Source organism: Adiantum capillus-veneris, chromosome 18, assembly GCF_014529385.1.
Source record: "Adiantum capillus-veneris isolate H3 chromosome 18, ASM1452938v2, whole genome shotgun sequence".
Classification (NCBI taxonomy): domain Eukaryota; kingdom Viridiplantae; phylum Streptophyta; class Polypodiopsida; order Polypodiales; family Pteridaceae; genus Adiantum; species Adiantum capillus-veneris.
The window spans coordinates 119,470,707-119,542,795 of record NC_140948.1 but is presented as its reverse complement, the minus strand read 5'-3'; the positions used below and the strand labels follow the sequence as shown (position 1 = coordinate 119,542,795).

General features: G+C 42.8%; 1 protein-coding gene across 1 annotated transcript; it reads right to left on the bottom strand.

Annotated features, from left to right (window-relative positions):
* Positions 1–33,712: 33,712 nt before the first annotated feature.
* Positions 33,713–57,554, bottom strand: LOC147436296 (protein HOMOLOG OF MAMMALIAN LYST-INTERACTING PROTEIN 5-like). Its single transcript, XM_086488131.1, has 6 exons — positions 57,334–57,554; positions 38,138–38,238; positions 37,313–37,422; positions 37,147–37,222; positions 36,863–37,027; positions 33,713–34,420 (listed from the first exon to the last, which is right to left on the bottom strand). Exons 1-6 carry the CDS (start codon positions 57,422–57,424, stop codon positions 33,923–33,925), a joined length of 1,041 nt encoding a protein of 346 aa, XP_086344257.1. The 5' UTR covers positions 57,425–57,554; the 3' UTR covers positions 33,713–33,922.
* Positions 57,555–72,089: the final 14,535 nt, after the last annotated feature.

The following is a 72,089-nucleotide window of genomic DNA, read 5'->3' as shown; positions in this document are numbered from 1 at the left end:
TGTTATGCTTGGAAGCGTAACAAAGGTAAAGGCAAAGGCAAAGACAATGATGATAAAGAGGAGAAACCAAAGAGTTCGGTTAAGATTGAAGAACTAAACATAGTGCAAGATGATTGTGATGCACAAGACATCAATATGTTGACTGAAAATAATGATGTATTTTATGATGCACAAGAAACTCTATCTTTGCAAAGTTCTATGCCATCAGAGCTACTTGTTAGTGGTGAAGTGTCCCATACATGGATTCTTGATTCGGGCGCTTCGTTGCATGTCACACCCCATAGGCATTGGTTTACTACATATGAGGAAACCATTGGCACTGTTACGCTAGGTGACAGCTACTCTTGTGACATTGTGAGCATAGGTGATATTGCTATGGTTATGGCAAATGGGGTGAGGTTTACCATACATAATGTGCGTCATGTTCCAGCTTTGACACGAAATTTGATTTCGGTTGGACGTCTTGATGACTTGGGTTACAAAGTCACTTTTCATCAGCAGTCTTGGCGTATTGCAAAAGGTCATCTTATTTTAGCCCATGGTTCTAAAGTTGGTACACTTTATCCTCTTTATGTATCTGACAAGAACAGTGTTCTTTCTGTAACCGAGCTGCCAACTGTTGCTTTGTGGCATAGCCGGTTAGGTCATATGTCAAAGAAGGGAATGGAAACTCTTTCTCGTTTGGGCTACTTACCGTCTTTATCATTTTCTGATTTTCCCTTTTGTGAACATTGTCAATATGGTAAGCAAACATGAGCACATCGTACACAGTCTTTTGACAAAGAAAGAAAGCCCTTAGAGCTTGTGCATAGTGATTTATGTGGGCCTATGCCTTCTAAATCCCATGGTGGTGCGTCTTATTATGTTACATTCATTCACGATGCAACACGACATGTTTGGGTTTATGCCATGAAGTCTAAAGATGAGACTTTTTCTTGTTTCAAAAAGTTCTTATCTAGTGTGGAAACTTAGTCTGAACATAAGTTGAAAGCTTTATGCTCAAACAATGGTGGAGAATATGTCTCCAAAGAGTTTGTAGACTTCTGTTCAAGTAGGGGAATTAAGTGCGAGTTTACAGCTCCTTATACCCCTGCACAACAAGTTGCCGAACGAATGAATAGGACCATCCCAGAGAAGATTATGTCTATGCTATCACAGGCTAATTTACCGCAAGCGTTTTGGGCTGAAGCATTATACACTGCTGTGTATTTGATCAATAGATCACCACATGCTTCATTACAGTTTCGTGTACCTTTGGAGTTATGGTTAGGACATAAGTTGTCTTATGAAAAACTCCGTACATTTGGCTCCAAAGCTTATGCACATGTACCCAAGGAGTTGCGTGCTAAGCTTGACCCTAAGTCCGGGAAATGCATTTTTATTGGCTATGGTGTAGATGGTCAATTTGGCTATCATTTATGGGATCCGGAAAGTCGATCAGTAATCCATAGCAGTGATGTTGTCTTCAATGAGACCAAGATGCATAGGCAGCCAACGAAAGAGGTTGAATTCCGAAAAGTGACGTTTTCCGATGTATCACCTCCTGTACAGATAGCTCCAGAGCCAATTACTACACAGGCTAGTACAAGCTCTGATTAGCCGAGGAGATCTCAAAGAGTCTCACATCCACCAGAACGGTTTGTTCCTGGCGTGGACTTTGTGTTGCTGACAGATAGTGGTGAGCCTTCTTGTTACAAAGAGGCTATGCTAGCCAATGATAAGGTTCAGTGGGCACATGCTATGAAGAGGGAGCTATCCAGTATTGCAAAGAACAAAACATGGGAACTTGTTTCATTGCCAAAAAGTAGGAAAGCTTTGCCTTGTAAATGTGTTTACAAGAAGAAGATTGCATCCAATGTTGAGAATTACAAAGCTCGTTTAGTGGCCAAAGGTTTCAAGCAAGAATATGGTGTAGATTTCCAGGAAATCTTTTCTCCAGTGGTCAAGATGGCGACACTAAGAATGTTGCTTGCTTTGGTTGCCACTGAAGATATGGAGCTTGATCAAATGGATGTCATTACAGCTTTCTTACATGATGATCTCGAGGAAGAGATTTATATGCAGCAACCTGAAGGGTTTGTGCTAAAGGACAAGGAACATTTGGTATGTAAGCTTTTGGAAAGTCTCTATGGCTTGAAGCAATCATCCAGAAAATGGTATCAAAAGTTTGATGCATTTATGCGTTCCCTAGGCTATAAGCGCAGTAATGAGGATCCATGTCTTTACGTGAAAAGACAACCAAATGGACAGCTTATTATGCTTATCCTTTATGTAGATGACATGCTTATTGCTGGTCATTCTAAGAAGGACATTGCTGACTTGAAAACCAAGCTGAAAAGTCAATTCAACATGAAAGATTTGGGTGAAGCCAATCACATTTTGGGTATGCGCATTACTCGTGATCGTAAGAAGAGGTTGTTGTACCTTTCTCAAAAAGAGTATGTGCACAAGGTTCTTGATCGTTTTAACATGCAGAAGGGGAAGGCTTTGAGTACTCTATTGCCTGCATACTTGAAACTTAGCAAGAAAGACTGTCCCAAATCTGCTGAGGAAAAAGGTGCGATGGCTAAGGTTCCTTATGCTTCAGCTTGTGGTAGTCTTATGTATGCCATGGTGGCTACAAGACCTGACATTGCACATGCAGTGGGAGTTGTGAGCAGATTTATGTCTAACCCTGGTAAAAAGCATTGGGATGCTGTCAAGTCGATTCTCAGATACTTGAATGGCACTGCAGATAGACAGTTATGCTATGGTCATGGAGAGTTATCCATTAAGGGATATGTAGACAGTGATTATGCAGGTTGTGTTGACAGTCGTAAATCAACTACAGGTTGGATTTACACATTTGCTGGTTCTGCTATTTCTTGAAGATCAGTTCTTCAAGATTGTACATCCATCTCCACTACAGAGGCAGAGTATGTTGCATTGAGTGAAGCATGCAAAGAAGCTATTTGGCTTGCTCGCCCAGTGCAGGATCTTGGATTGAAGCACTGCTTACCAGTTCTTCACTGTGACAGTCAAAGTGCTATTGCCTTGGCTAAAAATCCAGTGTTTCATTCCAGAACGAAACACATTGATGTGCTTTATCACTTCAGTCGTGAATGCTTGGCAAACAAAAGCCTTGACCTAGTGAAAATTCCTACGTCAGAAAACACAGCGGATGCACTCACCAAGAGTCTCTCCAACCATCAGTTTCAACATTGTCGTGAGTTGATGGGCATTGGGTAAGATAGAGACTTACTCATTCATTCTCTCTTTTGGCCTCTCACATTGGCCATCAAGTGGGAGATTGCTGGGTTTATGTTGGCCATGTCCGGCCGCCCATCTAACTGCTACTAACCCAAGTGTATAGTACACTTGAGCCACTCTTCAATATATGTGTACATTATAATCTTTGGCTCACCCCCTTCCATATGTGTGTCTGTGTGCTCTTTCTCCCTGCCCACAGCTTCTCCTTCACAGATCCTGCTTCATCACTTCCTGATGTAGATTCCGTCCTCGGAAGCTATTGAGTTGAAGCTCGTTCGTCGAGGTGGAAGAGCTTTTGAGATAAATGTCCTTAGCCTTCTTCAGCATTTGCAAAATCAAACAACATTGGCACAGTAATTGCATTCTCATATAGAATTAAAAATCATATGCAGTTGTAGGCAGACAATGTGATTGGTAACAGAATTTTAAACCATTTGTCCGCAATAAAGATTAAATTGCAATATAATCAAATTCATAAACAGATGTAAAGGTAAAAAATTAAACAAGTCTGGGGTCGCTAATTTAACGGCCGAAAGGCACTAGAGTCGACTATTAATACCATGGGTAAGCTTCTTAATTTTCTCTGGTCAATAAGTTGTTTGATCGCGAGAGCCAAGTATTTCATGTTCGAGGGCTGACTAGAGGCTATACCTAGAAGACCTTGTAGTTAAGCTACAATAAAAGGAATTTCTCATGAAATCATCGCCTGATTGGTTACCTTTTCTTTGACCCCCCAAAGTCTTTTCACAGTGATTCAATTTTGATGTGTGTGCTTATTTTGTATGACTTGGGTTTTTTGCTTTTCAAGGAAAAGCACCCACACTAGGAACCTCTAGGGCTCTAGTACCATAGGCGATACATGTGAGTGAAGTACCAAATCAAGCTGAGATTTCTCTTCCAGCTTAAAATTTTACATTGTGGCACTTTTCTTTTTAAATTTTTTTGTTCGTTTTTAGCATTTTAATTTTGTAACTTTGGGGGGTCATATAACACTGTTACCCTCCCCAGGCTCATCACACTAGTAAACTCCCTTTATAATACTTAAGCTAAAGGTCAATAGGGACTAAGCCCACTAGAAATCCCTAGTACATTGCACACAATGCTGCCTAAATTGGATTAAGAACCTAAGTAACCATTGATTATTAGGAAGGCATTCCCCATGGTATTAAGAGAAGATCTCTAACACCTAGCTTGGTCAAACTAGCTTAGTTGGACTGCTTGATTTTTAAACCTAGACAAGTGATTATGACAAAATATTACATTGAATTAAATGTTTGATACCAAGCAAATGTGCTAGATATTACGCTATCAATCACAATTAAAGCAGACAAACATGGATGCAAAAAGATAAGGGGCAATGTTAATGGACAAGAAACACCTGTTTGTGTTGATGGTCGCGCTTGATTTGAAGTGTGAACGAGAGAAAGATTCCATGAAGGTCCAAATACTAACCACAGCAACATGTTCCTGTACACACTAGGAAACACAAAGAATACCTCTAGGAGGCACATCAGTGGGAAAAAAGAACTTTTATAATCACTAAGCTCTAAAACAGAAACACTCCTCTCGTACTAATCTTACCTACCCTCCATCACTCGAGTGATGAGGATCAAAGGTGTTTGCTGACATAGGTTTTTGTTTCAGTGTACCGGATGTGAATGTGTAGGTCTGGGTCAATGTTTTGACTTTTGTTGTGCATACTTGTTTGATAATTGCTCTTGCTCTTTATTATTTTTGTTTTTTGTGAGTATAAGGCTATATATATACATTCCCTAAGATTGGGGGATTGAGAGGTCAGAGAGGAAGGTTGAGAGGGGAGTGAGTAAATGATGACTGTCAACAAACACTCCTCCCTTCCTTGGGTAGATCATACCGTTTGAAATGTGCTTGTCACCCTTTGAAACCAATTGTTTCAGTTGGTAATAGGTGAGGATTTTTGCCAGTAGTTTTCTATTACCTTAGGTGCCTCGTCGAGTTGCAAGGGTGGTAAGGTACTCTCCCAGGATTTTATTTGCAACATTGTTGTAGGTGGTGAACTTACAACGAGAGGTGCAAACTCTTTCTTGCTTATATGGATATGTACAATGGTAGGTGGAGGTTGTGGAGAAGCTTTTACCTCTATGGATGCATTACATGAGGAGCTAGAAGCTTCATGGGACTCCCCCCTTCCTGAGCTAGGTGGAACAAATTGTTCTTTCTTTGGTACCCAAACTAGCTCTAGAGCGGGTGTGTAGCATTCTATGATTTTTTTCTTTCCACCATCGTCAATTATTTTTGGGGCTATAGGATTGGGCTCACATGGGTCAGGTGACAAGTAAGAACAGAATCTACGTTTTGGCACCCAGATTTGATCATTTCCTTGATAGTAGCCTTGGGCTTCCAATAGTCGTTTAGGAATCCAACGCCACGTTTTCTTACTTTTCTTGGAGCAAGTGGGAAGTTTCTTACAAAGCTTCTGTTTTTTAGCATCAGCCATGGTCGCTAAAGAAGCTTTAGGGACCCACTTGTATGTTTTCTTCGTTATATTAGAATGAGTCTTGTCAGAAGCTACATGCATTGCTTGTAGCATATTTAAGGGTACGGGCATTTCATCCCCCTCAGGTGTTACCCAGGTCGTCCCCCTGTTTCCCCAACTGTCTATGGTTGCTTCTAGGTGGACCCAATCCACATTGTCTAACTCAGTCATCCAAGGTAGTACATCCATATAAGGAGAATCTTCCCCAACATCAGTGTCCGCTTTACACGTGTAACAATACCGCAATGGGGCCGAGTGAACTGTGGTGTGAGATTTATAATCAATTATAAACCTGTTTCCTAGAGGATGTGCTCGACCAGTCACAAGATCCACTTGACTAACAGAATCTTGGAACTGCAAGTAGACATGGTTTTTAGACCAGTCATGCACCATTTTTGCTTCCATCATGAAAGGACGTCCTAAGATCATCTCCGATGCCATAGTGTGCTTGGAGAAATCCATAACAATGAAGGTAATTCTTATTTTATGTCCAAAGACCTTGATCTTGACATCTTCTAGCATCCCAATAGGTTTAACAATAGACCCATTGGTCATCTTCACTACTATGGTTGTGGTCGCAAGGTGAGGTCTTCCCATAGTTTCCCATCAATTTTTAGTCACAATGCTAACCCCAACGCCACCATCAAGGATTCCCTTCACAGTTAATCCCTTAGTAGTGATTGGTATGGTCGCATTGGATTCATCACCCTCAAAGTATTGTCCCAACTTGTTAACAGGTATTTCTATAACAAGGTTCTCATCTAGGTTGGGTTGTGGATCTAAGTGTTCCTCCTCTGTTGGCATCTCCCCAGCTCCATCCATCTGTGCAACTTGTGGTAGCCCAAACTTTAGTTCTCCATTGAGGAAGGCTCGAACAACTAAGACTAGCTCAGGGTCTTTATATAGTTGGGACATGATAATGGTTCTAACTTCTGAAGACATGAAATCCATCAATTTGGCAATGTTTAAAGGCACTTTTTGGGCTTCAATCCCTTGACGTGGGGAAGATGGGATCTCCATTTCTTCGATAGGATCAAGTAGTCCCTCTGTAAACATTCTTTCCATCAAGAAGTGAGTACGTCCACTTTTCCTTGACTTTAAGTCACTTTCTTCTTGGATGACACTAGGTATGGCTAAGGGTCTATGGACTTGATGAGGTTGTTGTTGCGTAGGGAACACGGTGTCTCTAATTTGGATCTGCCTAGGTGCTTGTTCTAGATCCCTTTGGGTATCTTCTACCAAACTCCTTAATTGCTTGACTCGCTCGATCTCCTCTGTAGGGTTTGGATAAGTTCCTATCTTCTTCTTGGATCCTAGCCATCGTGGCTCATGAAGGTCTTCCTTGTTGGTTTCTATCTTAGTGGTTGTTTTGGTCTCCATGGTTTCACCTGAATCAGAATCTTCTTCAGCGTTGTTCATATATACGGGGTCGTCACCAGTCCCTATGTTGGTCATTGAGCTGGGGTCTGACTTCGCTACTTTTTGCGATCTCTTCCTTCGTGTTTTCTTCTTTTTTTGAGATTGGGCAATTGATGTCGTGTCTCTTTCCTCAAGAATATAATTTTATTTTTGGAGCATCAATCGTGTGAGTATGTTTACTGGTACCACAGGTGTACTTTGTGATGGCTCCTCGGTAACTTCAATCAAGTTTAATGGCGTGATCTTCGGTGCATTTGTATTATTTGGACATCGGGCAATCAAATGATCTATGCCACATCGATTACACATGAGTATCGGCATTGTAGACGTGCTCGCTTGACTGGTTTGCATTAGTGTAGCGTTCTTTTGTAGCCTAATAGGACACTCGGCTACACGATGTGGACCTCCACACTCATAGCATTAAAGAGGTGGTCTCTTAGTAGTGTAATTGATATTTCGGCCTCTTGCAGCAAGAGCAGCTACTTGATAGACAGGTTTGACTTATCCCCAATAGTCCTTCATGTAGTATTGTGGACTTTCTTCAAGTACATCCATCCCATAGGCAATATTAGGATCTATATCTTCCTCACAGCCTTCCAAACAAGCAATGGATGACTCACAACCCACTTGATTCACAGAAGTGATTCTCGGATGTGGTGGTTTCGGTCCTAGCACCGGAGGTGGTAAGGGTGTTGTTTGAACAACATTTTGGGCCCTAGGGACCATGTGTTGTGCTGTTTGTTCAAGAGGTGGGGCCGGCATCAATGCAGGCACTCGAGGTGTGTCTGTCCATGCTAAGGTTGTTCTATTGGCCATCGTGCGCTTAAATACTATGCAATCCTTAGCTTGATGACCATACCTCCCACAGGCATTGCAGTTCCCATTGAATATTACTATAAAAGTAGGGCATTCACTAGTACTATGCGGTCCATAGCATACTGAGCACCATTGTTGCTCCCTTCTTGGATACATATGATTGTTTTGCGGAGCACGATTGCCTCTAAGACTCTCTTGAATAGCCTTGGTGAGATCTGCTAAAGTCATCTCAGATATCTTTGGCTCCTTAGAAATAGGCTTTAGAGTCATTGGCTAATGCCCTCATGCTTGCAAGCTAATAGATTTAGGCTCAACAGAAACTCTTTCTCCTTGAATCATTAAATTATCCTCCAACTGGATCGCATTGGTGGTGACTGCTTCCCAAGTGGTGATACCTCTAATGACTAGGCCATTGTAGATATCCTCATGTCATAATCCCCTAATGGATCTATCAAGCAATTGATTATTATTGAAGCGCTCATTTGGATTACAACGAGAATTCAAATGCTTCAGTCGACTAATAAAGTCTCTCACCGACTCTCCTTCCTCTCGTTGGGCTTTCTGGAGTTGAGAGGCTACTCCCCAAAGCACTCCCTCTCGTATGTATTCTTTCAAGAACAGTCTCCTAAGAGTAGGGTAAATCGTTTTTTCTTCCACCCTTAGGGTTCTATACCAATCCCCTGCCTTCCCACTTAAGGTTAGGCTTAAAGCATTACTCTTATGCAGGTCATTGTGTTCTCCTAGAGAATCGCATATTTGTTCGAACACTTCAATATGCTTTCTCACATCCTCGTCTCCACTAAATTTTTGTTTGAGCTTGGCTATTTGTACTGCCTTACTTCTAGGCTCTCTATCAGGCGTGTTACGCATATTCTCAGCAATAGCTTGAGCAAACGTTGCCAAGTCACCTAAGTGAGCAGGAATCGTGGGTGAAGGCGCTCCAGAGACTACATGTGGAGTAGGTATTGGCATTGGGCTTGGGGCATAGGAAGCCCTTGGGTTTCACGTTTGGTATGATGTTGTGCCATGTGGTGGTCCATAGTTCATATGTGTGGCCCTAGGCATAGCAGACGCCGGATGTGACATGCTAATGCTAGCCGATATGGTCCCATGGAAATAAAAACTTGGGTGTTGTGGTTGTGGAGCATAGGTAGTTGAAACCATGGGAGGAGTAGGGACTACATGAGTACGAGGACCCATGGGTGTATACGATTGGTACACACTTTTAGGTACTCTTGCAAGCATTGAGCTACCATGTAGCGGTGCTTTACTAACAAATGAGGTCCATGGCGTATTTCTCGGCATGCCCATCATTGGGGTAGGCATGGTAGCCGTGGTGTCATCAAGGGAAAGATGAGCTAGACTTGGAAAGGTAAAGCTATCACTTGTGGGCTCAGATTGCATTGAGACCCCTGGAGAAACAACATATCGGGGATCCATCGAACTTACCGAGGGAGTCTCCATTTGTGATAAGGTCGGTTGTTTAGCCTTTCCTGTATCCAAGAATCTCATGAGACCCGTTGAAAGCATGTTGATCCCCTTGTTCTGTCTCTTTAACTCAATGACCCTATGGATGACCTCACAAACTCTTTGTTGTTGATCCTCCACACTAGTAGCACCCATTGTGGATTGTAGGACATCTAACCAACCCACGTGATAGGTGTGACCTATGTATAGGTCGATTAGAGTTTCCCTTTGTAGTTCGTACTCCCAGTTCTCATTTAAGAACGCTCCATCTAGGATTGAGGTGCTAGGGGTGTCCTTTGAGCTAGATGCAATATTGCTTTCTAGGGGTTGGCCCTTAGCGGTTGCTAAGTCAGGAGCACTCGATTTCTCTCTTAGCAAGGATATTGACATAGGGGCTTTTCTTTTAACTCTCTTCGTTTCTCTGCCTTGCGTAAGCTCTCGACTTCCTTTTCCCTCGCTGCAAGGATATACCGCTCAACCTCTTGCACTTCGGCAAGGCTTCTACCATCGGGTAATATGACCTCGGAGGGAAATAACTCTGAAGAGTCAAGAGGTGCAGTGAATGAAGTATTCACGTGCACATTCTCTAAGGGCATAGGCTCTACATTGGTCATGAATGGAGAATTTACTTCCCCACCCCCCTCATTTACATCATTAGCTCCATGTTCGGAACGAGTGGCTCTACTAAAGGTTTCCTTCAAGCCGCTAAGCACGCTCGGCCCGGACCATGGACCCATGGCATGCATGTCTTGGATTGAGCTATTGGGATTAGGCATTGGGAAAACCCTCCATGACATCGTAGTCAGAGGAAGAGTCACTAGCCGCTATGTTCGGGTCTTGGTTTGTACTACCTTGGGTCCCCGTCGAGGGCCCGGAACCTAAGGTAGGTGGATAATGAGAACTTGCATAAGTGGAAATTATCTCTAGTTGCTCCGTCTCTAGCACACAACTAGAGCGCAGATGCATGTGCCTTTGACACCCTATAAGCCTCCGCGAATAACCTCAAAGGTTAACCGCTTACTTTTTTAGGCGTTCGTTTTTACTCGTTTTTTAATGATCGGTTTTTTTATTAAAGTGTGTGATAGCTCAAAACAAGCATATCACTCAGAGGGTCGTGGTGTGCTTTACAGCACAACGTTCGGTCACCTGAGGCTCCATTGGTCCTCAAAAAATCGATTTTTAGCTATGTGTGAAGCTAAAATTCGTAATTTTAAAGGGCGATAGATGCCTAAGCCTGAGCGTGAGCTTGGGCTTGGGTCTGGGAGATATTCCCGTTCCCGATCCTACCTTTAATTTTTTTTAATTTTTTTTTAAAAAATTATTTTATTTTAATAAGGATAAGGTCGACGCGGCCTACGCACGAGCACACACACACTCTACCTACCCACTTACAACTAATACACCTACGGTTACACACTAACACACTCTATTAGCTCTCACAGATCTACTTCCTACTTACTGTACATTACATTACACAGAACTAACAACCTTAATACTAACACCTTACACAGAGAAAAAACACAATACCTTTGAAAACTCCATTAACAAAAAAAATACACAGTAGTGACACAAAATCCTTCTTCTCAACACACACACCCTCCTTCCTTACCTTTCCTACGATTGAAATTGCAGCACAAAAGAAGCACAGAGTGCCATTCAAGCTTAGTGTATGGCATTCCCCAGCAACAACGCCAAAAATATGCGCGTATGTCGCACGTGTCAATGCAAGGAACTTGCCGATACACCGTGTGCGAGCCACAAATGGCTCCAAGCACACAACAAGCCTAAACTAGTAAGCTCAAAGATGGCGATGGTGTGTCACTCACCGCTCTACTCTTGCCGTCGTGGAGGATTCCTCGCTGCGAAGAAGAAGGAGACGCCGCTACGCCGCGCTCAACCACCTCACCGCTGTCGTGCCGCCGTCGCAATGCTGTCTCTCTCTCTCTCTCTCTCTCTCTCTCTCTCTCTCTCTCTCTCTCTCTCTCTCTCTCTCTCTCTCTCTCTCACGCATACACACACACACAAGGAGATGAAGAAGAAGCAGATGGAGATGGAGCAAGAGCACTCTTCAATTGCACAAATGAGAGAATGAGTGAATTTTAGGTTTAGTTGACTTTTATATGAGCTCGCCCCATTCACACTTGGGCACCCATGCTTAGCCAACTAATCCCTTGAATGTTCCAGTTAGAGTGCGCCTCTCATTGGCGATCACTCTTACCCTTTTCCTATTGGACCGACAAGCCCGGTACCTGACTCTACCAAATAAATAATACAACGTCCGTCGTAGGTGATAGGAATGTGCATGAGGGTTAACAGATAGTTTGGTAAAGAGTGACATCTGAAGAATCACCAACATCATGAAGACTCAATTTTAAACCTATTTCCATGGGAGTGGCAATAGGTTTGCAATCCTCAAGTCCAAACTTACATAGCAATGTCTCTATGTAACTTTTCTGACACAAGGTAATACCACCATCACACTGTGTAAACTGTATGCCCAAGTAATGATGCAACAGCCCCAAATCTTTCATCTTGAAAGTAGCATTCAAATCAGGCTTAAATTTTGCAATATGTGCCTCATTGGGACCAGTGATCAACAAATCATTCACATAAAGAACAACAATGAGACGTACATCCCCCTCACGCTTTACATACAATGTGCTTTCTGTTGGACTGTTACGAAAGCCTCGTTTAACCAAATGAGTGTCAGCTTTCTCATACCAAGCACAAGGAGATTGCTTCAACCCATACAAAGCCTTCTTACATCTGTACACTTTCTCCTCTTGTCCTTTCTTGACAAAACCGTGAGGCTATGTTACATAAACTTCCTCAAATATGTCACCATTCAAGAAAGCAGTAACAATGTCTGATTGATGTACATCCCAACCAAAATGAGCTGCCAATGCACATAGAAAATGCACAGTAGACATACGACAAGTGCGAGAAAAAGTCTTTTCATAATCTATGTGTTTTTGTTGTGCATAACCTTTTGCAACAAGTCAAGCCTCATGGCGATTGATCTCACCATCCGATGGACGTTTCAACTTGTAAACCCACTTCGTACAAATAGCCTTTTTGCCAGGAGTCAAATCACATAAAGTCCATGTGTCATTTTCTATAAGTGCATCATATTCTGATTGCATGGTAGCCATCCAATTTTTTGATTTTTGTGCTTCATCAAAATACAGAGGTTCCTCAACATCATGTAAGCTAGACACAGCCAAAGCATAACAATCTGATGCATAAGATGCATGGCTAGAGCCTGAACGAGTACTACTAGACAAAGGTGCATCAAATTTACTATCACACAATGGATGCACCAGCCATTTTGGCATACCTCTAGCTTGCTCATTTTTAGCCCTTTCCTCATCAAGTACATCATGTACAACTGCATCAATAATAGGCTGATCTGTAACATTTTCAAAAACCCTAATAGGCTGTACATTTTCCTCATTGGAGTTTACATTCATATTTCCACCGCTGAAAAGAGGCACCAAAGTGTCATAAATGCCCTGTGAGCTTACATTACTGTCTCTAGTACATGACAGCAAGGGCTGAACAGAATCTTCCACGAACACACGTCTTGTGAAACCAAAATACACTTTATTTGCGGATGACACAACCTGTAACCTTTACTTTCAACACTATAATTTAAAAAAATACATTTGACAGCCTTATCATCCAATTTTTTGCGTTGTGTTTGTGGCACCAAAGCATATGCCAAACAACCAAAAACACGCATGTGCTCAATAGAAGGCTTTCTATCATGCCATGCTGCATATGGAGTAATAGACTGCAAAGCTTTTGTAGGACACCTATTAAGTACATAAGTGGCACACATGATGGCCTCAAGCCAAAAAGAATGCGGCAAAGCTTGACTTTTGACCATACATCGTGCCATTTCCGTAAGTGACCTATTTTGTCTCTCAGCTATACCATTTTGTTGAGGTGTATAAGGCATTGTACATTGGTGTTTTATCCCACGACTAGCCAGAAATGCATTAAATTCATGAGACATATAATCCCCCCCTTGAACGGAACGGAGGATGCCCATAGTACATTTTGATACATTTTCATCCATAGCCAGAAATTGTTTGAAGCACATAAAAACTTCGGACTTCGCTTTAAGCGGAAATAATCATGCATGCCTGGAGTAATCATCAATGAAAGTCACGAAGTACACGTAATTGCACAAGGACGGACTTTGCATGGGCCCACAAACATCACTATGCACAAGCTGCAATTTGCATGTAGCCCTAACAGAAATAAGTTTCTCATTGATATCCTTGACACCAGCAAGGAAAGTGTCCATATCATCTTCTTCATGCATAGTCTTCGATTCCAGCTCTTTACGCAGCAAAGCAATTTTAGCCTCATTGCAGCTTGCATTAAGACCTGCTAGAATATCCCAAGCCTGTTTTGCAGATTTTGTTGAACGAATGTGAGGAGTAATGGTGTGCTTCACAGACAATGCAAGCAACGCATGAGCCTGCGCATCCTTTACATCCCAACGAGCTTGTTCTACCGTAGGCAATACAACTCTAATTGCAGCAATCCTTGCAGCAAGACCTGCAACATCCTCAACATCGCCTACATCCTCAGAACCACGACGTACATCAATGCCTTGCACAATATTCTAGACGCCCTTTGACACAAGAACATGTTGCATCATATAAGCCCACATAGGGTAATTGTCCCCATCCAACCTGTCCTCAGCAGCAAACATCTTGAACACATATGTGTTGTTGTCAGCCATGGTAAATGATGCACCTGATGTGAAAACTACCCGAAAAGAGGAGAAACGGAGCGAGAACAACACATGCTATATAGCACAAACCGTAGAAGACTGTAAGGCACCTGTTATGCAGAAAATGACACTGACAAAATTCTACACAAGATGAAAAAATTGTCTGTGCAAACATGCATGTAGTGGAAACGTAGACTAAACTCTACGAGCTATCCTGGAATATTTCTTGACCTGCAAACGATCATCAAACCTCACTAAAATTGGAGAAAGTGAGCAAGTGTGTGTGTTGGAGCTGCTGGCAACTAAGCCCGGGAGGACGCAACTTGCCCCGATACCAATTGTTGGAATTAGGGTTGCAGGAAAATGCTCACAGCTTGGAGAAGACAAAGGAATCTCAAGGCACACAATAGAGAGTGTGTTACTTAGCGTGAAATGGAAAAATAGATAGCCCTAGACTGAATGGATGTATATACAATGCACGAGGAAAAAAACCTCCTAAAGAGGGAAAAAATGCCCCGGCGGTCCTAGTGTGTTCACACACATCACTACCACATGTATATGGTAACACTATACACTATATCCATGAATTTTGAGCATCTTGCAACTCAAGATCTTGCAATAGGCTACTACAGCTATTGTTGCTCCCTCCTTCCCATTCTGAGTTATCCTAGATGAAGGTTTGTGCAATGTGCATAGGTTCCAAATACACGTCTATGCAAGGTCTTGTAATGTGGCCCTATTATGCCAATGGAAGAGATGGGGTTAACAAGATGTTGTGCAAGATTCCGATACTGACGGATTGTTCAGTGGCATTCGCAGACGATGTACTGTCCATACTTTATTGAGAATTGTTGGTTGTAATTCCAACAATACTCATTTGCTGACGATGCTCTGTCCATACTTTGTTGAGTATCGTTGGTTGTAATTCTTTGTGGTTGTCATTTTTGGTACCCACTTGTACTTGAGTTGTGGAGGCGGTTGAGCTGGTTGCTGTGGTCTCCATTGTGCCAGGTTTTCTTTAGAGGTTGGGGTTGGTTGGCTCGTTTTCTTTTTGGAAGCTATTTATACTTGGGTTGACTTGATTTAGGGTTTTACAATTGTTTGGGCAGCCATGTCCAAGTATAAGTGCATTGGGATTATTGAAATTTGGATGGTTTTTGTTGCTGCATTGTTGTGGTAACCACTGGTGGGGTTGTTGGCTTGGGTAACTAGATTTTTTTAGCTTGCTTGCCATGATGGATTTCTACACCCATACTTGCCTGGTGGCTTGTTTGTTGGATCGTCGTGCAGGCTTAGGCTTCAATATTGGCAACAATTTTGTATTAATGGGTTGTACCTACCAAATATGGTCATTTTGTGCCAAAGGAGTGACATAAGAGGTGTTGTTAACTTTAAACTTTATAGTATTCTCTTGCCAATCCAATACTACTTTGCATGTTTGCATCCAAGGTACACCTAGGATGACTACTTTGTTATTAAGATCTGTGTCTACCATTACATGAAATTGGTGTGGGCATTGATCTTTGTCTATGTTGATTGACAAATTTGCTTGATGTAAACCGACCATCGTTCCTCGGTTTGGAGCTTTGAGCTCAATTTGATCGGTTGTCAATGGTACCTCTCACATCTTCATGAATGTGGAGTACTTCATGAAATTAGCTTGATCTCCAATGTCTACAAGTGCTTGTTCTGTCAATCCATCTACCAGCTGTATATAGATGCGTACATCCATACCTCCAAGCCAAGCTCTATCACAATTTCTTCAATAAGAGAAGGTGTTGTCATCGATTGTTGAAATTGGGCATTGTTTTATCGTTCCTTGCACTTTAAAATCCGCAACTTTGCTTCCTCTTGACCCCACACTTGATTAGCTTGAGCTTGCATCTTTGGTTCAGCTACATGGTATAGCTTGTCCAACATTTTTGTGGTTAGTGGTAGATGGTACTTCTTTAATCTACATCCAGTAATCCAATTAGACATCTCTTCACCCTTTGATGTCGTAAGTTTTATGGCACCATTGGATGATATATCACTAATCACAAATGGGATATTTCCTCATTTTTTAAAGTGTTGTTTTAAGGTGTAGAACAATACGTAGTCACCCTTTTTAAACTCCTTGTTGATCACAGGTTGATCATGGAACACCTTCACGAGTCGTTTTTGTGCGTAGATGCCTGTCATAGCTCATAAGAATTTTTCATCTAGCTTCTGTTACCATATACATGTGGTAGTGATGTGTGTGAACACACTAGGACCGCCGGGGCATTTTTTCCTCTTTAGGAGGTTTTTTCCCCCGTGCATTGTATATACGCCCATCACTCTAGGGCTATCAATTTTTTCCCATTGCACACTAAGTAACACACTCTCGATTGTGTGCCTCGAGCTTCCTTCGTCTTCTCCAAGCTGTGTGTGTTTCTTTGCAACCCTAATTCCAACAATTGGTATCAGAGCAGGTCACGTCCTCCCGGGCTTAGTCTCCAGCTGCTCCAGCACACGCTTGCTCACTTTCTCCGATTTCAGTGAGCTTTGGTAGGCGTTCGGAGGTCGACAAAAATTTTGGGTAAGCTCGAAGAGCTTGGTCTGCTCAGAATTTTAATTTGGGCTCATTTCGGCCTCCGTTTCCACTACAGGCAGTACTGCACAGGCTATTTCGTCATTTTGTGCAGAAATTCTGTCAGTGCCGTTTTATGCATAATAGGTGCCTTATAGTCTTCTACGGTTTGTGCTATATAGCACAGGTTGTTCCCGCTCCATTTCTCCTATTTTCGGGCAATTTTCACATCAGGTGCAGCATTTACCATGGCTGACAACAACAACACAGATGTGTTCAAGATGTTTGCTGCTGAGGACAGGTTGGATGGGGACAACTATCCTATGTGGGCTTATATGATGCAACATGTTCTTGTGTCAAAAGGTGTCTGGAACATTGTGCAGGGCATTGATGTACGTCCTGGTTCTGAGGATGTAGGCGATGTTGAGGATTTTGTAGGTCTTGCTGCAAGGATTGCAGCTGTTAGAGTTGTTTTGCCTATGGCAGAACAAGCTCGTTGGGATGTTAAGGATGCGCAGGCTCATGCATTGATTGCGTTGTCTGTGAAGCGCACCATTGTTCCTCACATCCGTTCAGCAAAATCTGCAAAACAGGCTTGGGATATTCTAGCAGGTCTTTATGCAAGCCGCAATGACGCTAAAATTGCTTTGCTGCGTAAAGAGCTGGAGTCGAAGATTATGCATGAGGAAGATGATATGGACACTTTCCTTGCTAGTGTCAAGGATATCAATGAGCAACTCATTTCTGCAGGTGAAGTCATTTCACACAGTTCCCTAGTGCATACTGTTCTTGATGCCTTACCAGATTCCTACCAGACTTTTGCTAGTACTTGGAGACTGATGACCCAAGGAAATCCTGAAGTTGTCAAGTTTGATGCATTATGCACATTGCTGTTGCAAGAGTCACTGTCCAGAAAAAACAGGACTAGACAGCGTGCAGTTGAACAAGCTTTTATTGCTTCTCAAAGAAAGGGTGGTAACAGCAATGCAGCCACTTCTTATGGTTCTGCTGCGAGTGGCAAATATTATGTTCCTAATGCTTCTATTGGCAGCACTTCTTCTGGCAATTCTGGTGATAAGGGCAAAAAGAAGATGCGTTGCCATTATTGTAAAGCCAATGATCACTTGATCAAGTCGTGTCCTAAGTTGAAGGCCAAAGAGGCTAAGAAGAAAGAGGGTGGTTCCACTGCAAATGCTGGTTCCACTACAAATGTAGCCATTGTTGAGTCTTCTGTGAAAGGAGACTGTGTTGCTGATGTTGATGCAGAATTTGCGTTTAGCGCAGAGTGCACGTACAATCCTATTGTCCATGATGCATGCTTGTCAGTTGCTGCAGATTCACATGTGTGGTATTTCGACAGTGGTGCTACAAAGCACATTACTTCGCATCGTGAATTGTTTACCTCTCTCGAGTCTGTCCCTCATGGGAATTCAGTCACTTATGCCAACAACGCCTCTTATCTAGTTCAGGGAGTTGGAAAGATTGTGCTCACTGCTGCTAATGGCAGTTCCTTCACACTTGTTGATGCACTGTATGTACCTGGGATCAAGAAGAATCTCTTGTCTGTATCCGCACTTGCTAGACTTGGACTTGTAGTCAAATTTGTGGATGACAGATGTACAGTTCATGATCTCAGTTTTGGTGATGAAATTGTTGCATCTGGCCTTTTGTGCCGTGGGCTGTATAAGCTCACTTTGTATGACAAGTGTGGACAAAATTTTGCAAATGCTGTTGCAGATTCAAGGGCTATTTCAGATGCAAAACTTTGGCATGCACGTTTTGAAACGCAAGCCGGATGGTGAGATCAATCGCCATAAGGCTCGACTTTTTGCAAAGGGTTATGCACAACAAAAAGGCATAGATTATGAAGAGACTTTTGCTCCCACTTGTCGTATGACTACTGTGCGTTTTCTATGTGCATTGGCAGCCATTTTGGTTGGGATGTACATCAATCAGACATTGTTACTGCTTTCTTGAATGGTGACATATTTGAGGAAGTTTATGTAACGCAGCCACGCGGTTTTGTCATAAAAGGACAAGAGGACAAAGTGTGCAAATGTAACAAGGCTTTGTATGGGTTGAAGCAATCTCCTCGTGCTTGGTATGAGAAAGCTGACACTCATTTGGTCAAACAAGGCTTTCGTAACAGTCCAACAGAAAGCACATTGTATGTAAAGCGTGAGGGTGATGTATTTCTCATCGTGGTTCTTTATGTTGATGATTTGCTGATCACTGGACCAAATGAGAGACATACTGCTGAATTTAAGGCTGATTTGAATGCTACTTTCAAGATGAAAGATTTGGGGTTGTTGCATCATTACTTGGGTATACAGTTTAAGCAGTGTGATGGTGGTATTGCCTTGTGTCAGAAAAGTTACATAGAGACATTGCTATGTAAGTTTGGACTTGAGGATTGCAAACCTATTGCCACTCCCATGGAAACAGGTTTGAAGTTAATTCTACATGATGCTGACGATCCTGTTGATGTCACTCTTTACCAAACTGCTGTTGGCTGCCTCATTTATGTATGCAACACGAGGCCGGATATTCAGTTTGCAGTCTCACAAGTCAGCAGATATATGCATAGCCCAGGGTCTAAGCATTGGCAGGCTATCAAGAGGATTTTCCACTACCTTAGTGGCACTTTACATCTTGGCTTGTTTTATCCCAAGGGGGGATCATTGCCGCCAGACTTACATGCTTTTTCGGACTCAGATTGGGCTGGTTGTTTTGACACGCAAGTGTCCACAAGTGGTTTTTGTTTCATGCTTGGCAGTTCATGTATATCATGGTTGAGCAGGAAGCAACCTACTGTGGCCACTTCGAGTTGTGAGGCTGAGTACAGGGCAGTCTTCACAGCTACGGTTGAGTGTGTATGGCTCAGACGCCTTATGGCTGATTTGGGTGTTGGATAGGACACTGCCAACACTATCTACACTGACAGTCAGAGCGCATTGGCAGTTGCGAGGAACCCAGTTTTTCATGCTTGCACAAAGCACATTGAGGTGCATTACCACTATGTCAGGGAGAGGCTCTCAGCAGGAGAGATCAGCTTGGCTTATGTGCCAACACAAGACAACCTTGCAGATCTTTTCACAAAGGCATTGTCTCGTGAGAAGCTTGAAGATTTCCGCAAAGCTTTGGGCTTACTCCCCTTTGTGGACTGATCCTGTCCTCAGGGCACGACACTTCCCTTTACTCATGTGCCAGCTCTCGTTCACCGCATCACTCCAGGGGGGATTTGTTACCATATACATGTGGTAGTGATGTGTGTGAACACACTAGGACCGCCGGGGCATTTTTTCCCTCTTTAGGAGGTTTTTTCCCCCGTGCATTGTATATACGCCCATCACTCTAGGGCTATCAATTTTTTTCCATTGCACACTAAGTAACACACTCTCGATTGTGTGCCTCGAGCTTCCTTCGTCTTCTCCAAGCTGTGTGTGTTTCTCTGGAACCCTAATTCCAGCAGCTTCTCTATCTTGTTTATCCTTTTTGACATATCATGACCTCTCCACTCTAAGTTCTTGGCTATGCAAAGAGTAGGAATTAATAATTCCATGGGTAGTATGGCATTAAACCCAAACACCATGTTAGAAGGTGTTGTTACAATTACTATTTTGTAAGCAACTTGATATGCCAAAGTCTAAATGTACCTTCTGGTCCCATGTGTGCTCTTAATTCACTCAGAGTCTTTGTGAGCACCGTGCATAAAATCTTGTTTGTGCTCTCTACTTTTCCATTAGTTTGAGGGTGATATGGTGCTTATTTGCGACAATAAATTACCATGAATTCATCCAACAAGAATTCAATCACTTCATTAAAGAAGTGAGTCCCTCTGTCGCTCATTATTTTTTTTATCAATAGCCCATATCTTTTAAAAGCATTTTCATACAAGAATTTCACTATTTCTTTTGGCATCGTTTTTTGTGTTGCTTTGGCTTCAATCCATTTGGTTAGACACTCCATGGCCACAATGATATATTGAGCATGCATTGGATATGCGGGCAATGCAATAGGTCTGACAAAGTCTATGTCCTACTTGGCAAAATCCCTTACCCCTATCATAGGTCGTAAATGCATTTTGTCTCTTCACATATGTGCTTTCGTTCATTGACATTTGTCAAATCTGTTCACATATGAAGTTCATCATCCATGAACAAGGTCGGCCACCAAATTCCTATAACAAGAATTGCTTTTGCGTCTTATCAACATAAAAATTTTAGCATGCTTGTCCAGCATGAGCTTGCTCAATAATCAAAAAATATATTTTTTTTGTGGTGCACATTCGCAATTGGTTGTCCTTTTCTCTTTTGTAGAGGTGATCCTCAATCAACATATAGCTTTCAACTTCTATACGAGTAGATTTCATTCTCGATCTAGTCAACCCCTATGGTAAAGTTTATTTGGTCAGGTAATCCACAATATAAGAGCTCCACTTAGGTGCGTGAGTTACACAAATGTCGCATAAACTAATGAAGTCATGAATACTTCTCTGCATTCTCAACTAGTAAATATCAAGTCGCATCAACCTTTAAACTGTTTGCACTTTGCTATTATGAATTCCCGTGGTTTGCACATGAGATTGACTCAAGTACACGCTTTTCTGTGTTGGATCTATGCATAGCCTCAGTATACCATCGATGCTTTCATTAGCTAGATCGTAACTAATTAGTGGTTAATACCGCTCTAATTTTGTATGATTGCCCTCTATTCTTTGTGTGTGCATATAGGTTTGATTGGAGTGCAGATGCTCAATAGATCTATGTGTGTGTGCTTGTGATTAGTTGTTGCATGATAGGATTAGTGATGAGTGCATCTTTGCAATCATTAGTGTGTGTAAATGGATTGATTTGAGGTGAAGATAAGTGGGTGTGGAGATTGCCAGACATCGTGGTTTAGCTCCTCCATAGGTCGAGAAGACCACTTCATAGAGTTGCCATTCTTGTTTCCATGATTAGCTCACTAATCAGTGAGTGTTTACATGCCTTAGGAAGGTAGCTCACCTCTCTGGATTGACAATTATTGTTGGTCATTGGAGCTATGCTGGTACCCCCAACATTTGGCATCGTTTTCAAGGAGCGATGGCCTATTGCTAGTGTAATTATGGCATAATTGAATGGTTCCTTACTAATTTCACTTGTTTTTTTATGGTTTTATGGATTTTGGATGTGTCTGCATGAAGCAATGTGTTTAATTTCCCCTAATTTGATACCATATCTTGCTAATTGTGTGCCTACACACTCTAATTTCACACTAACCCCTTGCTAATTTCACTAATTTTTTCTAACGTACATATTAATTTTCTACTAATTACACTAATATTTTGTGCTTATGCTTTGATATTCTCCTAATTAGAGGCTTGGATTTCATTCTAATAATGCCGGTTTATGCTAATCTCTTAATGATTTGTTGATTTTGGAATGCAAGTTTAGGGCTTTGGAGCATCGACAAAAAAGGCCTACACATTGTGTACTCGGTGATTGGATGGTGCTATTGAACTCGACATATGTGCAGTATGCTTCGTCGTTATCAATTTGTGAATTGAAACTTTTGATTTTGCACGTTTGCATGCTGCCGTCGTAATGCCAAAATTTTCTTGGAATTGAATGTGCAAATTGATGCTTTCATGGCTAATGTGCAATGTTAGTTTGACTAATTGTATGCTTGGATGGTCAATTACAATTGTGTGCATTAAAATCAAGTGTGCGTGCATTCAAATTGAGTGTGTGTATGCTTAATTTTAGGTGTGTGTGCAGTATTTTGTCCTTGTGTGTGCCCTTAAAAATCAATGTGTGCATAATGATTTTACAAATGTGATGATTAATTGTTAAGCGATCATGCCCAATTAGAAATTTGTGAATTCAAATTGCGATTTTGACAAGATGAACTCTTGTGTGTGCACACCTAAAAGTTAGTAAAAACTACCAATTATTAGTGTGTGTGTGTGTGTGTGTGTGTGCGCGCGCGCGCGCCTAAAAACTGCTTAATGTGCATGATTAATCCAATGTTTGATTACAAAATTGATGTGTGTAATGGTTATTTGCAACATTTTCAAGCTCAAAACAGGGAATTACACACTTGAAATGCGTCAATTTTTTAACCTAAAATTGCCAATTTAATTGCCTAGTTTTGATCCTTAATGGTGAAATTAATTGGCAGTTGAGCCAATGCGATTATTGTGATATGATTGGCTACATTATCCTCTAGGTGTGGAGATTTTCTTTAAAAAAATCGGGTATTTTTATATAATTTATATAATTTTTTGTTAACTTTTGCATTAATTTTTGTTTAATTCTGTAAAAATTTGATATCTTGCGATCTTGATGAGCTGTTTTGTGTCTGTATTTATGAAATCATTTTGAGCGCATGTGTATCCTCATTTGTCGAGTTTTTTTGCTTTTCACTATTTTCGAGGATCGGGTTGTTAACTTTGTCGTAATTGGCAATTTTGACAAAAACCGCTATTTTTGGTATGCTTGTGCATGTCAAAAGTGTTTGATTGTGATTGTCAATGATTTTTTGAGATTTATAGAATTTTTTGGAAACTTTTTGGAATATATTGGCAATTTGTTTTGGATTTTGTGGTGATTTTTAGCGTTTTTGGCTAAATTTTTAGCTAAATTTGGCCTCATCATACCTTTTTTTTAAAAGAATTGGTTTCAACAACCGGTGGTTGTGATTACAAGCTTGGCGTATGCTCCAACATGTTTTCGGCAATCGTGTGGACTCTGCAGTAAAAAAAATTGGCATCGTCACAAAAAACGAACTCCGACGGCGTGTGCAGGTGAGAATCGCCTCCTGCGGTGATTAATGGTTATATAAGTCCAAAAAAAAAAAAAGACTCCTTTCCAGCCATATTAGGCACGTTGAAGATACTCTCTCTCCTCCCTTGGACATTCCCTCTCATCCCCACCTCACTCTCTCTTTCTCGTGCGATGATAATCCCTCTCTCTCACTTTCTCTCTCTTGTTGTATTTGAAGAGCATAAGATAGTCAAAGTCGAGACTCTCTCACTTACTCTCGCTTCCAAGCTCCAGCCTTATAAGGCATTTAATAAAAAGGACACACACACACATCCATTCATTCGCTGGCTTCACATGGGCACCGTCGTGGGTTCTCTCTCTCTTGGGACTTCCTCTGCTGGCAAACCCCGCCACCCACCCACTCTCTCTCTCTCTCTCTCTCTCTCTCTCCCTTTTCTCGCCTTCTGCCATCATTACCTCTGGCCCCGCCAGGCGACCTACACCCTCTCTCTATTATTAGTTGTTGCATGTGTAGGCCGCGTGTCTTGTGAATCGAAGTGACTTCTGTACACTGCTGTCCACGCGTTGTTGCCCCACCTGAAAGCCCCACCCCCCACACACACACACACACAAACCCTCTCTCTCTCTCTCTCTCTCTCTCTCTCTCTCTCTCTCTCTCTCTCTCTCTCTCTCTCTCTCTCCCCCTGAGTCCCCGCCATTTGCGTCGACTGTCAGCACGTCGTCCTTTGGTAGGCCCCACCCAAAGGCCACACACACCTCACATGCCGCTCTCTCTCTCTCTCTCTCTCTCTCTCTCTCTCTCTCTCTCTCTCTCTCTCTCTCTCTCTCTCCCCCGCCCTTGACAACGTCGACCTCTCTCTCTCTCTCTCTCTCCGAGTCCCCCGCCTTCCAAGGTGCACCCCTCACACTATCACACTCTCTCTCTTACTGTGTCACTCGTGCCAGTGTGTGGTCTCTCTCTCTCTCTCTCTCTCTCTCTCTCTCTCTCTCTCTCTCTCTCGCACGCGCGCGCGCGCACGCGCTCGTGGGGCTCACTTGCTGGTGGCCAATTTTTAGGTGGACCTGTCTACACATGGATGGTTGCCTCTCATGAGAGAGGGCAGCCCATAGAGGCTCCTTTTCATCTATAAAAGGAGGGCTTTTCTACACATGAAAATAAGAGTAAAGCAAGGATAAGTGAGAAGGCATTGTAAGAAATGCAAGATAAAGAGAGAATCCAGAGAGGCAACCATTAAGGGTTTCTAAGCCTTTTGTAAATCACTTCAAGTTTGAAGTGTAAAGCCATTGAGTTGCTTATTTTCCATGGGCGTATCCCACACTTGGGTGAACGATGTACATCTTGTTTTCTCTCTCTCTCTCTCTCTCTCTCTCTCTCTCTCTCTCTCTCTTGTGTATGATTAATCTCTCTCTATTAAATACACCACTCTAATTACTACTTAGCTACTCATTAATCCTTAACACCCTCTACGTTAATGATGGATCACCTTGGACCATCTTGGAGATTACTTCAATCATTCTTAACCAACCTTTAATCTCCCTCGGTCTAGATATGACATCTTCAAAAATTAATCCTTCACTTGTGACTCTTCATTCTGCTCAGCTCTAGTTAAAAGTAATCCTAGAAGTGTTTCTTGATGTAAGATGCATCGACCACAACCAATAGCGCCTTTATGGGATGGTGCATCTGTATTTACTCAATAAAAATAGTGGATTATGTAAATAGCTTAGAAATGTGAACTAGTGATTGCAAAAAAAATGTATAGCCTAGAATGTGTGAGTGTGATTTCAAAGAAATATGTTGGCTATTGTGAATAGTTGTTTACTTATTGTCACAAATATGGGCTTGTGATAATGTTCAGATGAGAGTTGAGATCATTTTGTTTTAATGCCATCATATATGCATGATATGATCAAGCCAACACATAAGAAGCACAAAGATTTCTTTGAGTCCATTGAGCATATGATTGAGCACAAGATGGCCTCAACCGAGAAGACGCCTACTTAGTATTTTTCCCATCCACCTTGGATGGCTTAGCAAACAAATGGTACAGTCAATTTGCAGAAAACCACTTTACTACTTGGGCCACATTAAGACAAAAATTTTGTGAAGTTTTCAGACCACGTGACTTCCAAGAGAAGGTTCTGGATGAGTTGGCCAACATGATGCTCTACCCCAAAGAGACTTTTGTTGAGCTCATGACTAGAACAAAGTCTCTGGTCACCAAGCTTCAACAACTAGGTGAATTCATGGTTAGAGAAAGCTCTTCTCAAAACGTCCCAACAGCAAAAACTCCGAGAGAGTCTCTGACCTGACGCCACTCTGGAGGGAGTTTGTCGCAACTGCTACTCGGATAAAAGGAGCTACAAAATTGTTCACTGACTCTCCTCAAGTAGAGACCATCTCAGTCTTTTTAGAAAGTCCCTTTGATCCTTTAAATTATTTATGCAGAGAACTAGAATCCCGGAAGTTACAACGAGGTCGTCAAGAGGAGAGATCATTCTCTCTTCGGCAAGAGATGCTTCCACATCAAGAAGCTTTGCACAATATCAAGCGCGAGATGGAGGAGCTCAAAGATCATCAGGAGACTAAAGCTATGGTTTGGTGTTCCTCCTGTCGTTCTTCCCGGAATCCTCCGTAGGAATGCCCGCTCCAAACTTACTGTCACTTCTGTGAAAAGTTCGGCGATGATGACAAGGAGTGCTACTATCTGAAGGGACTGCGACAATTACAACAAAGCCTCGCCCTAACTCTTCAACAAGGCTTGGCTCCTGCATCCCATATGGTCTCTCCTTATGGTCAACAAAACCAAATGCCACCCATGCTGACAACCCCTCCTATGCCAGTGATGCAAGGTATGCAAGCACCTTTCCATCTCGAAGGTTTTATCATGCTATTGCCCCCTTAGGTCCTCATATCTTCTACATCTCAGCTACCAACCCTATGCAGCAAAATATGAGACCACCTCGTCCCCCATCTCGCCCGTCCAATTTCCCCATTCTATGCTATAGGTGTGGGGAGTATGAACATTACCATAGTAAGTGTCCCCTCCTTGACGGATCTCCGCCTTGCCGCCACCAAATTGTCTCGAGGCGAAAGATCATAACAACAAAGATTGTCCAAAGCAACGAGCATCCACGTCTTTGAACCTGAGTCTAAACCAACCAAAGTTCACATTTCCAAAGATCAACATGATTGCGGTAACCACCATTCCTCAACCATCCCCTACACATGTGGTTACCCCTAAGGATAAGGTGCATCAAGTGGAGGGGCCCACTGGTGTGCTCACTAGGGCACAATGAGTAGCACTAGGCCTCGGTCTTCTTGAAGGTCCGACTCTTCCAGTTCCTCCTCAACAACCTTATCCATCTGCACCATCTGACAAGCCATCCCCTGGTGCTAGCCGACTAACCTCTATGTTATTTGAGATTGATGGGGCCTTCTTGGAAGCAATAGCTGACTTGCAGCAGCTCAAAGTCCCAGAGAAAGTCTTGCCCAAAAGTGAAAAGCATACAACAAAAACTATATTGAAGAACACCTTTCAACAAGTCTCCCTGTACGACATGCTCAAGCTGGATGAAATTATTTGAAGTGACACTCACAGTCATTCAATCTCTGTACCTTGGTTGTGGCAAGCACCTACCAATGCAACCTTCTGAGTCTTATATGATTTCATATCCCTCTGCCCCTCTCACTGATTACAAGAGTCCCCATCTAACTGTGTCTATTTGGGGGCAAAAATTTTCAAGTGTTATAGTTGATGGGGGATCTGGCATCGATCTTATGTATGAATTCATTATGATGGATTTGGACCTGTAGCCGACCCTCCCAGCTTCCTTCACAGTTACATTGGCCGACCAGAGGACGGTCTACCCAGTGGGCATAGTGGACAAGGTGTCTCTGCAGGTACAAGACTTCACCTGTGACTTGGACTTTGTTGTGGCTCGTCTTCCCCAGGTTGAGGGTGGGTTTCCTTTGCTCATTGGTAGACCATGGCTGCGCCACACTAAAGCACTTCATGATTGGGGAAATGATGCTATGTGGATAAATACTCCAAGTGCCCCAATGAAACCCATTTGCCTTGAAGGTGGTATGGATCTAGTAGTCCATCATAGTTCTTTGCCAATAGAGTCCAACCCCGAGCTGGAGCAGCCTACCCCACCCGACAGGTCCGACGACAACCTATTGCAGTGGTTGGAGGCTACCACATCTATGCCATGCTATGCAGTCTCTATTCCACCCTTGCCTAAGGTTCGACCCTCTTCCCCTACTTCTCTAGCTGAAAGTAGTGAGCAACATCATTCAAAAGTTTGTGTAATAGTCACAGAGGACCATACTTCTGCTGCCCCCCTTGATGGAAGCAATCGGCCTCGATGAACCTATAACACATCATAGAAGTGGGAAGAAATCTCCTTTGCATGAGTTTACCTGTGTCTCCCTCTTCCCTTAGCTTCCTCCGTGTTTGACTCCCCGACCACGCAGATGCACTCTGCAGTATCCGTCTCTGAGGACTTACCCTTTGAGGATCTTCCACCTGGATGGTTGCAAGAAGAGTATGTTGATTTCTACATCAACCAGACACTTGCCCCTAATGTCTTGGCGCTCCAAGAGGCGGCTCAATATTCATCTTCTGATGCACCCTCACCAGCTACATCTCCTGACCCAGTCAAAGAAGTCAACATGGATGGCCCTGAAGACCCTCAGCACATCCTCTTAGCCTCTTGGTTATGGGATCATCCAGTGCTACTTGATTAGGTAGTCTCGTTTATGCACTCCTTTAAAGATGTTTTTGCATGGTCTTACAAGGATTTGGAAGGAATCCCACAAGAATTGGGTGTCCATACTATCCCTCTAGTTGAAGGGGCTAAGCCAATCAGAGGACGGGCTTACAAGCTCAACCCTAAGTATGCAGAAGCTGTCAAGACAGAGCTAGAAAAAATGCAAGAAACAGGGATCATTGTACCAGTGAAGCACTCTGAGTGGCTATCACCCATGGTTATAGCACCTAAGAAGCAATCCAATATAACCTACGTGTGCGTTGACTACCGTGCTTTGAACAAGGTAACTATCCCAAATGGTTTCCCCACACCCTTCACTAAGCGTGTGCTTGAAGATGTTGGATGTCTTTTGGGCTCAAAAATGCTCCGCCTTCTTTCAATCGCACAGTATATCTTAACTTTTGTCCCTTGCTCACGGATCATCTTCGCATCTTCATGGACGATTTTTCAACCTTCTCAGGTGCTCAATGCTCGACCCCATGGAGAATCTAGAGGTCTTCCTCAGTCGTCTTCCTCAGATGCAGGGAGGCACATTTGAAGCTCAATCCAAACAAATGTCATTTTTTGGTCACTGAAGGTAGTTGAGCCATGTGGTGTCTGCTAAAGGTTTAGCACCAGACCCAGAGAAGACAGTTGCCATCTTGAGGTTACCTCTTCTTATCAATCCTAAAGGTGTTCAAAGCTTTGTAGGACATACAAGTTATCATCGCCAATTCATTAGGATGTATGCCAAATTTTGCCAACCTCTGACCCGCATGACCAATGATGTTCTACCATTTCAGTGGTCCACAGTTAAAGCCCAACCCTTTGCTTATCTAAAAAATGCCTAATTGAATCCCCTATTTTGGTATCCCTAGATTGGTCTCTAGCTTTCCATGTACATATTGATGCTAGTTAGACAGCTGTGGGTGATGTCCTCACTCAGCCTACCAAAGAGTTCAATCTAGATCGTCCCATTCATTATGCAAGCATATTGCTCACCAAAGCTGAGTGCAATTACAACACTATTGAAAGGGAAAGGTTTGGCCATTGTTTATGCTCTTCAAAAACGTTGGCACTATTTATTAGGGGTTCACTTCACAGTTATTACTAATCATCATGCTCTACGTTATCTGCTAAATAAGCCACAAGTTGCAGGCCGGGTTTGGCGGTGGCTCCTTCTGTTCCAAGAGTTCGATTTCGAAGTGGTACTTGGTCTTGGCAAGCGTCACGCCATGGACGACCATCTCTCTCGCATTCACACGTGAGGAAGCTACCGGTATTGAGGACGAATTTCCAGATAGCACTCTCTTTAAGGTGGATACAACTCCATAGTGGTACAATGAAGTTTTGTATTTGTTATCCTCTGGCATGTTACCAGAGAATGCTTCTCCCTTGCAGTAGAGAAGGTTACTCTTTCAATCTCGACCTTTCACTCCGATTGGCGGTCAGCTCCATAGGGATGGACCAGATGGTGTTTTGAGAAGGTATGTCTCTCCCCATGGAGTGGAGAATATTTTAGAGGATGCTAACAGTGGTCCCAGTGGTGGCCATTATCCTGGTCACATCACGGCTCAAAAATTTCTACAGAGTGGCTTATGGTGGCCCTATGTGTTTTGGAATGCCATCTCTCATGTAAAGGTGTGATATGTATGTCAGTGATGTGCCCCTAAACCGAGTAAGCACTCCAGCCGTCCCCTCAGGTATCCATGGCATGGTTGCCATTTGAAAGATGGGGTTTGGACTTTGTGGGTCCAATTTCTCCGCCGGCTCAACCAGGTAAATTAAAGCATCTCCTAGTGGCTACGGATTATGCAACCAAGTGGGTAGAAGTACTGGCAACAACATATTGCACTAGTTTTACAGTAGCAAAGTTCTTGTATGAGAATACTTTGCAGGTTTGGGTGCCCCTTGCAGATCACCAGTGATAGAGGCAGTCATTTTGTAAATGACTTGATCACCACATTGCTCGGCACCTACAAAACCTTCCATCACAAATCGTGCTCTTACTATCCCATAGCAAATGGCCAGGCGGAGAGCACCAACAAAGTTCGTATCGCTCTACTTCGTAAAGCTTGTCATCTGCATCCCGCTTTGTGGGCTCAGGCAATCCTTGGCACTGTTTGGGCGTATCGCACTTCCTACAAAGCAACAACTCTCTACACTCCTTTTCAACTGGCTTTTGGTTTGGAAGCTTTGCTCCTTTTTAATGTAACTCTGGATCCTCTAGGGTGGGCAACCTTTGGGTCACAGCTAGACTGCCTCGGCCAACCTCTCACATCTCTCCCAGTTGGAAGAAAATTGCAAATTGGCTTCTCATGCGCTGCAAGCAAAGAAGCTTTGCCGCCACCTTTGCAAGCAAAAAATAGTGCAAGGATCACTAGTGCTACTGTATCAAGCTAGATATTAGAAAAAAGCAAAGAAGTTGATCCTAGCATGATTATACATGGTACATGAAATTTTGCCACAGGGTGTGGTCCATCTATCAACTCTAGAAGATGTTTCTTTGCCGCTGGTAAATGGCTCCAGTATCAAATGCTACCACCCCTCACCATAAACCATCACCATAAATTATACGTTGCCACTCTCTCCCCACTAGTACTTAACCTGCATTGTGTCTTCTCCCTCGTGTAGTCTTGCATTAGACGTCGTGTTCTCCCTACCAACCTGATAACGACTCACCTCACTTCTATCATTATCTTCATCACAGTCTTTGCCTCACTTCTCTTTGCCCACTGTTTCAACGATATTCTTATGATGATTACGCGTCTGTCTTCTGCCCTGCAAGTTTTTCAATTGATTCCAGCTATGTTTAATAGTCGCATTGTGTTCTCTCATGCAACATTCTCCCATCTGGTTAACTGGATATGTACCTTTATTCAATGGCACTGAGGTCTTTATCTGTTTAATTGGGCACTTCTCTCTTCTTCATGGAGCCTTCTCATCTTAAACTGCATTACTACTTCCCTTCCCTGGTGTCCCTTTTTTAAGGAATATGCCTAGCAACTGTTGTACTCTTCTTTTCTTGATTGCGGTCTTCGCTTCACATGAGGAATTAAGTTTCTGTTTGTTAGCCCTTGTGAAGATAGCAGTGTCTGATTCATTTGCCAAATGTTGTACAAACCCATCTATCTCTCAGAGTAAGTTCTATCCCCACCTTAAGTCTGGTATTCACTCTACTGTCTTCATCTCCTCCACGCTCAACAGCAGCCTTGGGCTTTCCACATTTCTACTTGCTTCAGAGGCTCAAATCACTTTCCACGAGCCAGAGCATTTCCTCACCATGCCTTGCTTTACTCGTATGTTGTTTTCTCTCTTGCTCCACTAACACTCTAGATGGAAATCACCAAAAAGCTTGTCTCCTTAGTTGTAGTTTCCTGCTATTCTACCCTCCATCTGGCTTTCCCTTCGTCCCTATCTAACTCTCTCGCCTCTCCCTAATCTCCCTCGCCCCTGTCTCGCCCCTATCCTCCTTAATCGCCCCTACCAATCCCGCCCTCACCCGTCCCCAGCCACAATTCGCCCCTACCCTCTACACCCTCTCGACCCTACCCTTTTTCCCTCGCCCTTGCCCAATTCCAGCCTTTCCCATCAACCCGCAGGCCCTCTCTCGTCAGTATCACTCTACCTCTCTATCCTCGTCTGCCTTGCCCTTGCCAAGCATCTATTCAATAGGTCCAAAAAAATGAAAAGTGGTGTAATTTGGAGAGTGACGACAAAACTTGCGACAATGCTCAAACAAAGTGTGTTCTCAACAACTATCCATGGCGCCTACAAAACACACACAGTTGATCTTGATTCGTTGAAAGAAATAAGCCATCTCTCTCATCCAAGAAAAACAAACAAACCAATTTCATGAATCATATATTTATGGTCTCTTTGGACTCAAAAAACTCAAAATCTAGTTAAAAAAGTATCGATGTAGAGTCAACAAAAACATAAAACTCATCGATTTTCCTCGCTCGACCTTGAAAGTGTCCAAAAACTTGTGAGAATATGACTTTGATGATGGCAAACGAGTACTATAATTCACATTGATGAACAGTGGATTGAGTATACCAAAAGACTATAAGTTTCCATTGTTTATGTGTTTCAGATGAGCTGTCTTAAGCTTGAAAAATTGAGATAAAAAAGCATTCTTCGAAATTTGATCGGAAATCTTCAATATGTGAAGTTTATTGATCTCTATGCAACCTTATAATGATAAAGCTTTATCTTGCCACAAACAATATGGCATGTCATGCTTGGTTGTCCGGTGTCCTAGAGAATTCACTTGCCTTTATTGGTACTGGATCCTAGTGTTCTAAAGAACAATTGAAATCATTTTTGTTTTATTGCCATCATATAGCATTGTAGAGGTACTTCTAAAGCACAATAAATCTTCATGAAGATTCCTTTTAAGGGAAATTTTATGCTCTCTATGCAATTTCCAACCATATCACACTAACTTTACATACCATACTAGCTTTATCATAGCTAAAACCAACATGACAAGCCTGGTTAAATATGTAGAGTACACACATCATGCTAGCATGCGCTTAAACCATTTGGACACCAAAATCTACAATACTTCCAAAAAGTTAAAAATGCAGTATATTTTGAAGAGTGACGAATGATGTCGAAACAAAGTTTTCTCACCAACTAAATTTGGATCCGATATATCCATGGCACTTACCACACACACCCTCCAAAAATCAGCCCAGGTAAGAAAAACACACTTAATTTCAAAGTCCTTACTCTCATTGAAGAGGAACAAAAACCTCTAATGACAAGCCAGCTTCATAAATTGTATATCTATAATGTTTTGAGAAAGCGTGTTAAATTACAAAAACATTCATACGCAAAAACTCAAAAAAATGTGCAAAAAACGTAAAAAACATTGGTTTTTCTCGCTTAACCTGAAAAGTTTGCAAAATCTGCTGAAATTTTTTTTCCGAGGCTTACAAACCGGTACTAAAACTCACATTGTGATTTGCGGTAACAAGAAACAAGTAACTCCTAGATTTTATCAAATTTGCCCATCTCATGCCAAGCTCCCCATGTATTCTTGGTCCCACCATGCGAGCACAAGCATGCTAATACCCACATGGTGCACTCCACGTGTTAAGCTTTTGAGTGAGACCACAAACATTTTTGTCATTGTAGACTATGATATATAATAACTTTTTGAGTGAATTGCCTTAAATTTTGGAAATAAGGTCGATCCAAAGCATACAATATAACTTGAAAATAAAAAGTTTAATTTATGCAAGATATCACCAATTACCTAATTATATCAAAAAACTGCTTTCACACACTAATTATTGCGCAATTGATGAGCTATGAGATACAGAAGTATCCCCATTACTGAACTACGGTTAAGAACATTTGCAACTCGTTAAGAACGTTGCTTTATGCCAAAAGGTGATGCTCAAACTTGACCCCGATGTATAAAGGGAAGCTTTTATTTAAACCACGCTTGAAAAAGTGGCATTTTGAACAACCCCACAAAGTTTATCAAGTGACTCACCAGGATTGAGTAACTATAGTAGCTCACTATTAGAATGGTTGCCCAATCCAAGTGTGAGTTCCACCAGTATAAAATACAGCACATAACATTACAATTATATTACATTCTCATTTTGGCACTAGATAATTCACTTTGGTGAGTTGTTAGTTAATAAATCTATAGCCCGTTCAAGGTATGATATTGCAGATGGTATATCATCAAATGCAAGAGCACTCACTGCCAATTTTGCAACCTTTTGTGCTTTCGATACATCTCCGGCCGAAGGATGGTAACTCTCGTTTGCAACATCGCCAGTGACATTTTCGTAATCAAATACAACATTGGCAGTGGCATTTTCGTGGTCTGATTCGTGTTCCGAATCACTAGAGGAAAGCGCACTCAGATCTGCGTCGCTACAATCATAGAAGGACTGGTCATCCTCTGTCTCGTCCTGGTTATCTACATTGCTCACCGCCATTGAAGAGGTGGAAACTGAGCCAAAAATAAAGCTGGAATTACTTGAATCCTCCTCAGATAGCATGGTCACATGTGGGAGCTGATCTAGTTCAGCATTTGCATTCGGCTCCACCGCTGAATATTCATTGGGAGGATCAAGTGGATAGGCAACTGATTTGTTGGAGTTCAACTGTTCACACAGAACCAAATTTTCAATTAGCCAATAAAAAACATCAAACTGATGCAACGCCAGCATGAAATACAAGAAACAAACCAAAAGAGAAACAATGAAAGCATTTCCGGGCATTTAGATAAGCAATTCAAATCGATAGTCTATCGAGTATATACACGACGTAAATTAATTGACGCCCCTTATTTGCATGAAACTCTTATGTCCAATCATCCAATGGCTATCACAAAAGCAGATGAGCATAAAAGTCCAAACTGGATGTAGGATCATAAACCCTACAGTGGAAGGACTACATATACCAGGGGAATCTCAGTATCTAGTCTTAATGCATCTCCACATCCGTATCTGATAAGCCCAGTAATAAAACAGTGACAAACATGCATCTAGCTCTTAGGATAAAAACTGGACATAGGAGGTCAAAAATGGACACAAAATCAGCATTTCTGCCTTGAACTTCCTTTACAAACAGGAGAATGGCTTGATCATGTCTCTAGATTTCATCAATCTGAGAGTGAAGGGGCTCTGTCTAGCGATTCGGGTCGTGACCTAGCTCAAACCTTCATGGATGTGGATGTAACAAGAAGCCAGGGATGAAGCAGTACTCTAGCTTCAGTTTCTACTGCTGCCGACTCACCCTGAAGCGGTGTACTTGACATCACAACAGGCCTCTGCTCATGACTTGCATCAATCAACAAAGGGACTCAGAATCCTTCTTATCAAGCAATGATATACCCTTGGATCTCATAACAGACTGGGGATCTCCAGACATAATGCTCCACAATTTCCGCTTCCCCATGGCATAACATCTAGCTACGTGTTCAAAACTCAGACAAATAAACTGATCACTCAGAGAGAAACCAGAAAGAAAAGTAACATGATTCACACGGCTCTATATAATAGAGACTTCAAGAAATCCTCATTTCTAAGTCCTCTAAAATGTGTCAAAGGCATAAAAAAGCCTTGTTCCAGCACCATCTTACAACTATAGCCACAACATCTGCCTCAGCAATAGGCTCCATAGCAAATACATTTCTGTGGGTTTTCTATTCATTGCCCAATGCTACTCCACCATTATGTGAAAAGGGCCCAAACAAGAAAGGCACACTTCATACATCAGAGCTGGTGTGACAATGGTATCAAGAGTGTCCCTTTCATGCAGAGCTCTTGAAACTATGCCTAGCTGCGTGGTCTCTCAAGTCGTTCCTGTAATGCATATGCTAAACATATCACGTGAAAATAAGCAATCAAGGAAAGCGACTAAGAAAGGCAAAAAGATTTAAGGAAAGAAATCATTGATTGACGATGTTTGTCACAGCAGCATCGCTAAGGCAAACATGGTGATAAGCAAACAATTAAAAAACCATTTTGAACCATGAACAGGTCTACAAATCCAATGAAAAATGATATGAAGGATTAATGATGATTGTCAGCAGTACTGCCAAGGCAAATGTGGTGAAACGTGAACAAGAAAATAAGCAATTCTCATAAGGTCAAGTTCATGAGTTAGTAAGACGCAATTTAGAAATTTGCCTCTAGAAGCCAATTCATGCAAGATACGCAATTTAGCATTCTCTCTGCAGCTCCTAGCATGCAAAACTCAAAGGAAAGACGCTGGTGAATATAGACACCGGCACCTTTAATACCTTTTCAACAGCACCTACCAGCCTATCGCTCTGCCATCTAGCCACCACAAAAGACAAAACTTGTTTCGCTTCTAACCTCAATGGGCAGTAACGCATCAGCCAAGGTTACTCTTACACCATCTGGCAGCACATCTTGTCCATAGCCTGACATACAACCAACCCCTGAACTTTGAGCACATCAAGTTATAGCTCCAATTACAAACCTTACCTAAACTGCCAACAGGTTCGATACAGAAGAGCTGCAATCAGCCAGCTCTTCTGCTTCCTACAAGCCCTCTCTCTAGCCAAAGCACACGGGGACTCCCTCAGTCATCCCGTATTCCCAAGCAATAGTTGCCCTAAAAAAACTATTGTGAGAAGCATCATCCTGTCAATGCCATTGCTTTTGGAAATCCACATCCGACCAACCCACTGTGAATTCCTTTCAAAGAAATAGATTGATGCAATTCCAACCAGTGTTATCATGCTTTCTCAAACATTTATGCACCACTTAAAGCCCAGTAAAGATTAGAGGTCTTGTTCTTTGGTTTGCAAAGTTATGGTGAAAGAGCTCTGGCAGACCACTGCAAAATTATATCCACCCTCATTCATCAGGTTTAATTTCTACATTTGGAATTGTCTCTCCTCTAGGAATAGGGAGTTCTAATGTGCACTTTGAGGCTTGAGAGGAGTATCCTGTTCTTGAAGATCCGTGCATGTCTTCTTTTTTGCTGATTAGTTGCACATAATTCACAGATACCAAACCAGGCATTTTAACAAATTCTCCTTATGACCAAGAAAAAACTAAAGACACACTCACCACAGAACTCCTGAAGCGACCAGTTGAAACCGACAAAGCCTTGTCACTAGCAGGCCGACATGGAGAAGGCTCACTTCCTTGCTTCGAAACCCTCTTAGCTTTGGCCTTCAATGTCTTGTGAATTTCTGCAGCTCTCCAAGCAGCATACTTCTGCTTTTGCTGAACCTACCAAGCCCAAGAAGTATTCTCCGCTTTAACAAAGTTCCAAATAAAATAAAAGTTACGCAAAGGTAAGCTTGAAATATAAAACATTCTTGGAGTTGTGCGACAATCTGATTTCTTACATCCAATGGAACGTCACCAAAATTCTGCAATATTTCAAAAAATAAGCTGGCAGCATAAAATGTTTTGGCAGTTTTCCTGTTCCAATGGAAAAGTTCTGTTTAAAAATCAAAACCCGACTAATCGAAACACGCAAATAAAAGAAAACAGTGAAGGTGAGCCACTTACATCTCAACGTTCCCACTTCTTTCCTGCTTATCAGCCCTCATAAACATACTCAATGCAAAGTTCTCGATGTAAAGGCTGTCGTTGGAGCTCAACTGAATAGACTTCGTATCCTACATAGTACTTCACATAAACAAGTCATAAGATTTGGAATCATCAAAAAGCTTGCAATTTCCACAGCCAATTGGCACAATCTACAAGTTCAACAAAATTCATGGGTATGAAAGGCCACTTGTTTGATAACAAGATGCGTTTCTTTCAATCCCTTAGAACTTGCTTTATTTAAAACCTCTCCAAGTTTTGATAATAGATTTGTGCATGCCTTTCCAAAAGATTAGTTGATTGAGGAATAGTCATGGGTGTTTGTGCAGTTTATGTGACAGAGTTTACTAACCTTATAGCATCGTATATGTTTTATACCAGAAATCTCTCTATGTATCAAAAGTTTCATCATTAAGCCACAATCATCAGTCTGGAGTGTGCTATGCCATACTACTTCTAGTCAAGAATTGCATCCATGCCTAGTGAGTTTTCATAAAACCATCACTAAACTGAGTAGCCAAAATGGTGCCGCTAACGACGATCATAAATCTAGGATAAAGTGTTTATTGCAAGATAGCTACTTAGGAGCAACCAAATAGTCAAAAATCATATGCACAAGTTTCAAGCACCGAATGGTTGCTGCAATCTCTCCCCTTATGATAGAAAAGATGGAGGCAAGCTTCCAGAGATAAAGTGAACATTTCCAAAATCACAGTCAGGATCAACAAACAAGACATTGCTCTATAATATCTAATAATCCAGTATAGTTCAAAACTTAAAAGGTACCTCAGTAAGTTGTTGCATCAAAGTAGACAACATCATGTCCGTTGCTTTAGTTCGTTCATTTAAAGGGATCTTAAGCACTCGATTTTTTGCATAGAGTCTACCTGTGAAAAGAAACAAGAAGAGTCAGAAGTGCTATTGAGGGTTCCCCCTTCTATTAACCTAGCTCCTTTCCATTGACATTATTGTTCAACGACCTCAATTTTCAAGAACTTGGCAGATCCAGACGTCCACAACCTCGGGGGGTCTCCCACTACCGACGAAGGTTGCAACAGAGGATAGAGATCACTCTAGCTCGACATGCAAGACGCCCAACCAGAGTTTTGACCATGGAGGAGGTCGATGAGATCCGACAGCGACCGATGAGAGATTTCATATGAACCCACAAACCCCCCCCCCCCCCCCCCCCCCCCCCCCCTTTATTTCCTTTCTCCTTAGTGCCTTAGTGTTTTAGTGTTAGTCCTCTGTAACTGGGTAACTTTGTAACTTGGTAATTTCCGTACTCAGACATGGTATCAGATTCACCAATTGTAACTTTTTGGTCTCATAGGTCATTTTGGCCTTTTTGAAGACCTTAATATAACATTTCATTTCATTTTCTCTCTCTCTCTCTCTGGGGGATCATGGCTCTATACAAGTCAGTAGTGGGGCATGTACGCACTCTAGAGGGGATTTCTGATTTGGTTCGCTCCACTATTGGGGTGAAACACGGTTGCCCGCTATCTCCTACACTATTTGGCATGTATGTGGATGAGGTTGCTGACGACATTGAGAGGGATGGTGATAGAGGAGCACAGTTGGCAGGGACATGGATCCCACTATTGTTATATGTTGATAATAATGTGTTGATTTCCGACTCCCCGAAGGGGATGCAGCGTCATTTAGATGCTTTGTCCACATTTGCTCATGATAGTGGATTGTCTGTTAACCTGGGGAAAACCAAGGTTATGGTGTGTAACACCACACCACAGTGGGTCAGGAGGTCAGCACCCACTTTTACATATGGCCAAGAGACGGTGGAATATACAGATGCATACACCTATCTTGGGGTAGTCTTTAGTGGACCGACGTTTTCATTGAGCAGAGCAACAGGAACTAGCTTGACAAGAGCTTATGCAGCCTTGGGAGGATTGGAGAAGATGTATTCGTAGGTTCGGTTTCAAGAACCTCGAACAAAGCTGTGGTTGTTGACACTCTAGTGGCTTCAACTATGTGTTGGGGTAAAGCCCCATGTGGCCGGTTAGGCCAGGTGCCCACCCACTGTACTTATTTTATGTACATAATAGAATAAGGGGCCTCACATAGTGAGAGTGAGTTTTAGCCCCTGCAAACACAAGGTCTCCTCTTCTCCTCTCTTCTCCATTGCTGCACACACTCACACGCGCTCCCCGCGCACTTCAACCGGTATCAGAGCTCATGGCGAATGCAGAGAGCACACCGACATTGTGGTGGAGATTGCTATGAAGCTGTGAAACTTTCAGCACTGTTTTGCAGCAGGATTTTGGCTGAGAAAAAGATTGATTCCCACAAATCCTTATTGCAAACATCGTGGTCTACAAACTTTCCAATTGAAAGTTTTTCCAAATTCAGCACTGATTTTGTTGTACGTTTGGCAGACTGCCTGCACGTCTAGGGTACACAACTGCAGATTTTTACAGATCTGTTTTGACCTGTAAAAACAACCCATTTCAGGTCCATTCCCGCAATTTCTAACCGTTTTTTCGAGATCTACAACTTTGCAGAAGGAAGTTCTGCAAATTCTGACCATTTGAGAGATATGGGTTGATCGGCTGCAGGGTACTCGAAAAGTTGAAGATTATGTATGCCTATTGTGGTGATTTGCTACATTTGAAGAGCTCAGATTGAGCTCTGTCATTCTCTTGTTTTGTGCATTGAGGTTTTGCTCTCAGTGAAGAGAGTGTGGGTTGAGATTTTCAACAAATTTATGCACATACATTGAGAACACCTGTGGATGTATGCATTCTTGTGGACTCTCAATATTTGAGAGTGGATTCATCACAGGTTATGTACATTGACTTATGCAATTAAGGAGATTTCGAAAGTGTGGTACACGGATTTGCAGAGAGTTTTACAAGCATTTCTGGCATGATTGTGAGTTGAATTTTCAGCTGATTCGGATGCTCATTTGATACACATTTGTTGGTGCATGCTTGATGCTCGTTTGTATTGCCATGTGGATGCACATGATGTGCACTTTTCGGCGGATGGTATTCTTCGCCTTGCAATGGCATATGTGGATTGATTTTAGCTGTTGTGAGCATCAATTTGTGCCATATTTTGGTTGATTTGCATCCAGGTTTATGCTAGTATATGCCTTGCTTGTAGAGTGTCGTTGATGCACTTTGTGTTTCGGATTACAGGATTGTTTTCCAAGATTATGGAGTTGAGACTTTGGGAAACTCATGTATGCTTGAGTGCAGATTTTGTGCATGATTTGCTCATGATTTTGAGCATGTTTATGGCATGTATGGTTATTATGGTTAGATAGCCAAACACTGCATTTGGCACTCAGTGGTTGCTTTGCCATAGTGTTTTGGCATCGCATTGTGAGAGTGCCGGATTATGTCATTTGACATACATGTGGTAATTTCTTCAAGAGGAAGATTGTTAATGATAGTTTCATCGGATACCACATAGTGCTCTTGGATTAGAGCGGGTTTTTTGGCATCATTTGAGCGGTTTTGCTCATTTGTTTCGTTATATTGATCACCATATTTGTTGACAGTTCTCTTAAACAGCTTATGCCAGCTTTTGTTGTATTTTGACAATGCTTGGTGTATGAGTTAGCCAAGCTTTGGCTATTGTCAGTTGATTGATTTGTGCTTGATCTTGTCACAGGTTATTGCCATGGATTTGGCATGTGCATCATTGTCAAGGTTCATGCTTTTCCATACGAAGTTGGATGGTTCAAACTTTGAGCATTGGAAAGCAGGTATGCATGATGCATTGACTCAATTGGACCAAGTGTCGCCACTACAGGGCATGGATGCTAGGCCAAAGTCTATGACTGACGATGAGTGGGAGGACTTGGACGAGCTTGCATGTTCGACGATCATGTTACACCTTGGTGAGTCTGTCTATCGCATTGGATTGGATGCATGTACAGCTAGAGAGTTATGGCAAAGATTGTGCAATGCTTTTAGCAAAAATGAGTCTAGAGAGATGCCTACAGTCAAAGGACGATCTTGCAAGCACATAGATGTTGTGTGTTGGCATTGTGGTCATACAGGGCATGTACGTAGGCATTGTTTTCGGCGGATAAGACAGCACAAGAGGGATGCTATCACTTTGGATGATGTGGGAGGGCTACGCATGACGGAGATGTCGACTTTGTGTCACCAGGAGGTGTATTTTTCCTGTTGCCTTCCGTAAATAAGTATTAGATATATTTATTTTATTTTTACTTGTTTGTCCCAAAACCCTTGAAAAGGTGCAAGTGGACATTGCATGGCCAATGTGAAACGGCAGCAACCAAATGGGTTTCTCACATCGGGGATCTAGGTCGGTCAGACAGGGACTGCCCGGGCCAGTTAGCACTGAATTCTGATGAGTACGGAAGCTCGTGTGCGCCAAACTGGAATTTGGGCCACTCGTCAAGTCATTGCAACTTTATAAGTTGAAAGGGGCCAGTAAATTAACCCACATTGTAGATGTTGGTCAAATGGTAGTCTTCAATGATGGTCAGGAGACCGATAGGGACGCCATGGAAGCATCTCCTAAAATTTAGGGAACTGCTATTTTTGACCGGAAAATGTGTTCGCGTCATTAGCTCTGGAATGACAAGGGGAACATTTTATTGCTCTGCTGTCAAGTCAACTGACGCACCAGTTGAGATATTTTTAGCAGGGAAAGCCCAAACTCGGAAACTGGGCGATGTGTCAGCCTGTGAGTGATTCTGCCACTCTGGGAGGCAAAAACGAGCTGCATATCAACAAAGGGGGCGCCATTTTCAGCCTCAGGTGGATTGTAGCAGGTACAGAAGCTATGGAATGCTTACCTTGCCCTCTATGCAAAGTATGGTGACGGGAGTGATGCCCCGCACGCTACATACTGCTCTCTTTCTCCCCTACGTACAGTATGTTATGCCCCACTAGTGGGCTTCTCATTTGACCTATGTACAGTTCTGGGGGCTTATGCGCGTTTGCCAAGGCAAGAGCCTTCTGAACAGGAACCGGATTAGCTAATTGCTAATCCCCCACAGGTACGCACAGTTCCATCGCGAAAGATTGCGAGTTCGGAGAGTTTTCTCGCGTGAAAACTCGTCCAATTCACAGGGGAACTGTCCGATTGCGTGCGGGAGCCCTTGGGACACGCGTAGGCGTGTTCGCTCCGCTAAAAACGATCCGAAACAGCGAATTACAGCCTGCTGTGTTTTTCTGCAGGTTGAGGGTTTCGCACCCAAACTGCAAGGGAACATCGGGGGAGCCTCGTGAGAGCCTTGGGATGCGTGTACAGGCTTTTGGGCTCCCGGCAGTGAAAAACATAGAATTACAGCCCGCTGAATTTCTGTGACAGCTCACCAGAAAGCTTCCAGATATCGAGGGAATCCGTCCTAGACAGGTGTTTTTGACCTACAGGGGTTTTTGCGCCGTTATGCTGCCAAAATCAGGTCGAAAACCTGCGTTTTCAGCCCTCGCCAGGTTTGGACAGCTTTGTGAAAGCTTGTGCGAAGTGGTCGGATCGTCTACTTTAATTTGAATAAAGAAATACCGAAAGGGGCGCCAGTCTTTGGGGCCTACAGGGTGTCGGTCTCGTGTGCGCAGTGACATTCTAGTCGCTGGACGCAACTATGTTCTCTTCCCTTCTCAGTGCTCTGTGTAAAGTTAACAGGTAATTGAAATAGTACCGCCCTCTATGTTGTACAGGCCGGTTATATGGTTCCATCGACGGGATAGTCACTTTTTCTTCAAAAAGTGCAGCGTGGATTGTTGTGGGTGAAAGCAACACAGAGCTTGTCGATATGGCAGAGAAGAGAGACCAAATACCTGAAGAGAGATCTTCCTCACATGGCACAGAGAAAATTCCTTCAACTCTTCAAGAAGAGGACAGGTTGTTTAGAACTCAACTGCGTTGTTGCATGGACTTGCTTGAGCAGTTGGCTAACAACCCAAGGATGCAGGAATTCTTACAGGCTCCGACACGGGGTTTTCAGCCTCCTACATAGAGCATGACTGAGCCGTTGCAGGAAAAGGAGATTTCCAATGCGCAGAGGACTCATGATGCTCGAGGGAAAGCCCATGTGGTTGAGCAACTAGCGGTGTCCAATGATCCAAAGCAACTTGCTTTAGCTAGACAGGAACCGTTTGTGAATGGTCAAGGGAGCAATGAACAGGCTATGCATCAGACCCTTCCATTACCTAATACTTATCCTGGTTATTTTGGAGGTGGTTCAATGTTTCAAGCTATGGCTGGACCTTCCACAAGTTATATGCCAGGGAATGTGTTCGGGACAATGCAAACAGGCATGGGTAACCCTATGTACGCGAACATGGGTGTCCAACCAGGTTTTCAGGGTGCCTATGGTCAGTTTCGAGTGCCTGGAACACAATTTGGTATGGCTGGTTTTTCGCAGCCATACGTACAAAATGCAGATATGACAGGGAAAACAGTTGATGCGAGTGCTGGAATGAACACTCATGGAGCACCACTATTACAGGCACCTGTTTATGATAATGTGGCTCCTTTGAGTCAGCCTAAGGATTACAAGGAAGGTGGGCAGGGAGTGAAGTTTGAAACTTTCAGAGGAACTGAGGACCAATTGAAGGCTTTGACCTTCATACAACAGTTCGATGCAGCTTATGCTAGAGGCAACTTCACGGAATCTTCAAAGATACGCAAGGCTGCCACTTTCTTGAGAAAAGAATGCGCTTCAATGGTGGACCGCATTGTTGAACCAGGGTCAAGCCCCAACAACGTGGGTCCAATTCAAACAACTTTTTGCGCCTGCATGGTTGACAAACACTTTTGAAGTGGATGTGATGACGGAATGGCACGAGTTGAATGCTAAACAGTGTGCGGATCTGGAAGAGTACAATAAACAGTTTTGGGCCGCACTGTTGCCAGTCACCTCTTACAGGTTTGTGCCATTGTCAGAACAGATTGAGAAGTACTGTTGCGGATTGCCCAAGAAAATCAGGGACTACTGCACAAAGACTACTGTCATGAATATGTTTCAGTTGATAGAAAATGCAAGAGTGGCCAGCAATCTGTCGAAGGGAGATTCCGATGGATTTAATAGCCACAAGAAAGGGTCCCAGGGCAAACAGTTTTCAGCCAAGGGCAATGTTGCAGCAAAGCCTTCTGAGCCTCCCACAAAGAAGCCCTCCACTGAAGAAGGTGATACGTCCAAGAAGCAGTCTAAGTCTTCTTCGGGACGAGGACAAGGACAAAAGAGGCATTTTTCTGGCAAAACTTTTGAAGAACGGAAAGCTCTTAGGGAGGCCAAGAAATGCTACATTTGTGAACAGGAAGGACACTTTGCAAATGAGCGCCCACAGAAGAAGTCACAGGATAAGGATGACAAGTCAGACCATAAAGGGAAGAAGCCAAAGCCGAGTGCAGGACTTGTTCCAGATTTGGTTGGAGATCAGCCAAACACAGATGCCACGGAGCTGTGCAGAGCTTGGGGCAAAGTTAGAGACCAGACAGTGCTGGTTTTCTTTGATCCAGGAGCCCGTGCAAATTTCATATCACCAGAATTGGCATCAAAGTTGGGCATTCGTGCAGAGGAGATGGGTATGACAGGCGAAGCAAGTTTGGCATGCCCAGGACATTCAGAGCCTGTTACTCCCATTCTGGGAAAGCTTCGTCTGCACATTCAAAGCTATGTGGATACGGAAGAATTTCATATTATGCCGCTTGAGGGCTGTGATGTGTTATTGGGTATCCCATGGTGTTACAGGTTGCATGCTATGGTGGATACTTACAACAAAAAGATTACCCTTGTACATAGAGGAAAGATTCATGTCCTTGATGTAAAGCTTAAAGGCGAGTCTGTTCCAGTTGTTTCTGCTTCTGCTATTTCATCTGTAATAAAGAATCATCTTTCTGTGTACTTGATCTTTGCAAAAGAAGTACCTCAAGTTGTATCTAATTTGTCTACCTTAGATAAAGACAGGTCAACTTTTTTGAGTGGTTTCAGTGATTGTTTTTCGGACTCTTTGCCAGGGGAGTTACCTCCTGAGAGACCTGAGGATCATACTATAGATCTTGTGCCAGGTTCTAGTCCACCGAACAGACCACCATACAGGGTTAGTGCAGCCCAGCAGAAAGAGATTATGGGTCAGGTCAACGAGCTTTTAGAGAGAATGGCCGAGTAGTCGCATATGAGAGCAGAATTCTTTTGAAGACTGAAAGGAAATTGCAAGTCTATGAGAAAGAATTGCTGGCAGTAATTCATGCTCTCACTAGTTGGAAACACTATTTGCTAGGGGCTGATTTTGTTGTCCAAACGGATCATCAAACCTTGCGATATTTTCTTACACAGACGAAGTTGTTTGAGAAGCACATGCGATGGGCAAACATCTTGTCAATGTTCCATTTTCAGATTGTGCATGTGCAAGGGAAAAAGAACGTGGTGGCTGATGCGTTGTCACGAAAGCCCCAAATTTCAGCAGTGTCAATTCCGTACCATTGTGAACTAGACGAAATGAAGACACTATGCTGAAGATTCAGATTTTGCAAGGATCTATGACCAGCTTGTTGATGGGCAACATCATGAGCACTATATGCTTAAGAATGACTTTCTCATGATGCATGGAAAGTTATGCGTTACTAAACAGTTACGGCCAAAGATTTTGATGGAAAGTCATGCTCCACCTTATGCTGGGCATCGTGGAATTGATGCGACAGTGAAAGGGGTTGAGGCATTCTTCTATTGGCCAGCTTTGCGTCAAGATGTTGACACATTTGTAAGATCATGCTTAGTATGCCAAAAAGTCAAATTTGACAGACAAAAGCAACCGGGATTGTTGCAGCCATTGCCGATCCCTGATAGGCCATGGGAAAGTATAGCAATGGACTTTATCTTTGATCTTCCAAGGACGCAAACAGGAAATGATGGGATTTGGACTATCATTTGTAGGTTCAATAAGCAGGCCCATTTCATTCCTGTTAGGAAGAAGATAAAGCCAGAACACATGGTCAAGATATTCATGAGCAATATCTTTAAATATCATGGGATGCCTCAGTCAATTGTCAGTGACAGGGATCCACGTATGACGAGTCTTTTCTGGAAGGCATTGTTTGAGAACATGGGCACTACGCTCAAGTTCTCTTCTTCGTTTCATCCGCAAACTGATGGACAGTCAGAAGAGGCAAATTCTACTGTCTTGGACCTACTCAAATGTTATGTCTCAGAGCACAAGGCAACTTGGGAACACCATCTCCCATTGGTTGAATATGCTTACAATAACACTGTGCATACATCAACAGGTAAGGCACCATTTGAGATAGTGGAAGGAGGAAAGAAAGTCCCACCCATTTTGCGGACTAAGGACAAGATATTTGAGGCAGACAAGTATGTGCAAGATATGGATGAAACATACAGGAAGATAAAGATTGCTCTTGAGAAGACTCAGGCTAAGCAAAAGAAAGCTGCTGATCGTCACCGTCGTGAACTTGTATTTTCACTTAGTGATTGGGTACTTTTGCGCTTTGAAAAGGCCAGGTTAAGGAAAAGGAAAGGCAAGGAACGCTTGTTTCCTAAGCTCAGTATGCGATATTATGGTCCTTTTCAGATTTCAGAAAAGATCAGCGATGTAGCTTACAGGTTAAAGCTACCAGAAGGCTGGAAAATACATAATGCTTTTCATGTCAGCCTTCTAAGGCCCTTTGTTGGTGATGTGCCAGAGAATATGCTTGGTGAGGAACAACCCGAAGTGGAAGAATTGGATGAAATCCTTGTTCCTGAACAGATATTGGCACATAAAGAAAGAAAGGTTAAGAGGAAAAGTTGCAAGACGCTATTTGGTGAAGTTCAAGAACTATCCATCATTAGATGCCAAATAGATGGAAGAGTCTGAATTGCTTGATTCACCTCAGCTATTGCAATTGTATCTTGAAGCCTTTCAAATGGAACCCACTGTGACTTGATGCAACCTTTTTGGAGCAAGGCAAGAGCATGGTTCATGATGCTCAAGAGAGTAGTTAAGTAATTGTATCTACTCTTTCCATACAGAATTTAGCTAGAGAAGTTTGTGCTCAAGAGTACACTAGAAGACTTCTATGCTTGATATATGTGTCGTAGCCAGGTTGGTGGGATTGTTTAATCGTCCAACGCTACATTTCCGGAAGGATGTATATCTTGGATTCCCATCATAGAATATATGTGATATCAAGAGATATCTGCATGTATTATTGGCATGCAAGCGAGGTCGCTTGCAGTATTTCAAGGGTGGGGTGTGTCACCAGGAGGTGTATTTTTCCTGTTGCCTTCCGTAAATAAGTATTAGATATATTTATTTTATTTTTACTTGTTTGTCCCAAAACCCTTGAAAAGGTGCAAGTGGACATTGCATGGCCAATGTGAAACGGCTGCAGCCAAATGGGTTTCTCACATCGGGGATCTAGGTCGGTCAGACAAGGACTGCCCGGGCCAGTTAGCACTGAATTCTGATGAGTATGGAAGCTCGTGTGCGCCAAACTGGAATTTGGGCCACTCGTCAAGTCATTGCAACTTTATAAGTTGAAAGGGGCCAGTAAATTAACCCACATTGTAGATGTTGGTCAAATGGTAGTCTTCAATGATGGTCAGGAGACTGATAGGGACGCCATGTAAGCATCTCCTAAAATTTAGGGAACTGCTATTTTTGACCGGAAAATGTGTTCGCGTCATTAGCTCTGGAATGACAAGGGGAACATTTTATTGCTCTGCTGTCAAGTCAACTGACGCACCAGTTGAGATATTTTTAGCAGGGAAAGCCCAAACTCGGAAACTAGGCGACGTGTCAGCCTGTGAGCGATTCTGCCACTCTGGGAGGCAAAAACGAGCTGCCTATCAACAAAGGGGGCGCCATTTTCAGCCTCAGGTGGATTGTAGCAGGTACAGAAGCTATGGAATGCTTACCTTGCCCTCTATGCACAGTATGGTGACGGGAGTGATGCCCCGCACGCGACATACTGCTCTCTTTCTCCCCTACGTACAGTATGTTATGCCCCACTAGTGGGCTTCTCATTTGACCTATGTACAGTTCTGGGGGTTTATGCGCGTTTGCCAAGGCAAGAGCCTTCTGAACAGGAACCGGATTAGCTAATTGCTAATCCCCCACAGGTGCAGTTCCATCGCGAAAGATTGCGAGTTCGGAGAGTTTTCTCGCGTGAAAACTCGTCCAATTCACAGGGGAACTGTCCGATTGCGTGCGGGAGCCCTTGGGACACGCGTAGGCGTGTTCGCTCCGCTAAAAACGATCCGAAACAGCGAATTACAGCCTGCTGTGTTTTTCTGCAGGTTGAGGGTTTCGCACCCAAACTGCAAGGGAACATCGGGGGAGCCTTGTGAGAGCCTTGGGATGCGTGTACAGGCTTTTGGGCTCCAGGCAGTGAAAAACAGAGAATTACAGCCCGCTGAATTTCTGTGACAGCTCACCAGAAAGCTTCCAGATATCGAGGGAATCCGTCCTAGACAGGTGTTTTTGACCTACAGGGGTTTTTGCGCCGTTATGCTGCCAAAATCAGGTCGAAAACCTGCGTTTTCAGCCCTCGCCAGGTTTGGACAGCTTTGTGAAAGCTTGTGCGAAGTGGTCGGATCGTCTACTTTAATTTGAATAAAGAAATACCGAAAGGGGCGCCAGTCTTTGGGGCCTACAGGGTGTCGGTCTCGTGTGCGCAGTGACATTCTAGTCGTTGGACGCAACTGTGTTCTCTTCCCTTCTCAGTGCTCTGTGTAAAGTACCGCCCTCTACGTTGTATAGGCCGGTTATACTTTGCTTCCATGTTTACTCTTGACTTTCTTATGTCGTTTTTGATGACACATTACCTTCACATTGGATATTAGATGTGAAGGTAATGAGTGCTAGATTTCATGTCACGCTGAGTCGAGAGTGGTTTAGCACATATGCTAGTGGTATGCTTGGAAGTGTGTGTCTAGCTTATGTTTTAGTGCATGACAGTTGGTGCAAGAGATATCAGACTATTGGTGCCGAGTGGTGCATCATACGTGTTGCGAGATGTACGCCGTGTGCCAGGTTTGACACAAAGCTTGATATATCTGAGTCAGTTACGAGACAACGGATCCAGGTAGTGTTGGACGAGCACAATTTCAGATTGCATCGTGGACAGCTAGTCATAGCGAGAGGTGTTAGTGTTGGCATGATTCATACAATGCGAGTACGTCACGTACAAGACGGCACTGTCTTTGTGAGTACGCAGCCATGCAAAGAGACGAGGCATGTCTCCTTTGCGGGTAGGTTGCATGATGCTCCAGTTTGTGAGCATGTTGAGCCAATTGTGCAGACAGTCGTGCAGCAGGGCATCTCATTCGTGAATACGATGACGGATATGGATGGCTTGAGTACTGAGGATTCAGTCGTGATTCAGTCATTCATGGATATGCTTAGGCCAGAGGCTGATGTGTGTGAGTTAGAGCTAGGCATTGCTCTTGCCACACAGGGTTCAAGACAGACAAATGCTCTTGGTGTGCATTTGACATGCGATGGACATGAGGATGGATTCCAGGGATTGGAGCTCGGGTCTCAGGGTGATTGCCATGAGTGGAGTTCTGAGCCAGATTTGACTGAGATAGTCACATTGGCAAAGATTGTCAGGATTGCATCCGCATTCGGGAGTCTCATGTACGAGATACTGATCTCGAGACCCGAGATTGCATTTGCGATAGGTGCATTTGCAGAGCAGTTAGTCGTGCAATGATTGATGTTGGCCTTGAGCATAAGGGTACTTTGCAACGTATGGTGAGATACCTGCAGGATGTGTGCGGCTTGGTGAGGAGTATGGTGTCGATCGCTCTATACTTTCTGTACGAGTTGGATGCACACAGATTCAGTGAGCCAGTGGGTGTTGGCTAAGGTCATACTTATGATGGCCTGCCTTGTACAGGTTTTGTACGGTTTTCTTCTCTCTCACGGCCACATTGGCCTTTACTGTGAGGATTAGTGGTGCTAAACCTATATTTAAGACTAAAACTTCATACTTAAGATCAAACTGAGACTTAAGAGACAAGAACACTTGTTGTTTGAATGATTGAATGACTTAAAACTGAGTACAATAGGCTCCTTATATAGGAGCGAAGAGACACAAATGAAAAGACACGTCTCATGGTGAATAGACATGACTCTAGGTGTAGAGACACATCCTTTGGACAAAGAGTTGCAACCATTGGGCGAAGAGTCGCACCCGTAGAGCGAAGGGGTGTGACCAGTCGTCGAAGGAGTGTGGCTTTTGGCGAAGAGGCGCGTCTTTTGGGCAAAGGGGTGTGACCATCCAAGCATAGGGGTCCTCCTTGGCATGGCACTTCACGTATCTGCAACTAGGAGTAGATGTAATACTGCAACATAGTCACAATCGTGACATTTACGTGGGAGGTTGTTGGGGTAAAGCCCCATGTGGCCGGCTAGGCCAGGTGCCCGCCCACTATATTTATTCATTATGTACATAATAGAATAAGGGGGCTCTTATATTGAGAGTGAGTTTTAGCCCCTGCAAACACAAGGTCTCCTCTTCTCCTCTCTTCTCCATTGCTGCACACACTCACACGCGCTCCTGGTCGCGCACTTCACTATGCTCTATGGGGTTCAGATTTGGGGCCCCTCAGTCGACCACCAGGGCAGATCTAGTAGCACTGATGGATGGAGATGTATGGAGAGGCCTCTAGTCTCTATGAGTCTCTTGGATGATTCGAGCCTCAGTGCCACATGAGATTATTCAAGCTGAGCTAGTTGCCCCCCCCCCTCTCATAGTTGAGGCCCTTACTAGATCAGTTTTCTTCATGCATAATTTATGGGACCTCCCCAAAGACAGATATGCTCGGCTAGCCCTTGAGTCATCCCGACAACAAGCGCTACAAGGGGACACAGCATGTTGGTATGGGCAGATGACATCATGGTTTCGGTCACATGGCTTCGGCATGGATAGATTGCCTCCATTCCAGTACTCCTTGGATGTACCTTCCCTTTCTCTCACATGGACAGAGATCACTAGACTTATATGTTAGGATCTCATTCAACTAGATACCAAAAGCACATGAATACAACCGGTACAAGAGTTGGGCACGAAGATGGCTTTCTATAGAGAGCATCTCCTCCAACTAACAGAAGATGGATATGTGATCAGGCCAGCCTATATGGACACTCATTTATCCTGTGGGATACGATGTGCTATTGGTCAGATGCGCACATCATCGCATCAGCTAGAGATTGAGACTGGCAGATTTAGGAGAGTACCAGCAGAAGCCAAGATATGCCAGTTGTGTCATATAGAGCCAAAGATAAGAGTTACATCACATTTGTCATTGTCCAGTATACTATGAAATACGAGGCCGCTTTCACTGTCTATTCAGAGAAGGCTTTGGACCATTGGCTAGAGTCATGGGTTTATCAGGATCAGAGATGCCTCGGATTGTTTTTGCTAGAGCTACGCAGACACAGGGAGAGTCTCTTGAAGAGACCAAGCAATGGGAGACATTCACAGAGGGACTTCTTTAGAGCAAGGACTCAACAACCAGATGAGCATGCTTCACAACAAACTTCAGAGCCCACTTCTACCAGAGGTATATTAGTGGGCAGAGCCACTGAGCTCGGGAGAGCTAGATGCCCACGTCTACGGGGCGACCACGATATCAATGGAGACTCCATCAAAGAATCAAGACTATTCTAGTATGACATGGGAGACGCCCACTACGACTATTTACAGAGGCGGACATTGACAAAGATCTTCAACGACCGATGCAATACTTTCTTGGACAACGCCGCATCCTCAGGCATGGATGATGATGATGATGATTTCAGTTTGACGATCTTAGTCTTTTCGTTTAGTCTTTCACTCTACTTCATTTTATTTTATTTTATTTTTGTAACCAGACATTGAATAGATCCACAAGGATTGTATCACTTTGGTCTCATAGGTCATTTTGGCCTTTTGAAGACGTTTAATATAACATTTGATTTCATTTCATATCTCTCTCTCTCTCTCGGGTTCATCACTATTTTTTGTTGTTTTTAAGGGGTTTGTATTGTTAATTACACTTTTTAAAGGATTTTCCACTGTTTTTTTTGTTGTTTTGTAGGGTTTTAAGTTTGTTTTTCGTTGTTTTTCAAGGTTTCGTCGTTGATATTTTTTGTTTTTTAAGGTTTCATAAACGTTTCTTGCTCTTTTAAAGGATCTCTTGTTTTTTTGTTGTTTTAGAGTCTCTCTCTCTCTCTCTCTCTCTCTCTCTCTCTCTCTCTCTCTCTCTCTCTCTCTCTCTCTCTCTCTCTCTCTCTCGTCCCACGATGAGACAACCTCTAAATGCCAACGCTAGGGACAAACGATAAGATTGCTGGAGTTTCTTGGCAACAAAGATGGCAGCCCGGGTCGTACACAGCAAAAAGACAACACTCCCCCCCCCCCCCCCCCCAAAAACCAAAATGATGACGTGGCAGCAGGCAGAACGGCCAAATGATGACATGCCATCAGGATGTACGGACGGAATGCTTGAGTACTACATGCTTTTTCAGCCCCCTCTGGTGAACAGTTTTCATTCCCCTCAACAAGAAGGAACCCCTTTCATTGGCGTCCAAGCAAAGCCTTCCTTTTCATTAACGGTTCATGCTCGAGTATGGACTCTCACCTCTCATTGTGGAAGCATCGGGTAGCCGCCTTGGAACAAGACATCTCCTCACTTACAGTGAAATTGGAGGCTCTCCGGCAACAATTGCAACAACCTTTTGGTATCAAACAGTTTTCGACGGTTTCTCAGCAATCTATGTCTCACCCTCAGCATGTTTCTTCAGAGACAACCCAACACAAACTCACTTTGCTTCAGCAACAACATGCTCAGAAGCAACATTCTTTGCAACATGACTGTTATAACAAGCCTCAACCTCAAAATGATCATCGGCAAAAGCAGCAACATGAAGCTTTCAGAAGATCTCCCCTTAAAGAGCATTCAACCTCTTCGAAGTGGGCTCACATAGTGGCACGTGTTTCCGACCCTAGTCAAGTACTCAGTCGTGAATGCCGCAACGCTGGACAAGTTCCCCCTTGCGAGCCATGCCATGCTACTCCTACTCTGGAAGACTTAATACCCGTTGATAAAGCTGAAGATTCAAGAGATTTTAGTTCATGTGTGGCATCCCAAACGCACACAACTTCTTTGGTTGTGGTCAGGGCAAAAACAAAAGCCTCGTCACCGCCCTTGCAGAATGAAGTCTTCGTTTCTGATGAGATAACTGATGCTGTGGTGAATGATAATTCTTCAAACTTGAAGATACCAATTCTTACCTTCAATGATACAAAGGATAAAACGGATACAGAATCTTGCAGCACGACTTTAGTCGTTGCAATGGAATATTTGGACACAACTTGTTTCACAGATAAACCTTTACAAATGGACGTACCTCCAAACACTATTATGTCTCAGTCTACGACATCCCTTCAAAAGGATTTTACTGTTCCAGACAAACCAATGGAATACCTTACAGATTTCCAACCAGTGGTCTTTACTCAAAAGAAAACTCAAGTCAGTTTATCAATAATTTCACTCGAAGCAGATACAGATTCAATCTTTTCTTGGGCAAAGCTCGAAGTTACAAAAGACTTTGACAAAAGCACTAATCAAGTTGCAGATGTGATACTGATACTTTTGAAAAAGATGAGACAAGTTGCAGATATGATCAGTTTTCAGTTTGGCAAAATAGTCATGATCAATAACAGTGCCATGACGTGGGAATTAACAAGAGCTTTGGAGCAGAAGCACAACAAAAATACATTTCCTCCTCCCGGAGTTTCTACAACTACCCTGAGTTTTATTTTAAGAGGGAGGGAATGTCACGTTTGTGACTTAACTACATTACAATACTTACTCGTTGATGCAGATATGCGAAGTGCCATGCCAAGGAGGACCCCTACGCTTGGATGGTTGCGACTCTTCGCTCAAAGGACATGCCTCTTCGCCAAAAGCCACACTCCTTCGACGACTAGTCACACCCCTTCGCTCTACGGGTGCGACTCTTCGCCCAATGGTTGCAGCTCTTCGCCGAAAGGATGTCTTTACGTCTAAAGTCATGTCTCTTCACCAAGAGACGTGTCTTTTCATTTGTGTCTATTCGTCTCCTATATAAGGAGCCCTTGTATCACACATTCAATCAATCAAACACAGAGTCTTCTTAAGTCTTTCTTTGAGTTCAGTTCAGTTTCATAAGTCTTAATCATGAGTTTAAGTACTTAATAGAGGATTAGTACCTAGAATCCTCACATTTAGCCTTTATCCAACAATTTGATATAGCTTTTTGGAGGCCGCTATACAGAGCACTCCAAGATTAGACGGGCAACATCCTTTTTGAAAGGCAATGCACGGACATGGTGGTCCACTCTTTTGTTAAGAAAAGAAGCACCGACAAAGTGGCTTAAGTTTAAGAGACTCTTTATTTCTTCGTGGCTCACTCAAGAATACGAACGAGACGTGATGAAGGACTGGAATCATCTTCGGATGGTCAAGGGAGAACCCTTAAATACTTATTGTGAGAAATTTTGGGATGTTTTTCTACCTGCTTCATCCTTTAAGAAGATCAGTTTCAAGCAGCAAATCGAGTGGATTTGTTGTGGACTTCCCAAAGAGATCCGAGATTACTACCTTGAGCAGAAGTCTGAGTCCATACAACAATTGATGGGACATGCTAAGCGGGGATTTGCTATACATTCAAATAACTTGACCTCTGGTAGTCATGGGGGGGCGATCTATGGTATAGATTGTATCTATGGTTTCCTTGACATCTATATACGTTACTATAACCTGCTTTTTGAGTCTTGTTTTTTGACAAAGTGTAATCCAGGACGATTACTCTTAGCCATGTCACAATCCGATGACACGGCATAGCCATCACACACGAGTAAAAACAAAGAAGGAGAGGCCGAGAAAGAGAGAGGAGCAAAGACTACTAGCATGGCACTTGTATGCAATTTACAATGCTAATTTTGGACCGTACGGACTCCACACAAAATTTAGATCTTTCTGGTCAACTCATCCTTTCGGAAGTATTGACGTACTAAGTTTGTCGTCCATCTAGTATATCTCATCCAAGCAGGAACTCCTGATAAACTATGTTTACCATCCATCTAGATTATCTCATCCAAGCCAGAACTCTTGATGCACTAGAGTTAAACCCAGCTTCATGATGTAAAAGTCCACTTTACTATGATAGGGTCAAAGAAGTGCTTTGTTGCCTTGTATTTTGCCATAGGCTCTACATAATTCTTGTGATGAATCTGGAAGAGTTAGGGCACAAACATCTAGAACTAATCCCACCATCATCTCCTCCTTGGCGGGAGGTTGCTCTGTAAGTTCCGCAAAGACAGTTGATAAAATTGTGGCCTGTCTGAAACATCCAAAACAACAGCCCTCTTGCTGAAGAGTTTCTCTTTACTTCTAAGTAAGTCGTGTACATTGTTGTTAAGTAACCACCAGAGCCCTCATCAAAAAAGGATAGGTGCACTCAGATTCGCGTGTAACACACTGCTGAATGAAGTCAAATACATGAGAAACACCAAAATGTCTACAATGCTGCTCAGATTGTTGCCAGGTAACTTCATCCTCTTTACCCAAGTACAAGTGGGCTCAACACCAACCAAAACGCCAAAACTTAATTCAATTCATCCGATCACACTGCCCACAAAGCATCAAGAATCTCCTCTAGAAAAGTGAATAAAGAACCCTACTAAACATCCAGTAGATCCATGAATGCATCTGCAAACTCCAAATCTTGGAGACCAACCCTTCTAGGAAAAGCAGCAAAGAAAACAAACAAGCAGAGACCCCGTGTGAATCCCTTCCAAGCCCCAATCTGCTAAGAGGAAAGAAGTCACCCATAAAGCCATAAATAGTCACAACACTAATGTAGGGTCTCCAACAATTTATTACCACAAAAAGTCCGCTCACTACATAATCCCCTCCAAAAGGTCTCAATCTATCCATACAAGAAGTGCTACCCTCGATTAAACATACACATAAAGGATGAATAAAGTGAGCTAAAGGGGGGTTTCGAGCAAACATTAATCAACCTAGCAAGAGACTTCAGGCATGGCAGAGCAAGGTAAACTGCCCAAAGAAATGCTTGTACATGACACATGTTGTCGCTGCATAAATAGAAAAGGGTGGTCTAATGATGTACATGATTCCTTCTCATTTTCAGTCCTTATGAGTATGTGGAATTGCCAAACAGTATTTAAGGCTCGTGAATCAAAACCAAGTCATTTCGATGCCAATCCACGACTCTAACATGGGCCATCTCATAAGCAAGGCAAATGGCACTTCACGCACATACTCAGTCTTCATCATACAATCTAGGGTGTGCAAGCACACCACCCCATCATAACCCTCAATAAAGTTGCCACTAAAATGATACACAAGAGATTGGGAAATTCAAGCTTGAGATGCATAAATGGAGTTAAGATATCAAACGTGAAAACCATAAGGTGTGACAAATGTCCATCCCAAATACAACCGACAGTAATCAAAGTAAACCAACACCACCCCAGAGACCCATAAGCCGTGAGATGCACATTAAACATGTAAGATAACATTTCCAAAGCAAGAGAAAAGCAAGACAAAGGCAAGTTGCCTTCTAAATGACAAGAGACATCTATGCAAGTCTTGTCTTTTAGCACCCTGACGCTACGCTTCACATCACATATATACAAACACAAATAAAGTTCAGATGAACAATCTATCCATCCGGCCTTCATATATTTTCAGTCAGAAACTCAAATTGAACGTCTACAACACTTTTTTTACTTCCATAATGCTCAGCAGCTCGAGGTCCGTGTCTAACATCTCCACTGCTTCGATGTATATGAAGCGAACAACAGATTTTTCATTCTTATCATTTCTGATGGGTAATTGCCCCCCCACACTTGTGTGCATATGTGCGCATGCTCACTCTCAAGACCAGAAGCAGAAGGGCATCAAATCTGCGTTTTGACAAATTAAGTTGACAAAATTTGCAGTGCAATCAGGGTTTGCGAGGTCTTACAGTAGTAAGTTACAAGAGGCTCGTATTTCTGTATTTCGTTTGCACGTCTCAGATAAGGAAGTAAGGGCTTTGCTAGCTCGTCATCGTCCATCTGTGCCGGTGTTACGTCTGTGCGCAAGGCCAGCTAAGCGTGTACCATTTGAATTGTTATGGACGACATTTGGTTCGGAGACTGAAACAGAAGAGCGACTCGCACGAGACACCGCAGAAGAATTATACCATTCGTATCAAATGGTCGGACGGTGGGACATTCGAATCAGTAGTCAGTTCATACTTTACTAACATCTAAGAGAGCTTTCGCACGGAGAACTGGCAAAGTTTTTCTGCCCTCGCAAAATTGTTTCTACGTTGCGCCTCGAGGAAGATTGTGCAAGCACAGTTGCTCACCCTTTTTCACACGGAATGGTGGAGAGGAGTTCTACTGGTTCACACATAGCACGCAGATCTGTGTAGCTTTTGCTCAAAAAGTGTTGTGTGGCAAATTTTGTCTCTGTCTCATTAGTTGAGCTTCTAGTGTTCCACCCATCAGCGGCATGAGCAGCCCAAAACAAACGCATGAAAGTGACTCATGCCATGCCAGGTGGAAAGTGCATAGTGTGAATGGGGTAGTTAGGGGCAACAAATTCCATTGGTGCACGCGAGAGAAAGTTCATTCTAAATGTGCAGTCTGAACCCAACCTTAGGGCATGCACATCCTCCTCCTTAATCTGTGATTGGCTTATGCTTGTAGATGGAGGTGCATTGCACACATGCCCTCAATTAGCAAGAAAGGGGATGCAAGCTAAAATAGAGCTTGTTGGAGGCTTCATTTGTCCAAGTAGCTACCAACAGACAAGTACTAAGGGTATTGCCAGTTTGCAATATCATTATTTTTATCGATAAGTCTATGAACTTAGAAACTTGATGTAGTGTTTCTTCTACCAAAGAAAATCCAAACATCGAGCAAGTTTTCTCGAGCCAATCAAAAAACCGAGCAAGACATGGTAGTAAATAAGTCTCTAAGCTACTACAAAGTAGTACACAATTAAGCTCAACACAATGTTATTCATATCCAACCTAACATCTTCAAGCAGGAAATGGTGTACATAAATTTGGGAGTTTGACACGTGATTCACAAATAGTTTGTCCAACAACTCATTACCACTTGCATTTGAAATTGTTATGAGAGTCGGTGAGTGAGTGTGCATGTGTGTGTTTATGGTGCCATACCCACAAATTAAAATATGTAATGTGTGTGTGGGGGTGTGTGTGTTTTGGTGGGCACATGCATGGATGAGTATGGCTTGTGTGAGGGGACATGGGGGGCTAATTATGCCATCTTACCAATAAAGGGAAGAGACTCCCCTGCTAAGAAACTCATGGGTGGCACATGCTCTGTGCCAATTTGGGAAGAGTGACGGGAATGATGTCTTGTCTATTATGTAATAGAATGGTAGAGTTTTGAAATTTCAAACTACAGATAGTGGGTGTTTGTCACATGTACACTATTAGACCTTATAACACTTATCGGTTACAAGTTGGCCGATGCAAATCAACATCCTTGATAGATATGCCAATGTGTCCATTGATATTTATCGGTTGTAAATAGTGACGTGTATACTGACATCGTTAGCAGGCCAAAAAAATTCAAATACCCTCATGAGCTCATTTAAGATCATGCGGCAAGAAGGCACACACACACTAGGTTCTTGAGAGGTAACCTTTCCAACCCACCCCCCCTCTTCTCTCATTGCACTCTCCTCTTACCCTCCCCCCCCCCCCCCCCCCCCCCCCCTCCCCCCCAAACACACACAGGGACATGCACACACACTAACACATATACACACTTTAAACACACATATGCATGCATACTTGCATTTACTACACACATTCTCACATTGTCACACACAAATAAGTATACACACTGGAATGAGCTAGTCACTTCTAACAGTTATTTGAGGTTAGAGACTTCTGGTTAGTCAGATCACATCATAGGTTCAGATTTTAGATAGCAGACAAACCAGACAAAGATTGAAATGGAAACATAAAGACAAGAGACTAGAACTGATATATATTACTCAAATTGGGCTCTGATTGATTGTACATTGTGCGGTTATTGTGGTAAATCTGTGCGATAACTGCCAATTCCTAATGACTATATAGGCGCCCAACTAAGGCATGTTCCAATCGTCTACATTCCTCTTCCTCTTTCTTTGAATTTTGGTGTATTCCTAAATTCTAGGTATGTTCTAAAAACGAAGGATATCCTCGAGGACAGGTGTCTAAATCCACCCACTTCACTTCTAGCTTGCTCTTCTACAACTGGTCTCGGACTTCTCTGAAACTCCAATTGTGTAACACCGTGGTTCTTGGGCTTTCCATACACAATATTGGGGTGTCACCTTTTCCTCTTATTTGGATCCTTCTTCCATGTTGGCTTCCGAATGGTTTGAGGTGAAACCCCAATCGCTAGAGGTTGACTCGTTCCTTGAGCAATGATTCCAATTGTCCTTCTAAATGAGCCGATAGCTGGCTTCTTGCTACAATTGCTCCCTATGATCAATCATCATCTCGACCTCATATGGTATGAGATCATTCCAAGTCTTTGTTTCCACATCATAGAAAGGCTCTAGCCAGTTTGTGACAGATTGATGCATTGTGTATCCAACCCCCTCGAAGTGGCTGGTTGGCCTTGATCCAAGTTTTGAACAAAACTTCGGCCATTTCTTTGAACTGTGGCTCGGATGCTCCCTTGTTCGCAAGGTACTTCTCTAGATATTTCAAGGCTTCAATTATCAATTGTTGCAGGATCGCATTGGTGCACCTAATCAATGTGCAAATTTGGTCCCTCCACTGATTCATCATACCTTGGAAGCTATGTAGATCCTCCTTCAACATTGATACGGTGGTTTTCTATTAAGTGTCATTTAACACATTCTTCAAGCCACCCATTCTACTTTACTGTGCTCATACACATTCCCATAAATGATCCACAATGTGTAAATAAATTTTCTATTTCAGTGTACTTTGGATACAAAGTAGGGTAAAAATTGAGTAATTCATCATCTTTCATTTGGATACAACGTCTGGTTTGATGCTAAATAGGTCCAAAGGCTCGTCATTTGATTCTGAATTGGTCGTGTTGTGTCGAGCTAGTGTTGGAGATCTGATCTCGAATAGTATAGCTTGATCTTGGCACCATTGTAGTAGTTATTGTGATAAATCCTTGAGTTGGATTGTGCCATTTGAGAAAACCCAATCTATCCTGTACGGACCTAGCCATGCTATCTTCAGATTAGGTTTCTTAGGGCCTAACTTTGATGAATACAATAATACCAATCCTCCTCCTTAAATTCTTGAACCTTCAGCTTGTTATCATGCTAGTATCTCCTTCTTTGCTAAACAACTTCCTTTTCCAGCATGGTCCTCTGTCTGATTTCATCTGACTTCAAAAGCTCATTCAGTTTGTTTTTCAAATTTGCATTAAAATCCATATCATGTTCAATTGCCATTCTCATACTAGGAATTGCAAATCCATTGGTACGACTACTTTTGTGCCATATATCATCTTAAAAGAGTCATACCCGTTATTACCTTGTGAGATGTTCGGTAGGCCCACAAGGTTGTCTGAAGCTTTGCATCCCAATGATGTGGCTTCTTATGATCAATCTTTGTCAGAATGGTCTTGATCATTTTATTAGTGCTTTCGGTCTGTCCATTGCATATGGGATACTAAGGTGTGGATTCCAATGCTTTATTGAAAAGACTTCAGTCAGGATCTGAATTTTTTCATTGATGAAGTGTGTGCCTTGATCGAAAACTATCTCAATCGGGCAACCAAATCTGCAAACTATGTGCTCATACAAGAACCATGCCTTTCGACTTCGCAGTGTTATTTGGTAATGCCTTGGCCTCAACCCACTTGCTGACATAACAGGTAGCCATGACAATGTATTTGTTCTTCCTTGGGGTAACTTTCTTGAAAGGACCCATGAAGCCCATACCCCACTTCATAAATACTCCTAACGGTTGTATGAGAGTCAGAGGTGTCATATTTGCTATTGTCGACCTTCCCATTCTCTAACAAATATCACAAGTCTTGCAAAGGGACCTGACATCAGCCATCATGCTTTGCCACCATAAACTTTTGTAGGGAATAAAGGCAATCGTGCTTGTTTTCGGAATAAAGGCAATTGTGCTTGTTTTCGGTGTCTGCCCATGTGAACAATCACTTAAATTAAAAGGTCATCTCAATGTATATAACGTTAAGGCAGCCCCAAACTAAAAAATAATGTGGGCTTCCCAGAAATCTGACGAGCTCTCTCTCTCTCTCTCTCTCTCTCTCTCTCTCTCTCTCTCTCTCTCTCTCTCTCTCTCTCTCTCTCTCTCTCTCTCTCTAGTGTTGACCTCTCCCTGGCTCTCTACCTGCACTCTCTCCTCTCTTGCGCTCCTTCTGCATCTCTCCTTTGCACAGTTAGGGTTCAACCATTGCACTCTCTCTCCTCTTCCTCTCGCGAAAAAATCACAGTAGGACCTCACACTTGGTATTAGAGCTTGGCTTCATCGCGAGAAAAGCAAGAATTGTGCACTTCTACACATGCGTAGTGATCACAAAAGAATGCACACAAAGAGACGAACATTTCAAAAGTTGCAGAGCTGAAAACATGGCTGAAAACAGAAAATTTAGTGTGCAAATTGAGTGGACAACAGTGAATTAAAGGTCTATGACAGTGGAAAATCAACAAACTCAAGTTTCTAAGAAGTTCCCACTCAATTTGAGTCATTTTGGTGACAATTCGAGCTCAAAAATTGGGGTTTTTGTTGAAATTTCAAAAATTCAAAAATTAATTTTAGCAAATTAAGCAAGTTTATTCTCATTCGAATTTGGGGGTTTTGCTGCATTTTGATAATTCACGCAAAATTGGCATTGGCAATGCATTAAAGTCTATTTTTGACGCAATTTGTGGCACATTGAACTCATAAATTTGGGGGTTTGTGTGCGTATGTTGCACGGCCAATGCAAGGAACTTGCCGATACACTGTGTGTGAGCCACAAATGGCTCCAAGCACACAAGCAGCCTAAACTAGTAAGCTCAAAGATGGCAATGATGTGTCACTCATCGCTCTACGCTTCCTGTCGTGGAGGATTCCTCACCGCGAAGAAGAGGGAGACGCCGCTACGCCACGCTCAACCGCCTCGCCGCCATCGTGTCCGCCACAATGCTCGATCGCACACTCTCTCTCTCTCTCTCTCTCTCACACACACACACACACACACACACACACACATACACACACACAAGGAGATGAAGAAGAACAAGATGGAGATGGAGCAAGATCACTCTTCAATTGCACAAATGAGAGCATGAGTGAATTTTAGGTTTAGTTGACTTTTATATGAGCTTGCCCCATTCACACTTTGGCGCCCATGCTTAGCCAACTAATCCCTTGAATGTTCCAGTTAGAGTGCGCCTCTCATCAACAATCACTCTTACCCTTTTCCTATTGGACCGACAAGCCCGGTACCTGACTCTACCAAGTAAATAATACAATGTCCGTCATAGGTTGCAACGTCTGTCGTAGGTGATAGGGTGTTCGTGAGCCGTGAGGGCTAACATGCCCCCCTTCCTGATGTAGATTCCGTCCTTGGAAGCTATTGAGTTGAAGCGCGTTCGCCGATGTGGAAGAGCTTTTGAGATGAATGTCCTTAGCCTCCTTCAGTCACTACAAAATCAAACAACATTGGCACATTAATTGCATTCTCATAAGCAATTAAAAAGCATATGCAGTTGTAGGCAGACAATTTGATTGGTAACATAATTTTAAACCATTTGTCAGCAATAAACATTAAATTGCAATATAATCAAATGCATAAACAGCTGTAAAGGTAAAAAATTAAACAAGTATGGGGTCGCTAATTTAACAGTCGAAAGGCACTAAAGATCGACTATTAATACCATGGGTAAGCTTCTCAATTTTCTTTGGTCAATTAAGTTGTTTAATCGCGAGAGCCAAGTATTTCATGTTCGAGGGCTGACTAGAGGCTATACCTAGAAGACCTTGTAGTTAAGCTACGATAAAAGGAATTTCTCACGAAATCATCGCCTGACTAATCACTTTTTCTTTGACCCCCCAAAGTCTTTTCACAATGATTCCATTTTGATGTGTGTGCTTATTTTGTATGCCTTGGGTTTTTTGCTTTTCAAGGAAAAGCGCCCACACTGGGAACCTCTAGGGCTCTAGTACCATAGGCCATACATGTGAGTGAAGTACCTAATCAAGCTGAGATTTCTCTTCCAGCTTAAGATTTTACATTGTGACACTTTGTGTGTGTGTGTTTTTTTGGTTCGTTTTCAGCATTTTAATTTTGTGACTTTGGGGGCCATATAACACTGTTACCCTCCCCAGGCTCATCACACTAGTAAACTCCCTTTATAATAACCATTGATTATTAGGAAGGCATTCCCCATGGTATTAAGAGAAGATCTGTAACACCTAACTTGGTCAAACTAGCTTAGTCGGACTGCTTGCTTTTAAATCTAGACAAGTGATTATGACAAAAAGCTACATTGAATTTAATGTTTTATACTAAGCAAATGTGCTGGATATTATGCTACCAATCACAATTAAAGCAAACAAACATGGATGCAAAAAGATAAGGGGCAATGCTAATGGGCAAGAAACACCTGTCTGTGTTGATGGTCACACTTGATTTGAAAAGTGGATGAGAGAAAGATTCTATGAAGGTCCAAATCCTAACCACAGCAACACGTTCCTGTACACACGAGGAAACACAAGGAATACCTCTAGGAGGCACATCAGTGGGAAGAAAGAACTTAGATAATCACTCAACTCTAAAACAGAAACACTCTTATCATACTAATCCTACCTACCCTCCATCACGCGAGTGATGAGGATCAAAGGTGTTTTATGACATAGGTTTCTGTTTCAATGTACCGGATGTGAATGTGTAGGTCTGGGTCAATGTTTTGACTTTTATTGTGCATACTCGTTTGCTAATTGCTCTTGCTCTTTACTTTTTTTCTTTTTTGTGAGTATAAGGCTTTATATATCCATTCCCTAATATTGGGAGATTGAGAGGTCAGGGAGGAAGGTTGAGAGGGAAGCAAGTGAATGATGGATGTCAGCAAACACTCCCCCCTTCCTTGGGTAGATCATACCGTTTGAAATGTGCTCGTCACCCTTTGAAACCAATTGTTCCAGTTGGTACTAGGTGAGAATTTTGGCCAGTAGTTTTCTATTACCTTAAGTGCCTCATCGAGTTGCAAGGGTGGTAAGGTACTCTCCCAGGATCGAACTTGAAGCGGTTCATCAGGTGATTCTTGAACACTAGGAGGTGTGGATTCCTTTGTAGCTTTATGGAGGTCCACTATTGTAGATGGAGGCTGTGGAGAAGCTTTTATTTCCGTATAGGAACTACATGAAGAGCAAGAAGCTTCATTTGATTTCCTTCTTCCTGAGCTAGGTGGAACAATTTGTTCTTTCTTTGGTACCCAAACTAGCTCTGGAGCAGGTGTGTAGCATTCTGTGATTTTTTCCTTTCCGCGATCTTCAATTTCTTTTGGAGCCACAAGATTGAGCTCACATGGGCCCGGTGACAAGTAAGAGCACAATTTACGTTTTGGCACCCAGATTTGATCATTTCCTTCATAGTAGCCTTGGGCTTCCAATAGTCGTTTAGGAATCCAACACAATCTTTCTTTACATTTCTTGGGTCGGGTGAGATGTCTCTTACCAGGCTCTTGTCTTTGAGCACTAGCTATGGTCGATAAAGAAGCTTTAGGGACCCACTTGTATGTTTTCTTTGTTATATGAGGATGAGTCTTGTCAGAAGCTATATGCATTGCTTGTAGCATATTTAAGGGTATGGGAATTTCATCCCCCTCAGGTGTTACCCAGGTCGTTCCCCTATTTCCCCAAGCATCTATGGTTGCTGCTAGGTGGACCCAATCCACATTGTCCGACTCAGTCATCCCAGGTAGTACATCCATATAAGGAGAATCTTCCCCAACATCAGTGTCTGCTTTACACGTGTAACAATACTGCAATGGGGCCGAGTGAAATGTGGTGTCAGATCTATGATCAATTATGAACCTGTTTCCTAGAGGATGTGCTCGATCAGTCACAAGATCCACTCGAATGACAAAATCTTAGAACTGCAAATAGACATGGTTTTTAGACCAGCATGCACCATTTTTGCTTCCCTCATGAAAGGACGTCCTAAGATCATCTCCGATGCCATAGTGTGTTTGGAGAAATCCATACCAATGAAGGTAACTCTTATTTTATGTCCAAAGACCTTGATCTTGAGATCTTCTAGCATCCCAATAGGTTTAACAATAGACCCATTGGCCATCTTCACTACTATGCTTGTGGTCGCAAGGTGAGGTCTTCCCATAGTTTCCCAGCAATTTTTAGTCACAATGCTAACCCCAACGCCACCATCAAGGAGTCCCTTCATAGTTAATCCTTTGGTAGTGATTGGATGGTTGCATTAGATTCATACCCTCAAAGTATTGTCCCAACTTGTTAACAGGTATTTCTATAACAAGGTTCTCATCTAGGTTGGGTCGTGGATCTAAGTGTTCCTCCTCTATTGGCATCTCCCCAGCTCCATCCATCTGTGCAAATTGTGGTAGCCCAAACTTTAGTTCTCCATTGAGGAAGGCTCGAAGAGCTGAGACTAGCTCAGGGTCTTTATATAGTTTGGACATGATGGTGGTTCTAACTTCTGAAGACATGAAATCCATCAATTTGACAATGTTTAACGACACCTTTTGGGCTTCAGTCCCTTGACGTGGGGAGGATGGGATCTCCATTTCTTCGATAGGATCAAGTAGTCCCTCTGTAAACATTCTTTCTATCAAGAAGTGAGTACGCCCACTTTCCCATGACTTTAAGTCACTTTCTTCTTGGATGACACTAGGTATGGCTAAGGGTCTATGGACTTGGTGAGGTTGTTGTTGTGTAGGGAACACAGTGTCTGTAATCTGGATCTGCCTAGGTGCTGGTTCTAGATCCCTTTGGGTATCTTCTACCAAACTCCTTAATTGCTTGACTTGCTCAATCTCCTCTGTAGGGTTTGGATAAGTTCCTATCTTCTTCTTGGATCCTGGCCATTGTGTCTCATGAAGATCTTCCTCGTTGGTTTCTATCTTAGTGGTCATTTTGGTCTCCATGGTTACCTGAATCAGAATCCTCTTCAATGTCGTTCATGTATACGGGGTCGTCACCAGTCCCTATGTTGGTCTTTGAACTGGGGTCTGACTTCGCTACCTTTTGCGATCTCTTCCTTCGTGTTTTCTGAAGTCGCGGAGCGGAGCGTGGGTCGACTCTCTCACACACACACACACACACACACACACACACACACACACACACACACACAGTGAGCTTACACAGTACAGTACGCAGAGAACTGTTAGAAGGGTTATCTCCCAATACCTTAGTATTCACAAAGTATAAGTTAGTATATACAAAGAGTTAGAGGGAAGTGAGTTAGGCGGGCGGCCAGCCATATCCGCATAAGAGGCCACTTGGGCTTTAATCCCAACAACCTCCCACTTAAAGTCCAATGTGGCACTTTAAGTAACTGTAAATCTATGAACATAAATGTACAAAGATTTACATGGCTGCCATCTATCCAATGCCCAATAACTCACAACAATGCACAAAGCCCTCTCCTTGAAGTCCCTTTGTGAGTAGATCAGCAGGATTGTCCTTGGTGTGGATCTTCAGCAGTTGTATCTGCTTGTCTTCAAGTACTTCCCTAATGAAGTGATATTTGACATCAATATGCTTAGTCTTCGAATGGAACACTGGATTCTTTGCCAATTGTATAGCACTTTGACTATCACAATATAACTCTGGCATATCTACTTTGATTCCCAAGTCTGCAACCAATCTACCAAGCCAAATAGCTTCTTTGCATGCTTCATTTGCTGCAACATACTCAGCTTCTGTAGTAGACTGCGTAACACAATCTTGTAATCGAGATCGCCATGATATGGCACCTCCTGCCAATGTAAAGACATAGCCTGATGTAGATCTCCTCTTATCCAAGTCTCCTGCATAATCTGAGTCAGTGTATCCTCTGACACTCAAATCCTGACTACCATAGCATATGCGCATACTCTTTGTATGTTTTAAGTATCTCATGATACCTTTCACTGCCTCCCAATGTTTCTTGCCGGGATTTGACATATATCTGCTAACCACTCCCACTGCAAATGCAATATCCAAACGTGTAGCAATCATTGCATACATCAAACTACCCACTGCATACGCATATGGAATCTTATCCATTTCAGCCTTTTCTTCCTCAGACACAGGACAATCTTGTTTGCTAAGTTTCACATATGGTGGCAATGGAACACTCAATGCCTTTCCCTTCTCCATATTGAAACGTTGCAAAACCTTGTCAATATACTCTGTTTGAGATAACCAAATCAACTTCTTTGATCTGTCTCTTTCAATGCGCATACCAAGTATATGACTTGCCTCACCCATGTCTTTCATGTCAAACGATTTTGCCATCTTTGACTTCAAAGCTGAAATTTCTTCCAAGTGTTTGCCAGCAATCAACATGTCATCCACATACAAAATAAGGATCAGCCAACTGCCATCCTTAGCCTTCTTTGTATATAGACAGTGATCGAACTCACTACGTTTGTAGCCTTGAGAAAGCATAAACTGGTGGAACTTATGGTACCATGCCCTCGGTGATTGTTTTAAGCCATAAAGACTCTTTAACAACTGGCATACCAAATGTTCCATGCCTTTCTCAACAAACCCTTCTGGCTGCTGCATGTAAATTTCCACATCTAAATCACCATGCAAGAACGTTGTCTTGACATCCATTTGGTGCAACACCAAATCCAATATAGCAACCAATGCAAGAAAGCATCTCAATGTAGTCATCTTGACCATTGGAGAGAAGACTTCATCAAAGTCAATGCCTTGTTCTTGCTTAAAGCCCTTGGCAACAAGCCTTGCTTTGTACTTTGGCTGACTATCATGAGCGGTGATCTTATACCTGTAAACCCATTTACAAGGTAGAGCCTTTTTGCCCTGTGGTAATTTAACCAACTTCCATGTCTGGTTTTTATGCAGAGCTGTCATCTCTGACTGCATGGCCAACTGCCATTTTTTCGAGTCAACCACTTGTAATGCTTCCTTGTAACAAGATGGTTCTCCGCAATCTGTGAGCATGACATAATTTATAGATGGCACATAACGATCAGGTGGTTTGGAGACACGTTCAGAACGTCTCACCACAACTGATTCTGCCTCTCTAGCCACTATAGGCTGTTCCTGAGCCTGACCATGCTGTCTTGATGTGCTAGCACTAGGTCCATCTTCCCTGAAGACAACTCTTCTGATCTCCTCTGTCTTCTCTGGCTTAGCGTGAAACTTGGCTTCATTGAAATGCACATCATTGCTACGAATAAGCTTTCTGGACTCAGGATCCCAAAGCCGGTAACCCATCTCGCCCGATTCTCCGTAGCCAAGAAATATACACTTCTTGCTCTTTGGTTCTAACTTATTTCTGAACTCCTTAGGAATATGGCTATAAGCTTCACAACCAAAGACTCTGAGATGCTTATACGAAGGTGCCTTGCCTGTCCATAGCATCTCGGCCACTGCACTCTTATCCAGAACCCTACTAGGAGACCTGTTGATCAAATGGACTGCTGTAGCCACTGCTTCCGCCCAAAATTCATTAGGCAACTCAGCATTTGACAACATGCTTCTGACCTTCTCTTGTATGGTCCTATTCATACGTTCTGCAACCCCATTCTGTGAAGGATTATATGGTGCAGTAAGTTCCCGCTTAATCCCTTTTGCTTCACAAAAGTCTTGAAAAGCTTTGGAAACGTACTCTCCACCATTGTCAGTTCTCAAGCACTTCAGCTTCTGACCACTCTGATTCTCCACCAACTGCAAGAATGTCTTAAAGACCTTGAGCACCTCATCCTTGTGCTTCAAGAAGTAAACCCATACTTTGCGAGAATAGTCATCTATGAATGTACAAAAGTACGCTGCTCCCCCTAGTGACAAACTAGGCATTGGTCCGCATAGATCACTGTGTACAAGAGCTAACCGTTCGTCCCTACGATTCCTCTTTGATCTGTGCGGTTCCTGTGTTTGCTTACCATAAACACAATGCTCACAAAACTCGAAATCTTGAAATGAAAAGCCAGGCAAATAACCATAATGAGAAAGTATTTCCATTCCTCTTTTTGACATATGTCCCAACCTACGATGCCACAATGACACACTTGGCTGCTCAATCACATTAATTACATGGTTTTTAACCTCTGAAACATGTAAAGTGTACAGAGTTCCTGACTTGCTGCCATGTGCTACAGTCATCGAACCTTTGGAGATCTTCCAAGCGCTGTTCCCAAAAACTGTCACATAACCCGCATCATCCAACTTCCCTGCACTAATCAAGCTCTTTCGGATTGCTGGAACATGCCTGACATTCTTGAGCCATAAAGAAGAGCCGTTCTGAAACTTCAACTGCACATCTCCCACTCCAAGTATGTCACAAACCTGCTCATTGCCAAGTCTGACATAATCTTTAGTAGCCACATATGATGTAAACCACTCTTTGTGCGGAGAAACATGTAAAGATGCCCCTGAGTCGATAATCCAATCACTCATAGCATGTCCATCCTCTGCAGTCAAGAAAACAGAATCAAGATTGCTTGTAAGGAAGATGTCACCAGCTGCTATACCAGAATCACTGTCTGAACCAGATCCTGTGACATTCACCTCTTCAATCTTCACTGAACTCTTCTTTTCATCTTGCTCAGAACTCTTTGTTTTTCCTTTTTCTTGTTTCCACTTCGTACAATCTCGCTTCATGTGACCCTTCTTGCCACAATGGTAGCATTCTATGTGATCCTTTGACTTCGAATCACGAGACTTACTTCGGTTTTGTGCCTTCTTACCCTTCTTCTCTTTAAACTGTTGTCTCCCTCGAACGACCAAAGCACTATTGCCTTTGCCTTTGTCAATGTTCTTCCTGTTCACTTCCTCTGTGAGAAAGCTGCCTTCTACATTGGCACTTGTAAGACCTTCTGGTGCGACAGAATTACTTAACGCTGTACGAAAAGTATCCCAACTGTCTGGCAAAGTGATTAAGAGAAACATAGCCTTCACTGAATCTGGAAAGACTATCTCCTGTGCTGTTAACTGGCTGAAAATTGTGTGAAATTCATTCAGATGATTTGACATGGCTGTCCCTTCCTTCATCTTCAAATCCACCAATTTCTTGAGCCAGTAAATCTGAGAAGCAGCACTTTGTTTCTCGTACATACCACATAGCTTTTGCCATACGCCATACGCTGTAGTCTCTTCTGCTACGTTGAAGTAAACATTTTCTGCCAGTGTCAGCATGATTGTGGAACAAGCTAACTCGTCAAGCTCTTCCCACTCATTTTCAGCCATACCTTCTGGTCTCTCCCCTTTGAGCTTCAGTGGCTTCACTTGTTTTTTCTGCACCAAAACCTGCCAAATCTGCTTCTTCCAGAATGGAAAGTTTGTGCCATCCAGCTTCTTTATGTTGTAAAGAGTCTCACTTTGAGAAGATGCCATATCTGCCAAACTGTTTACTCCTAAGAAAAATCCGGCAGAGTTTCCCATGTAAACTGGCCTCTGTACACAGTAAACAAGCTGTAATCAACAAGCTGAACACCTCTCCTCAGGAACTGTCAGTATTTTGAAAATTTTTGACAGAGTCTCCCCTGTAAACTGAGCTCTGGGAACCAAAAGATAGCTCAAAAAACAATCATAAATAGCTGACCAGTGACAAATCTAAAAAATCTCTGTAATATGCTGTCCTGTAAGCATACACTGTCTCCTCTCTGGGCGATGACAGAACCTGTATCTGTCTCAAGACTGAACCCTGAACAATGCCTCAACGGCCTGACGCATAAGATGCAATCCAATGTCTACACAAAGTCATACATCCTAAGGGATAAAAGTCGCCGAAGAGGATGCGTGTAGAGGGGAACTCCAGCAACCTAATCCACCTCACACTGGGTAACCCAGCCCCCAGTGCTTGGCTTCAAAAAACCTCACACACGACCCTCTCAGATGGCTCAGCAAACTGCCCAGAACTAGCATACGTCCTATTATAGACCAATCACTGTCCTATGACCGCTACGGCGGTCTGTCTGCTAGCGTGACTCACAACTAGCAGACCCACAATCACAGTACATCAATCTGCAATACATGCCAGTGGTGTCAAGCTGTCGTATGGCCACACCTCCCCTGGAACCTGGCAAGCACAAGAAGTAACAATGCAGACTGCAATATATATATCTGATGATATATATGTGTACCTGGTCTATAGATGATGCTCTGAAGACTAATGAGTGATGTATGTCGATGCCGATATTGATGTCGACCACCTCCTGCTTGCCAATCTACACAAGACGGATTTCTTTGCGGCTGAAATCTATCTTCTGCTGTAGTGCTCAGAACTAAATTCTGAGGGCATAAACGGCTTCGAAAGGGGGGTAAAACCCCAGGTCGCCTAATGGACGCTCCCGGAACGCCGAGTGTGAATTTTCGAACTCCGGATCCAGAATCTGCCGGAAAAGTGCGCGCGTGCGCGATTGCGCAAATTCGCACTGAACCAAGGCTCTGATACCAATTGAAGTCGCGGAGCGGAGCGTGGGTCGACTCTCACACACACACACACACAGTGAGCTTACACAGTACAGTACGCAGAGAACTGTTAG

What these genes read in the sequence shown, in the direction of transcription:
- LOC147436296 (XM_086488131.1), bottom strand. Translation starts at nt 57,424, where the DNA reads ATGGACGATGACGAGCTAGCAAAGCCCTTACTTCCTTATCTGAGACGT. An exon ending in TGATGCAACAACTTACTGAG is followed by an intron (nt 37,423 to 38,137) that starts GTACCTTTTAAG and finishes AGTACTATGTAG; the next exon opens with GATACGAAGTCTATTCAGTT. An exon ending in TTGGTGACGTTCCATTGGAT is followed by an intron (nt 37,028 to 37,146) that starts GTAAGAAATCAG and finishes TGGGCTTGGTAG; the next exon opens with GTTCAGCAAAAGCAGAAGTA.